At 44.8% G+C, this 72089-nt stretch overlaps 1 non-coding gene and 1 pseudogene across 1 annotated transcript; both read right to left on the reverse strand.

The window, feature by feature from the left end:
* Window positions 1–1578: 1578 nt before the first annotated feature.
* On the reverse strand, window positions 1579–1685 carry LOC138095643 (U6 spliceosomal RNA). Its single transcript, XR_011146388.1, has one exon. It is a non-coding gene; the product is annotated as a U6 spliceosomal RNA (small nuclear RNA).
* A 25941-nt stretch (window positions 1686–27626) lies between these two features.
* On the reverse strand, window positions 27627–32429 carry LOC138094837 (neugrin-like; annotated as a pseudogene).
* Window positions 32430–72089: the final 39660 nt, after the last annotated feature.

Genomic DNA, 72089 nt, shown 5'->3' on the forward strand with positions numbered 1-72089 from the left:
TCAGAGATAAAATCCAATTATAAGGGAGCAGAGAGAGAACAGGGACAGCCAGCATAGTAAGGACTGTAAAAAATGAAAATTAGTAAAATGAACAAAAGAGAAGAGTAAGAAACTAAAGTGAAAGTGAAAGGCACTCAGTCATGTCCGACTCTTTGTGACCCCATGGACTACATGATCCATGGATTTCTCCAGGCCAGAATACTGGAGTGGGTAGCCTTTCCTTTCTCCAGGGGATCTTCCCAACCCAGGGATCGAACCCAGGTCTCCCACATTACAGGCGGATTCTTTACCAGCTGAGCCACAAGGGAATGAAGTAAAGGCTAAAGGCAAATGGCACAGAAGAGACTAGAGGTAAAGAAGGGCTTCCTAGGTGGCTGCCTATGAGTGGAGGAGATGCAAGAGACACGGAGATATGGGTTCAATCCCTGGGTCAGGAAGTTCCCCCAGAGGAGGAAGTGGTAACCCACTCCAATATTCTTGCCTGGGAAATCCCATGGACACAGAAGCCTGGTGGGCTACAGTCCATGGGGTCGAAGTGTCGAACACAACTTAGCAACTAAACAACAACAACAATCACCATGCACATATATGGCTTTATCTCATCATTTCAGAAAAAATTGCTTGCACACAAATGTAAATACTAAAAGAATTTAAAATGTACAATCCCCTTAATATCCTTTCATTAATTAAGAAGAAACAAAATGAGGGATATATGTACAAAGATAGCTGAAATACGTTGTTGTACAGCAGAAGCTAACACAATATTGTGAAGCAAGTATACTCCAACAGTAAAATTTTTAAAAATAATTAAAAGAATAAAATAAAAATATATGATGTCTGTGTTGGAAAAGAAGAGACAAAAATGGTTAGCCATCGTAGAGTGATCTTGGATATTCAATCAGGGAAAAGCGGAGGAGAATCAAGAGCAGCACAGATGGCAGTTTTAAAAGAGAAACCTAAGACCAGCAGTCACAGATTTAGCCTTTCAAAAGACAGAACTTCTGATGTAAACACTCGATCTACACACTGAAAGGGCACACTGTATATAAGGAAACTGTCCTAACATAATTGACACCACGATATAGCCTCATAATATTATTAAGTTTTAAAGATAAAAGAGAATTATTTGAATATGTTAGCTACAAAGAAAGTCAGGCTGGTAACATACTTCTTGGCAGCCAAATTCAATGCCTGAAGACACAGGGGGCCACATTTACAAGATACTGAAAGAAATAAAGAGGTGTGAGCTGAGAAATGTTTATACCCATCTAGGCTAGACTGCAAGGAGATCCAACCAGTCCATTCTAAAGGAGCTCAGTCCTGGGTGTTCTTTGTTTCTTTTTTGAAAAGCAATTTTTATTGAAGAATTTGGAGGGAAAGTCTCATAATAGTAAAAATACTAAAGTTGAGTATAAAAAAATGCCTTGGTGCAGCGCAGTGTCTGGCCAGGAGGCACACAGGACGCAGCGATGGCCCCTGCAGAGGGCACCGGGCAGGGCTGGGGCGACAGAGGGAGTGAAGCTTCTAGAAGGACAAGTGCTACCAGGGGGAGCCATGGGGGAGACCGTCCCAGTGGGAAAAAAAATGGAACGCTTCACGAATTTGCGTGTCATCCTTGCACAGGGGCCATGCTAATCTTCTCTGTATCGTTCCAATTTTAGTATATGTGCTGCTGAAGTGAGCACCTGGGTGTTCTTTGGAAGGAATGATGCTGAAGCTGAAACTCCAGTACTTTGGCCACCTCATGGGAAGAGTTGACTCATTGGAAAAGACTCTGATGCTGGGAGGGATTAGGGGCAGGAGGAGAAGGGGACGACAGAGGATGAGATGGCTGAATGGCATCACCGACTCTATGGACATGAGTTTGAGTGAACTCCGGGAGTTGGTGATGGACAGCGAGGCCTGGCGTGCTGCAATTCATGGGGTCACAAAGAGTCAGACATGACTGAGCGACTGAACTGAACTGAACTGAGGCTATTTCTTCATGGATAAAGGCTACGGACGCATCATTTAAAAACATGTATGAGTTCTGGAAATACTAATCAAATGGATGGATCTTTCATGAGAAGATTACTAGAAGATGAGTTCCAGTGGGTCAAGAATGAATGGAGTTTTGGTAAAAGGCAGTTGAAGCATCCAACCACAGGGGCCAGAATGGGCAATGCACCCATGTCCCCACAAGGGGGAAGCAGACGGCCAGGCATAGTCTGTGAACAGCATGAACAAAAAGGATGTAAAATTGACATACATGAAAAACAGCCTTCATGCAGAAATGAAAGCCGGATGCTTTTGAATTGTGGTGCTGGAGAAGACTTTTGAGAGTACCTTGAACTGGCAAGGAGATCAAATCATTGAATTCTAAAGGCAATCAACCCTGAATATTCTTTGGAAGGACTGATGCTAAAGGACTCATTGGCCAATACTTTGGCCACCTGATGCAAAGAGCAGACTCATTGGAAAAGACCCTGATGCTGGGAAAGATTGAGGGTAGGAGGAAAAAGGGATGACAGAGGATGAGATGGTTGGATGGCATCACCAACTCAATGGACATAGTTTGCAAACTCTAGGAGATGGTGAAGGACATGAAGGATATGGGCATGCTGCAGTCCATGGGGTCACAAGGAGTAGGACACGACTTCATGACTGAACAACAACAAGAAACAAAAGGAAGTTAGGAGACATAATGAAAGAGCATATTTCATTTATAATGTTAATTAAAGCAAAAGTATTGAGAAGTGAACTTGAGATGTGTGAAACACATATATGGGAAAATGATACCATCGCCAAAAAGCACACAAGTAGAACCTCACACACTATGTCCTATATGTGGAAGACTGTACTTATTGTTTCTTCCTAAGCTCATTTGTAGATTTAACATGATCCCATAAGAAATAGAAGCACTTTTTTTTCTTCTTGCAGTCAGACAAGCTGATTTTAATGTTCACTTGGAAAACTAAATGAGAAGCTCTATACGGTAAAAGACACTTCCCTAGTGGCTCAGATGGTAAAGAATCTGCCTACATTGAGAAGACCCAGGTTCAATTCCTGGGTCGGGAAGATCCCTAAAGGGAATGGCTATTCACTCCAATATTCTTGCCTGGAGAATCCCATGGACAGAGGAGCCTGGTGGGTCCATGGGGTATCAAAGAGTCAGACAAACTGAGTGACTAACACTTTCACTTTCATACTGTAAAAAAGAAAACAGAAAGATAAAAGTGTCAATAGTACATACACTACGAATTTCAGACACAAGAGATCAAATTGACACTATTATGAGAAACATTGGCCACAGAGACAAAGGGTGAGGGGTTCAGAACAACCCCCAGGGACACGGGCACATGAGGCTGGATTCTAGACTTGACTCCATTCACTACTGCCACCTGCTCCCTTCCCATCACTGCCTGAGCCACCACTCCCTTTATGTCCTAGCCTGGCATCCTGGTCTGACCCACCAGATCAGGTGCTAATTCCTTGAGGACTGGGGGACTCAGGGTGGGAGGTGCTGGCTGCCAGGGATGGGTGTCTTTGGTGACAGGCATGGGGCACCTGCTCTCACTCTTGGTGGCATGACTCTTCCCACCAGATCTGAGACAGCAGGAGGGCATGGAGACCTGTCCCCACCCACTGAACCCATCCTGCAAAGTTCAGGGACTGACTTAATCTACTCCAGAGGTGAAGACTGGCAGTCTGCAGGTTACAAGTGACCCACAGGTGGGTTTTGTTCAGTCGACACATACTGGCATTTTAAAAGAGTTGTCAACATTTGTAAATCAGGCCTTTCTGCTTAAAATCCAGATTTCTGGTTCCTTTTTACATAAAGTCAGAAGAGCTGGTGGTGCTGGGCCTGCCTGCCCGGCAGTGGCTCCCCTGAGGTCAGACCTCTAGTCTCTCAGGCAGCCCTGGTCCCTTCACATGTCTGCCTGGCCCTGGAGCACCAAGCCCTTCCAATGATACTTAATTCCTTTTCAGCCAACCAAGACTGAGGACAATGCTGGGCCATCATCTCTGGACCTCCCATCTCTCACAGTGTCTTTAAACGTTAACTGTGAGGGACTTCCCAGGCAGTCCAGTGGTTAAGATTCTGCACTCCCACTTCACAGGCTGTGGGTTTCATCCCTGGTTGGGGAACTAAAATCCTGCATGCTGAGCAGCATGGCCAAGAAAAAAAGAAGAAAAACAAAAAGTGCATGTGGCATCCTGGAAGCTTGAAAGTCCACTGGGCTTTGCTCTTTCTAGCCCAATGTGGCTGGAGCATCTAGTGCAGGAGGGGACGGGTAATCAAGACCAGAGAGGCAGACTGAAGCAAGAGCAGGCCAGGAGCACACAGGTCCTGTTAAGGTGTTTGCACCTGGGGCTTGATCCTGAGGCAGTGGATGACCTTGGAGAGTTTTAAGGGAAATAGAAGAAAGATGGTGTTGGCTACAAAGATCTCCCCAGACCACTAAGGAGTGGGTTTTAGCTTCGGCTAGTACACCCAGAGGGAGGAGAAAAGAAGACAGGAGTACCAGGGTCTTCAGAGTGCTCATCTCAGCCATGTCCATGGGGACACTGGAAGACGCTACAGTTCCCCTCAAGGCAATTTTCTTATTACAATTTCAAGAGTGTTTGGATTGCAGACACACTTCAACCCTGGCTTCACCTTCTTCTTCTGAATACAGACAGGCAAACTGAGAATTGGAGGGAAGAGAGGAGGAAATGCTGGACTGGGATGCAGTGAAGCAGAGGGGTCCCAACCATGCCACCAGGCCAACTGGTGCAACCTTGGCCACCCATCCTCCACCCTCTAACTCTAGGGGTCCCCAGGCCCAATATCCAGTGAAAATCAAGTTGTGCATTTCCTTTTTGTAATAAAGAAAGCTTTCCTCCTTACACTCAGTGAGACTCAAGGAAGGGCAACCAACATGTTTGTGGTAGCTTAGACGGTAAAGAATCTGCCCGCAATACAGGAAACCTGGATTCAATCCCTGGATCAGTAAGATCCACTGGAGGAGGAAATGGCAACCCACTCCATTATTCTTGTCTGGAAAATCCCATGGACAGAGGAGCCTGGTGGGCTACAATCCATGGAGTCACAAAGACTCGGACATGACTGAACGACTAGCACTTTCACTTCACTTTCCCAGGTGTTCACGAATTTCTGAGCTTCTTAGACCTCCTTAAGCCCTGCCTTATCTCAGCCTCCCCTCTCATTTCATCTTTCCCCTCCGTCTCATATTTTGTAGAAGAAGAAACAGAGGCCAGCATGACTTACAATAGAGGCTAAAGTTCCAAAGGAACTTCCTCCAAAGATTACACATAGAATTACCATGTGATCCAGCAATTCCGTTTCTGCAAAGACACCCAAAGGAACTGAAAGTAGAGAATCGACTGGATATCTGTACACCACATTCAGAGCAGCATGATTCACAGGAATCAAAAGATGGAAGCAGGGGGACTTCCCTGGTGGTCCAGTGGCTAAGACTACATGCTGACAATGCAGGGGGCCTGGGTTCAACCCCTGGTCAGGGAACTAGCTCTGACATGCCAAAACAAAGATGGAAGATCTTGTGTTCTTCGACTAAGACCTGGCACAGCCAGATAGGTTGTGATGGTTTTAGTCGCTCAGTCATGTCCAACTCTTTGTGACCCTATGGACTGCAGCCTGCCAGACTCCTCTATCCATGGAATTCTCCAGGCAAGAATCCTGGAGTGCATTGCCATTTACTTCTCCAGGGGCTCTTCCCAACCCAGGGATTGAATTCAGGTGTCCTGCATTGCAGGCGGGTTCTTTACCGCTGAACCTCCAGGGAAGCCCCGGGTGCAGCCAAATAAATAAATATTTAAAAAGTAGAATGGTGGTTACCAGGGGCAGAGGGGGAATAGGGAGGTGTTTAATGTTTAAGAATCCACCTGAAATGCAGGAGACCTGGGTTCTTCCCTGGGTTGGGAAGATGCCCTGGAGAAGGGAACAGCTACCCACTCCAATATTCTGGCCTGGAGAAGTCCATGAAATGTATAATCCATGGGTTCGCAAAGAGCTGGACATGACTGAGCAACTTTCATTTTTTCAATGATTTTAAAATATTTTGTATTCAAAATGTTAAAACAAGACATGTACCTCAGAGTTTTGGTGTGGTGATGGGGTCGCCAGGAGGCCCCTGCCTCTTTCTTTGATAGATGCTATGCAGAAAAAGGGAGTGAGGGTTCTTTGTGGGTTTCTGTGGTCAGAGAAGGGGTTGTATTAAGGGAAAGTTGAAGGAAAAACTGTAGTCAGATAAATGAAGAGGGGTCTGGAATTCATGGGGTGCATAGCCTGTTCACAAGAGGGTTTAGAAAGCTATGAGGACAAGAATAAAGCCTGGAGGGACAGTTGGGGGCTGTTTGGACTTCAAACACCAAGGTAAGGACTTTGGGATGTGTCCTCTTTAACCGTTTTTTGAGCATCAGTTCATCATTCAGCCTGTCTATACAATTCTCACAGGAAACCGATGGGAAGGTAGTCTTATTCTCCCCATTTTGCAGCTGAGCAAACTAAGGATTTTTTGAACAGGTGAACGACAGGAGAAAATCCTTTAAATTCTGTGCTCAGTCTCTCAGTCGTGTCTGACTCTTTGTGACCCCACGGTCTGCAGCCCATCAGGCTCCTCTGTCCATGGAATTCTCCAGGCAAGGATACTGGAGTGGGTTGCCATTTCCTCCTCCAGGGGATATTCCCCACCCAAGGAGCGAACCTGTGGGTGGCACTTGTCCTGCATTGCAGGTGGACTCATGTATATTCAATAACAGCACCTAATTGTCACCTAATAACAATTAAGTGACAAGAAATTGTACAAGTAAGACAGGTACAGAACCCCAACATCGGTATCATGTAGTATTATTCACGGTCGCCTCTTTCAGTGGTGGGCAGAGCTCCATTATCTCAAAAAGCCAGAGGTCGATCTCTCAGCCTGCCCAGTGTCACCCACTTCATCCCATTTCCGCAGGACCCTGGTGAAGGGAGGCACAGGACCCCACAGAGGTCCGTCAGTCCCACCAAATAAAATGGCAGTGAGCTTGCTGAATGATGAAACATGCAGAGGCAGACTCCATGACCTACCCCCTTTCTGGCCAGATTGCTGGCCCTGAGGCTTACCTGTGCAGAAGCTGCTCAAAATGCTATTGACAAGGGGCTTCAGAAGCTGCTGTTTCTCTCTGGCCATTCTCAAGCCCACATCGTTGCAGTCCTATATTGCCTATAGACTTCTGCAACTGGGCTTTTCCCCTACTTTTGTTTGGGTTAGGCAAAGCCTCACTTTCCCTTGCCCTGACAATAATGTAAAATCAAATCTAGGCTGTAATTAGAGATACCAAGGGAACATTTCATGCAAAGATGGGCACAATAAAGGACAGAAATGGTATGCACCTAACAGAAGCAAAAGATATTAAGCAAAGGTGGCAAGAATACACAGAAGATCTACATTAAAAAGATCTTTATGACACAGATAACCACAATGGTGTGATAACTCATCTAGAGCCAGACATCCTGGAATGCAAAGTCAATGGGCCTTAGGAAGCATCATTATGAACAAAGTTAGTGGAGGTGATGGAATTCCAGTTGAGCTATTTCAAATCCTAAAAGATGACGCTGTGAAAGTGCTGCACTCAATATGCCAGAAAACTTGGAAAACTCAGCAGTGGCCACAGGACTGGAAAAGGTCAGTTTTCATTTCAATCTCAAAGAAGGGCAATGCCAAAGAATGTTCAAACAATTGCACTCATCTCACAGCTAGCAAAGCAATGCTCAAAATTCTCTAAGCTAGGCTTCAACAGTACATGAGCCGTGAATTTCCAGATGTTCAAGCTGGATTTAGGAAAGGCAGAGGAACCAGAGATCAAATTGCCAACATCTGCTGGATCATCGAAAAAGCAAGATAATTCCAGAAAAAACATCTACTTCTGTTTTACTGATTACGCCAAAGCCTTTGACTGTGTACATCACAACATACTCTGGAAAATTCTTCAAGAGATGGGAATACCAGACCACCTTATCTGCCTCCTGAGATCTGTATGCAGGTTAAGAAGCAACAGTTAGAACCAGACATGGAACAATGGACTGGTTCCAAATTGGGAAAGGAGTATGTCAAGGCTGCATATTGTCACCCTGCTTATTTGGCTTATATGCAGAGTACATCATGCAAAATGCTGGGCTGGATGAAGCACAAGCTGGAATTAAGATTCGGTTCAGTTTAGTTGCTCAGTCGTGTCCAACTCTTTGCAACCCCGTGAATTGCAGCACACCAGGCCTCCCTGTCCATCACCAACTCCCGGAGTTCACTCAAACTCATGTCCATCAAGTCAGTGATGCCATCCAGACATCTCATCCTCTGTCATCCCCTTCTCCTCCTGTCCCCAATCCCTCCCAGCATCAGAGTCTTTTCCAATGAGTCAACTCTTCGCATGAGGTAGAGTTTCAGCCTCAGCATCAGTCCTTCGAATGAACACCCAGTACTGATCTCCTTTAGGATGGACTGGTTGGATCTCCTTGCAGTCCAAGGGACTCTCAAGAGTCTTCTCCAACACCACAGTTCAAAAGCATCAATTCTTCGGTGCTCAGCTTTCTTCACAGTCAAACTCTCACATCCATACATGACCACTGGAAAAACCATAGCCTTGACTAGATGGACCTTTTTCGGCAAAGTACTATCTCTGCTTTTGAATATACTATCTAGGTTGGTCATAACTTTCCTTCCAAGGAGTAAGCGTCTTTTAATTTCATGGCTGCAATCACCATCTGCAGTGATTTTGGAGCCAAAAAAAAAAAAAGTCTGACACTGTTTCCACTGTTTCCCCATCTATTTCCCATGAAGTGATGGGACAAGATGCCATGATCTTAGTTTTCTGAATGTTGAGCTTTAAGTCAAGTTTTTCATTCTCCTCTTTCACTTTCATTAAGAGACTTTTTAGTTCCTCTTCACTTTCTGCCATAAGAGTGGTGTCATCTGCACATATCTGAGGTTACTGATATTGCTGGGAGAAATATCAATAACCTCAGATATCCAGCTGATATCACCCTTTTGGCAGAAAGTGAAGAGGAACTAAAGAGCCTCTAATGAAAGTGAAAGAGGAGAGTGGAAAAGCTGGCTTAAAACTCAACATTCAAAAAATGAAGATCATGGCATCCAGTCCCATCACTTCATGGCAACTAGATGGGGAGACAATGGAAACAGTGACAGACTTTCTTTTCTTGGGCTTCAAAATCACTGCAGATGAAATTAAAAGACTCTTGCTCCTTGGAAGAAAACTTATGACCAACCTAGACAGCATATTAAAAAGCAGAGATGTTATTTTGTCAACAATAGTCCTTATAGTCAAAGCTGTGGTTTGTCCAGTAGACATGTATGGATGTGAGAGTTGGACTATATAAAGAAAGCTGAGCAATGAAGAACTGATGCTTTTGAACTGTGGTGTTGGAGAAGACTCTTGAGAGTCCCTTTGACTGCAAGGAGATCCAACCAGTCCATCCTAAAGGAAATCAGTCCTGAATATTCAATGGAAGGACTGATGTTGCCACCTGATGCAAAGAACTGACTCATTGGAAAAGACTCCGATGCTGGGAAACATTGAAGACAGGAGGAGAAGGGGACTACAGAGGATGAGATCGTTCGATGGCATCACTGACTTGATGGACATGAGTCTGAGCAAGCTCTGGGAGTTGATGATGGACTGGGAAGCCTGGTGTGCTGCAGTCCGTGGGGGTCACAGAGTCGGACAGGACTGAGCGACTGAAGGGAATTGAAGTGAAAAACGCAGGCGCCTCGGGGGCGGGGGTGGGGGTTGGGCACTGGCATTAAGGGTGGAGAAGGGGGGACGCCTCCGACCCTGCCGCGCCCCGCGGTACGCCTCAAGGGCGTGGGAACTACCAATCCCAGCGTGCCCCGTTTGGCGCGGGCGCAGGGGCCCGTGCGCAGTGGGCAGCCCTTGGCTGGACCAGCGGTTGCCTGGGTTGCGGAGATGGGCTCTGCGGGCGGTGGCAAACCCAGCCTAGTATGTAAAGTTGGCGAATCCAGCCTAGTATGTAAAGTTGGCGGTGCCTGATGGCGCCTCTGACACGAAGCTGGGTGGGGTAGAAAGTAGAGGGCTGTAGTTGAGGCAGGTGGGAGGAGGGAGGCGGCAGCGAATCACTTATAAATGACTCCAAAGCAGGACCTGGAGACTAAATTCCAGGAGGGTGAGTCTGAACCCCTGGGGAAAGGCATCTAACGGCGCCGGGATGGCGGGGGTCGCGACCTGGGGACCCGGTGGGCAGGACTTTGTGCGGGGGAAGCGCATCGCGGCGGGGTATTTCTGTGCGTCGTGAGGATAAAAATATTTTGGGAGGCGGAAGCGTTAGGCAGGCGTTACAGTGGTAGAGGGAGCCCTTGCCCCGTGGCACAGCCTTGGTACCGTGATTGCCGTTGAGACGAAGAGGGCGCTGAGAAGGTAACCTATTGTAGGGTGGCGGCGGCGGCGGCTGTTTCGGGCGCCGTGCGGGGCTCCCCCGTCCGCGTGGGCGTTGGAAGGTTGGCGCGCCGGGGCAGCCGGGGCCGGGAGGTGGGGTACCTCGCGGAGAGCATGAGCTTTGCGCCTCGGGGTGGAGCTGTGTTTTAAGATGGCCGCCCCGTCCCAGGCGCCGGCGCCTCGGTTCCCGGCTCGCGGCCGCACACGCGGCTTTAGGGCAGGGGAGTGCCTCCTTCTTCCCCCGCCTCGGAGCGGGAACTCGTTCTTCCGCAGTGGCCGGCGGGGAGGTGGGTGGGGACAGGAGAAAAAAGCGCGAGCATCCGACTCGGCTTTGTGTCGCCCGAAGGTATCCTTTTGCCGTCCGAAAACCCGAGTGCCAAGGTCCTATGGGAACGTGAGCGCGCTCTCGGCGCGCTGTGGATTGTAAAACAATAACTGAAAACTGCCTTAATATGTTTTCATTTTGAAGTCCCGTTGCCTTGATGTCAGCCTTTTAAGTACGGTAGTGGTTTGGCTAATTGCGGTAATATTTGATCAACAGTGATTTGAAAGTTGAGTTTTTACTGTCTCCGATCAACGTGTAGGCTGACTGTAGAGAGCTTGATTTCCAGGGGAAGACAAGCGCTGTGATTTTCACAATTACTGCCATCTATTAATTTACGTTAAAGTGGAGACTTAACAGTAAACTTAAGTGGAAGTAAAGTTTTGTAAGGCTAGCAACTTTAAAATTCTCCTTCATTATTATTGTTAGTTACCATGGATGTCAAGATGTCTGCAAAAAATTGTAGGGATTTTCAAACTTTGATGTGCGTTAGAATTACTTTTAGTCATATACACAAAACCCAGGTGTATTGTAATTATGGAATATTTAAGAGGTTGCCAAGTTTGTTTTCCCCGTAACTGACTCTTAATACCTGCTTTCTCCTACTCGGAGAAGCTATGTGACTACTTCGGTGGATAGCTTTTTTAAAACCAGATGTTTTAGAGCAAGGATTCTTGATGTAGGGTGTTTATAATTCAGAACACCCCTTGAACTTTGACGGGAGAAAGTTTTTTTTCTATTTTCTAACTAAAATTTGTAGTTCAGTTATGACTAGGTTTCCTCCCCCACAAAAAAGCAAAACAACCCTCCCACAGCAGTATTAGCTGTATGTTTTCACATCCCAGCATAAAGCTGTGGGAGATACATTCAGGTGTAATGTATGCTGTTCCTTGTTTCATAATTGTGGTAGTTCGTGGATCAGCAGCTAAATGTTTGTTGTAGCAATTAAGGAGCTCATAGAATACCACAACACATGATATTCTAAATGCCTTTATAACTCTTTCAATACAGTTGGTTTCTTTTGTAGTACTGTTTTACATGTTTGTACAAAAATTCTGGGTAAATGCCCAAAGACAACCAGACTGTGAAGGATCCATGGCACAAAAAATTAATCCTCACTGTAGGACATCAAAGGAAAATGATGCAGATTTGGGATAGTTAAGGATGGCTTTCTGGAGGAAGTGCTTTACCTCTAAACTGGCGGAATGATAGTGGGAGAGGAGATAGAGTAAAGGGGTATCCTTACTGCAGCAGTGAATTAGAGAAGAGGGCTGCAGAGGATGAGATGATTAGATAGCATCACAGACTTCAGTGGACATGAATTTGAGCAAAGTCTAGGAAACAGTGAAGAACAGGGAAGCCTGGCGGTGCTGCAACCCATGGGGTCGCAAAGTTAGTTAGTTCCTTTCTCATAAGGAGAAAGGATATTCTTTTGGAACTAACAATTTTATGAAAACACTGAAGAATTGAGCTTCTGTAATGGTGAAAATATGCATATAAGTTAAATAAGCAGGGTGACAATATACAGCCTTGACGTACTCCTTTTCCTATTTAGAACCAGTCTGTTGTTCCATGTCCAATTCTAACTGTTGCTTCCTGACTTGCATACAGATTTCTCAAGAGGCAGGTCAGGTGGTCTGGTATTCCCATCTCTCTCAGAATTTTCCACAGTTTCTTGTGATCCACACAGTCAGAGGCTTTGGCATAGTCAATAAAGCAGCAATAGATGTTTTTCTGGAACTCTCTTGCTTTTTTGATGATCCAATGGATGTTGGCAATTTGATCTCTGGTTCCTCTGCCTTTTCGAAAACCAGCTTGAACATCAGGAAGTTCATGGTTCACGTATTGCTGAAGCCTGGCTTGGAGAATTTTGAGCATTACTTTACTAGCATGTGAGATGAGTGCAATTGTGCGGTAGTTTGAGCATTCTTTGGCATTGCCTTTCTTTGGGATTGGAATGAAAACTGACTTTTTCCAGTCCTGTGGCCACTGCTGAGTTTTCCAAATTTGCTGGCATATTGAGTGCAGCACTTTGAGTACATCATGAGAAACGCTGGGCTGCAAGAAGCACAAGCTGGAATCAAGATTGCCGGGAGAAATATCAATAACCTCAGATATGCAGATGACACCCTTATGGCAGAAAGTGAAGAGGAACTAAAAAGCCTCTTGAAAGTGAAAGAGGAGAGCGAAAAAGTTGGCTTAAAGCTCAACATTCAGAGAACGAAGATCATGGCATCCGGTCCCATTACTTCATGGGAAATAGATGGAGAACCAGTGGAAACAGTGTCAGACTTTATTTTTGGGGGCTCCAAAATCACTGCAGATGGTGACTGCAGCCATGAAATTAAAAGACGCTTACTCCTTGGAAGGAACGTTATGACCAACCTAGATAGCATATTCAAAAGCAGAGACATTACTTTGCTGACTAAGGTCCGTCTAGTCAAGGCTATGGTTTTTCCTGTGGTCATGTATGGATGTGAGAGTTAGACTGTGAAGAAGGCTGAGCACCGAAGAATTGATGCTTTTGAACTGTGGTGTTGGAGAAGACTCTTGAGAGTCCCTTGGACTGCAAGGAGATCCAGCCAGTCCATTCTGAAGGAGATCAGCCCTGGGATTTCTTTGGAAGGAATGATGCTGAAGCTGAAGCTCCAGTACTTTGGCCACCTCATGCGAAGAGTTGACTCATTGGAAAAGACTCTGATGCTGGGAGGGATTGAGGCAGGAGGAGAAGGGGATGACCCAGGATGAGATGTCTGGATGGCATCACTGACTCGATGGACGTGAATCTGAGTGAACTCCAGGAGTTGGTGATGGACAGGGAGGCCTGGTGTGCTGCGATTCAAGGGGTTGCAAAGAGTCTGACACAACTGAGCGACTGAACTGAACTGAAAGCTTTTTTCATGATTCTTTTTTAAACTTCAAAGTTTCTCTTGTTAAACAATGGTACAACATATTTAAGCATGGAATCAAGATTGCTGGGAGAAATCTCAATAACCTCAGATACGCAGATGACACCAGCCTTCTGGCAGAAAACGAAGAAGAACTAAAGAGTCTCTTGATGAAAGTGAAAGAGGAGAGTGAAAAAGTTGGCTTAAAACTCAGCATTCAAAAAACTAAGATCATGGCATCCAGGCCCATCACTTCATGGCAAATAGATGGGGAAACAATGGAAACAGTGACAGACTTTATTTTGAGGGGCTGCAAAATCACTGCAGATGGTGACTGCAGCCATGAAATTAAAAGATGCTTGCTCCTTGGAAGAAAAGCTATGACCAATCTAGACAGCATATTCAAAAGCAGAGACATTACTTTGTCAACAAAGGTCCATCTAGTCCAAGCTATGGTTTTTCCTAGTAGTCATGTATGGATGTAAGAGTTGGACTATAAAGAAAACTGAGCGCCAAATAATTCATGCTTTCAAACTGTGGTGTTGCAGAAGACTCCCTTGGACTGCAGGATCAAACCAGTCAGTCCTAAAGGAAATCAGTCCTGAACATTCATTGGAAGGACTGATGCTGAAGCGCCAATACTTTGGCCACCTGATGTAAAAAACTGACTCACGACCCTGATGCTGGGAAAGATTGAAGGCAGGAGGAGAAGGGGACGACAGAGGATAAGTTGGTTGGATGGCATTACAGACTCGATGGACATGAGTTTGAGCAAGCTCTGGGAGTTGGTGATGGACTGGAAAGCCTGGTGTGCTATAGTCCACGGGGTCACAAGGAGTTGGACAGGACTGAGCGACTGAACTGACTGACTGATAATTTGCTGAGTAAGCACTGAGTAGTTACATTAAAGATAAAACTAACATTTAAAATGAGTACATTTAACTTTTATTTGTTGGATTATCTGACAAAGTTTGAATCTTGGAAGGTTCCTTTTCTGTGTATTGATGTTATGTTTAGGTAATAAAAACTGATTTTACATTTAGCCAGAGATAAATGGGATGATGCTTTAATATCCTTAGTATTTTGTTTCTGTTAACGTTTAGCACAGATATTTGAGACGTGTCAACTATATTTGACAGTTGTAGTTTTTTTAAAAAAAATTAAGCGGTATAATAAACAGTGTAATATTGAGTTAAAGGCAATTTCTATGTGTGTTCTTTTTTTTTTTTCTATGTGTGTTCTTGGTGAATAGTTTTTGTCTGTGAAAAACAGCCTTAATTGTAAAGTGTCAATGTTGCTAACCATTTTACTTATTTTGAATACATAATAGATGTATGTTTTTAAAGTTCTAAAATGACTGAAATTGGATTCATGGAGATAGTCAAGAACTTTATGTGTGTGTACATATATCTTAATGGTATAATACCAATACAGTTTATAAATGCATTTTAAGTCCTATCAATGGTTTATGACGTTAAAAGTTGTTTCTGTTGTTGCCAGCTCCTGGCAGGCTCTACTAAACTGGTAACTTTTTCTGCTCTGGTGGCAGAAACATACTGGGTAACAATTTTAAATAGGGATTGGAATAACTTAAACTATGTGGTTCTCTTGGTTTGCCTCTGATAAAAACTTTTAAAATCCCAAACCAGATGGTCATCACTTTTTCATGGTTAATGACTTCCTCTATTAATTTAGTTTAATTTGTTTGGCTGCTTTTAAGAACATGGAGCTTCCCAGGTGGTGCTAGTGGTAAAGAGCCTGCCTGCCAGTGCAGGAGATATAAGAGACGAGGTTCGATCCCTGGGTTGGGAAGACCCCTTGGAGAACTGCATGACAACCCACTCCAGTATTCTTGTCTGGAGAATTCCATGGACCGAGGAGCCTAGCCGGCTATGATCCATAGGGTCACAAGAGTCGGACACGACTGAAACGACAGCCCACAAGAAGAACACAAGATGTTTTTCATCTGTCACTTTGCTGGTTGCTGATAATCTGCAGCAGAATAGCTTACTGACTTGTGTAAACTAATGAACTTTTAAAATAACATGGTATAAGTATTTTTCTTTAACTGAATTTGTTTTTGCATTGTAGCTTTTTAACTAGTTGGACTTTGAGAAAGCACAACTACAACTTTTGTTAGCTATTCTTGGATAGCTTATCTAGCCCATTGATTTAAACGTCTAGGGTGAGCTTCTGTGCTTATGGTGCTTCAGATATGTTGGACTAACTCCCAACAAGTGACTTTATGCCTGTTCGGCAGTATAACTTTGAATACTTAAGTGGTGTAAAGGCTTAAATGATGTTCTTTTCAAGAGGCTCATTAGGCTCATTTTGGCCACTAAAGAGTTTCCGTGTAGAGCTTGTCTTTGAAAGATAACTGTACTCAGGTAGTCTTTTTTTTTCCCTTCAGTATTTCTAAGTTAATTTTTCTTTTTTATTTCAGTTTGTAAAGGTTGCCATAAAGGATAAACAAGTGAAATACTTTTTACATTTCAGTGGTTGGAATAAAAAGTACTAGATTTTTTAAAGCAATTTTTATTTATAATTTACAAGGAGGCTTTGTGTCATAAAATGATACAAGCATATGCTTCTTAGTTCTTGCACAGTTGTAATGTAAATATATATTGGAGCAAAGCTGAACCATTTGTAGTATGATGAAAATATTATAGAAACTAGGGTATACAGCTGTTTTGTTTTACATTCTTTGGCATATTTCTTGTGTTCTGGTATAATATGTAATAGTTTTTCAGTTCAGTTGCTCAGTTGTGTCCGACCCTTTGCGACCTCATGGACTGCACCATGTCAGGCTTCCCTGTCTATCACCAACTCCCGGAGCTTGCTCAGACTCATGACTACTAAGTTGTTGCTGCTAAGTCACTTCAGTCGTGTCCGACTCTGTGCGGCCCCACAGACGGCAGTCCACCAGGCTGCTCCGTTCTGGGATTTTCCAGGCAAGAACACTGGAGTGGATTGCCATTTCCTTCTGCAGTGCATGAAAGTGAAAAGTGAAAGTGAAGTTGCTCAGTCTTATCCGACTCTTAGCAACCCCATGGACTGTAGCCCACCAGGCTCCTCCATCCATGGGACTTTCCAGGCAAGAGTACTGGAGTGGGGTGCCATCGCCTTCTCCAATAAGTTAGCCCAGCTATTTTCTGGTTTTGATACATTTTATGACAGCTGGAGTTTTTTGCCTTAACACAAACTTTAGTGACTAAAAATGGTATTTCAAGCAGTTTATACTCAAACCTCAATGGGCTTTTCTACCAAGAAAGGGGGGAAAGATTTTAAAATTGCCTAATTTGTTTGACAGACATATTGACCAACTCAGGTTTTGAACTCTGGAAGCAGAAGTAAATACTAACAAAGTGAATTCACATGGTTGACTCTTAGCATATGGTTTAACACAGGTACAGAAATTTAATCCCAGACCTAATTTTCCACTCAAAAGAGCTATTTTTAAAAGAAAGCAGTGGTGTATCAATGTTGCTGGGTGTCGACAGTGGTTGTAGACTGGACATATTCTACAATATTCAGCTTGTGTAGCTCTTTGTTCGTGATGGGTCTTTCTTCTTGGGGCCCACAAATAACACATCTGATAATTTACTCATTTTTGGCATTTGTAATTGAATAGCCTGTAACATTTACTGTGAGAGATTTTTATGTATATGTATGGCTGAGTCCTCTGCTGTTCACCTGAAACTATCACAGCATTGTTAATCAGCTATACCCCAATACAAAAGAAAAGTTTAAAGTTGGAAAAAGAAATGTTGTGTAGTTTTCCCCGGGTTGGTCTGTCAAAGTCTTGGAAAAATCCATTATTTGGAAACTAGGAAACCTGTTCGCTGAGCCAATGCCTGTGTTTAGCAGTGATGGATTTCTCAACCCACCCACCCCACCTGCACTGGGCAGCAAGGGTGCACGTTGCTCCAATGAAACGCGGTTTGTGTTCTTGGGTCTTCCAGTGTGATGATGGGCCGTGTGTTCTGATATCTGTGCTTGTCACCCAGAGCCGGTGACAGCTATGGGGTAGGGAATTAGGAGGTCCAGGAAGCCCCCAGCAGCTGCTGGCCAGCAAGGGCCTCCTCCTGAGAGGGGCACATTGAGGGCTGCTCTTTGCTTCTTGCCAGCCAGCCACTATGGCAAGGATGGAGCAAGACCAGAAATAATGTGCATGAACGTCTGTTACAGTAGAGTGCCTGCTAAGTGTCAATAGTGTGTTGTGTGTGTGTGTCCCAGCTTGCCTGCCAGGCCTACACACCAGGAGCTACCTTGGATCTCTAGCTAGAGAGTGAGTTCTGGTGCTGCCCACCTGGCCTGACTGCTCGATCGTGAGTCCCTGAGGCAGTCCTGACCTCAGCCCCGCCTGGACGAACCTTTTTCCGTGTCCGTGTGCAGCAAAGATTCTACCTGTGACCCTTCCCTGCTCTTCAGGGGGCAGACAGGAGGGAGCTGGTGTGTGGCAGGGTGGACGGTGCCATCTGCTTTTGAGGGAATGTCCCTGCGCTGCAACTCTTCAGAGCAGGAGCCCCTCCAGACAGAGCTCTTGATTGTGTGTCTTCTTTGGACTTTCACAGTTTTGGGCTTGTCAGTTAATTGTGTTTCCTCAAGGAATAGTTTTCTTCTTGATCACAAGCTGGTCAGTGCTTAATCAGCAGTGAGAAAGGTGCAGCTTCAATGGCTGTGACACGCCCCCCCCACCCCCCGCCCTGTCAGAGGCAGAGACATCTCTCCCTTGCATTGACTTAATGAGGGAGCTGCCCTGGGGGCTCCTGGATATGGCAATGTTCACCCTACTCCCAGCTTTGGGGACCCTGCCTTAACTCTGCATGTGTTGCTCTTTCATCCATTATGAGATGACTTGTCTGATAATGAAAAAAGGGGTGACAGGCACTTTAATGGCAGCCCCTAGCATTCCCTCCCAGCCCTCTCATCTGTGAGGTCTCTGCAGTGCTAGTGCTGGGGTGGGTGCCTTCTCTTTAGTTACCCCAGAGCCCCTTTGCCAGGGGCTCCATCCAACCATCCATTCATTCATCTATCCATCCACTCATCCATCCATCCACCTACCTACCTATCCACTCGTCCATCCATCTGTCCACCCACCCATCCACTCATCCATCCATCCAGCTGTCTGTCCATCCAACCATCCATCATCCATCCATCAATCCACCCATGTACTCACTCAGCCATTCATCCATCCAGCCATCCACTCATCCAAACAACCATCCACACATCCATTCAACCATCCATCCAACCATCTATCCACCCTTCCATCCATCCATCCATCAGTCTAGCACCTGTCCATCCACCCAACCATCCATCCATCCAGCAGTCCATACAACAGGTATTTCCCAAGTGCCTGCTCTGTTCCATCATTCTGATCCCTGTCTAGAGCTGGGTGGAGTCAGAAGAGGATTGGAGGGGGGCTGATGGGGGGTGTGGGGGGATCAGACCCTGAGTGTGACTCTGGCCCCAGAGGAGCCCAGGCTGGAAGGTGTGAGCACCTAGCATGGGGCCGGGGGGCTTGGTACCCCTTTGGAAGAGCGGGTGGATTTGCCTGTCTAGAGCTTGGGCCAGAAGAGCCTCCAGGCAGAGGGGCCAGGCTGAAGTGGGGGTACCTGGTATGGGGGTGGGGGCCAAATGTCTGGTGGTGGGATAATGTGGTTTGGGCAGGCCAGAGCCAGAGATGGTGGGTCCTGACTGTCAGGGGCTTGAGCATCCTTGGAGATGTGAGGGCATCTTGGTGTGGTTGGGACAGAACAGGTGGGGTGACACACACTGCCCAGTGACATATCTAGGAAGTGTTTCTGAACACCACTTACTGAAGAAGACTGACTTTTCCTCCTTTGTTGAAGATTAATTGTCCATAGATGTATGGGTTTATTTTGGGTCTCTCTATTCTGTTTCATTTACCCAAATGTCTAATTTTGTGCCAATACCATGCTGTTTTGATTACTGTAGCTTTGCAGTATTGTTTGAAGTCTGGGAGAGTTAATGCCCGTTGCTTAACTCTCTGGCATAATGATTGCACTTATGCATCATGAGAACCATACAGTTTTATTTATTTATATTTGGTTGCCCTGGGTCTTATTCCTTCACACAGACTTTCTCTTGTGTTAAGTGGGGGCTACTCTTTGTTGTGATGCATGGGCTTCTCATTGCAATGATTTCTCTTTCTGTGGAGCACAGACTCTAGAGCATGGGCTCAGTGGTAGTGGCGCACGGCCTAGTTGCCCCACAGCATGTGAAATCTTCTCAGAGCAGGGATTGAACCCATGTGCTCTGGGTCAGCAGGCACATTCTTAGCCACTGAGCCACCAGGGAAATCTCAGTAAATTCTTTTAAACACTCTTGATTATGTGGACATTGATATTGCCATCTGGTGTAGGTGGCAGCTAGTATTTGTGTAAAAGCTTTTCTTCAACTAGGATAGGCAGCCTTTACATTGGGATTTCTTAGCTAGGAAAAAATGTCTTGGAAATGAATATATTAAAACTATGGAGAAACCTAGATGTAGATCTAGGCTGGTGATTCAGAACCCCTGAAAATGCTGCAATAGAGAGGGGGCCGGTGAGATCCTCTAGCCTCATCTATTGCACACGAAGAGCTTCAGTAACTTGTTCTGGGCCTCCTGGCTGACTGGTAGCAAAACACATTCGGAGTTTAACTTTAGCAGATACTGCCAAGTCTCAAGGTGGTGTACTAATTCACTCCAACCAGTAGTATATGATGGTCCTGGCTTTTCTATATCACCAACACTGATCAGGGGTTAATATCCAAAATATACAAAGAACTTACAGAACTCAATGTTAAGAAAACAACCTGACTGAAAAATGGACAGAGGACCTGAATAGACACTTTTCCGAGGAAGACATACAGATTGTCAACAGGCGCATGAAAAGATGCTTATTTAAGATCACAATCAAATGGGAAATGAAAATCAAAACCACAATGAGATAATCACCTCACAACTGTCAGAATGGCTGTTGTTAAAGACAACAGATAACAGGTATTGGTGAGGATACTGGGAAAAGGGAAGTCTTGTACATTGTTGGTGGGGATATAAATTGGAGTAACCACCATGGAAAAGTTGAGGATCCCTCAGAAGATTAAAAATAGAACGACGAAGGACTTCCCTGGTCTTCCAGTGGTTAAGAATCTGCCTTGCAATTCAGGGGATGTGGGTTTGATCCCTGGTTGGGGAACTGAGATCCCATATGCCACAACTGAAAGATCCTGTGTGCTGCAATGACGATCCCACAGCACTAAGACCCAGTGCAGCCAAATTAAAAAAAAGAAAAATACAAACTTCCAGTTACAAAATAAATGAGTTACAGGTATGAAATGGACAGTGTATAGAATGTCAATAATTATGTAATACCTTTGTATGGTGATATATTGTAGCTAGACTTATTCTGGTGATCAGTTTGAAATGTATAGAAATATGTTCACAGATATTCACTATGTTCTCTAGCAAGAATTAACGTAGTGTTACGAGTTAATTATATTTCAAAAACAAACTCATAGGAAAACAGATTAGGGTTTTAGCTTACCAGAGTCTAGGGTAGGGAGAAAGGAGAATTGGATGAAGGTAGTCAAAAGGTTTTATGTCAGTTTTGAAAGTTGTTTAATTTGATTCTTAATTTATTTTTGGCTGCCCTGGGTCTTCGTTGCTTTGTGGGGTTTCTCTAGTTGCAGTGGGTGGGAGCTACTCTCTAGTTGCAGTATACAGACTTCTCACTGCAGTGGCTTCTCTTGAAAAGCACGGGCTCTTGCAAAGCACGGACTCCAGGGTGCATGGGCTCAGTAGTTGTGGTGCACAGACTTAGTTGCCCCATGGCATGTGCAATCCTCCCAGAACAGGGACTGACCCCATGTCCCCTGTATTGGCAGCCAGATTCTTAACCACTGGACCACCAGGGAAGTCCAGATTAATTAGTTTTAAGATAAATAAGTAATAAGAATATAACATACAACATGATGGAGAAGGCAATGGCACCCCACTCCAGTACTCTTGCCTGGAAAATCCCATGGATGGAGGAGCCTGGTGGGCTGCAGTCCATGGGGTCGCGAAATCGGACACAACTGAGTGACTTCACTTTCATTTTTCACTTTCATGCATTGGAGAAGGAAATGGCAACCCACTCCAGTGTTCTTGCCTGGAGAATCCCAGGGACGGGGGACCCTGGTGGGCTGCCGTCTATGGGGCCGCACAGAGTCGGACACGACTGAAGTGACTTAGCAGTAGCAGTGGCATACAACATGATAAACATAGCATGACTGTATGTTATTTATGAAAGTTGTTAAGGGATTAATACTGAGTTCTCATCATAAGAAAAGTAATTTTTTGTTTCTTTAATATTTTTTTACCTATATGAGATGATGGATGTTTACTAATGTGATACACTTCATGATGTATATAAATCAAATCATTGTGCTGTATACCTTAAACTTAAACACAGTGCCGTATATCAATTATAGTGTAATAAAACTGGAAGGGAAAAAAGAATATCAAATTCATAATAAACTCCCAGCTGTTTTATAGGCGCTGACATTTTTGTCAGTGTTTTCTTTAAGAAAAGCATTTAAAATTCTGTATTATACTGCTGTAGGTAGAACCATTGAAGTTCAGATTCTGAGTGTTATTCAAAATATTGAATTTCCACAGTATAACATGATACTTTGCTTTGCCAGTGTTGTTTTGTTGGAGGGGGAAGGATAGGGGAGTAGTTAAAGATGAGTTAAGTTGAATGCTGTTTCCAATTTTTTTATGCTTGACCACACTGAGAAACTAGTTTTGGTTTCTGTAAATACTGTTTTTAGACTGCAGACAGTGGCTTCTGTAGCTGGCTTCTCTTTTGCTTTTTAGTGAGGTTCTGGCAGAGGAGTCTATGGTATGTCTCCAGAAAGCCCTGAGTCACCTTTGGGTAATATGGGAGTTGATTGGGATTCATGTTAACAAAGAAAGATTGGCCATTTGTTAAATACTGAAGCTGGGTGATGGATACACAGGGATTCATTGCATTCCGATAGTCTGCTTTTGATTGTTTGAAAACTTCTATAATAGATTAACCAAAAACAAAAACAACAAACCTTTGCTCATCGAGTATTTTTCACTGAGCTTCCTCTCACTCCCTCCCCTTTAGTTAGATCAAATCTCAGCTGCACAGAAAGGAAGAAGCTGCGATTCGCAGATGAGTGACACATACATCCTCCAGATCACAGGGACTTGAGTCCCTTCTGTCATAAGTTTGCTAGCCTCTTGAGTCTGGCCTCAAGGTTGCTGTGAGTTACCCATTCCATCCAGAGTAACTTTCACTCCAGCTTCGGTGATCTTGTCATCTGTTGCCTCCTCCAGCAGATGCCACACCTGTGCCCTCTAATGCAGCTCACCCTCATCCAGTATGATGCGAAAGTCCTTCATGGTGTCAGGAACTAGGACTGACTGGGGATAGGGCACCAGGGAGTCCTCTGACCCCTGCCCAATGAATCCCTATTCCCCTGTCCAACCTCCCAGCTTGGGCTGGGACAGTGGGGGACCAGGGAGGAGAGAATGACAGTATCCCCAACACCTCAGTGCCAGTGGATTAGGATCTGAGACTCTGTCCGTATAGAGTAGGGACGGGTCAACCTGCATGAAGTGTAGGCCACCTTAATGGCAAAGATAAAAGGCAGGGCTTTCTGCCATTGTGGATTGACTGGTAGGTTGGGCTTCCCAGGTATAGTTAGTGGAAAAGAACCCGCCTGCCAGTGCAGGAGACATAAGAGACATGGAATGGATCCTTGTGTTGGGAAGATCGCTGGAGGAGGGCATTGCAACTCACTCCGGTATTCTTGCCCGGAGAATTGCCATGGACAGAGGAGCCTGGTGGGCTACAGTCCATAGGGTCACAAAGAATAGGACATGACTGAAGTGACTGAGCACACACATCAGGTTTCCCAGCCATTTCTTCATTCACTCAACCAATATTGAAATCTATGTTGGGGGAATTCCCTGGAGGTCCAGTGGTTAGGACTCCATGCTTCCATTGCAGGGGACATGGGTTAAATCCCTGGTCAGGGAAGTAAGATTCCACTTGCCATTCAGCTAAAAAAAAAAAATTCTTAAAGATGGGGGGAAAAAAAAACAAACACAACTATGTTGGGGGTAGAACTACAGCAATGAAACAGGTCTCCTGCCCTTTTGGGATCTACTTTCTAATGGGGCAAGGAAGGTGATGATGAATTATGCATTACTAGTATATTTCAAATACTGGGAAAAACTAATCTAGGTGTGGTGATAGTTAAGACCACGAGGGGAGCTGTTTTAGACTAGGGTGATTAGGGAAGGCCTATGAAAGTAACATTTGATCTGAGACCTGAGTGGTAAGGATGCAGCCAAGTGAAAATTTGGGGACAACAAACTAGTAAGTATAAAAGCCTGAGATCAGCATTTATAAGAAAGTGAAAGTGAAGTTGCTCAGTCCTGTCCGACTCTGTGCGACCCCATGGATTGCAGCCTCCCAGGCTCCTCCATCCATGGGATTTTCCAGGCAAGAGTTCTGGAGTGGGGTGCTATTGCCTTCTCCAGGGGATCTTCCTGACACAGGGATTGAACCCAGGTTTCCCCGCATTGCAGGCGGACACTTTACCCTCTAAGCCACCAGGGAAGCTGGAGAACAAAAGATTTAAGCTAGTGAGCATTAGGATGGTAGGGGATGAGGTAAATGGAAAACATCCAAGGTAGTAGTAAATGCTTCTATTTCTTTGTAGTCCCCTAGGAAGGGGCAAGTCAAATGATGTGCAGGAATTAGAAATGCCTATTTAAGCAGTCAAATAGCGTCTTGCTGCTCTAAGGTTCTAATGGCAGATTACGTTCTAACATCGTAAAAATACCGTTGTTTTTATTGTAAGTTACGTGAAAGTGACAGAGTGGTGAGAACACAGGCCATGTGTGGCTACTGCTCTGTTACCAGAACCTGAATTCCTTCGACTGGCATGTTACAGGGCCTTGCCCACTCATATTGAGCAAATGCTCCAGTTAACAGCAGTCAGTGATACTATAATTGCTATTAATGACATTTGAAATAGCAACAAGATACATAAACAGACTGTCAATGACAGGTTTGGGATACCAGTGTTTTCATTAGAAAAGCATTCTGTATATATCTAATGCATATATATTAAATTCTGACTAGCCCATTTTTGCTGGTAAATTGTTAAAATGAGACATTGTTGAGAACTGTCATTGGACTCTTATGTTGCCTGAATATGCCTCTATTTGTCTTTTGATAAATCACTTTCTGGTGATTATATTCATTAAGTATTTCTACAAGAAACAGTAAATTAACAGAAATTATGCCAGGATTCCTGGAATTTTAGAAGCCTTAAATTAAGAGTGAGACCTGGGTTCAAGTCTCAGTGCTGTCATGCACTCAGAGTTGCATGGCTGTGTGTATATCCAGAAACCCTTGAGACTGAATTTGTAAAAGTAATCTATTATCTGTTCTGCCTAGATCACAAGAGCCTTGTAAAAATCTGATAAAAACTGTAAAATATGATTCTGCTTAAGCTTTTGGAAGTGGCAGGAGGTTATGCTGAGAGCCTGTAAAGCTTGTGCCTGCCCTGTATTTTTTGTGTTTGGACAGACCCCCACACCCCAATCTTTTTCAGAGCCCCAGCAATTAAAAGAGGATCAGCTTTATATTGGGTGTTTGCTGCTGCTAAGTTGCTTTAGTCGTGTCAGACCCTGTGCAACCCCATCGATGGCAGCCCACCAGGCTCCACCATCCCTGGGATTCTCTAGGCAAGAACACTGGAGTTGGTGGCCATTTCCTTCTCCAGTGCATGAAAGTGAAAAGTGAAAGTGAAGTCGCTCAGTCGTGTCCGACTCTTAGCAAACTCATAGACTGCAGCCTACCAGGCTCCTCCATCATTGGGATTTTCCAGGCAAGAGTAGTGGAGTGGGTTGCCATTGCCTTCTCTGATACTGGGTGTTTCAGTTCAGTTCAGGTCAGTTGCTCAGTTGTGTCCAACTCTTTGAGACCCCATGAATCGCAGCACGCCAGGCCTCCCTGTTCATCACCAACTCCCGGAGTTCACTCAAACTCATGTCCATCAAGTCAGTGATGCCATCCAGCCATCCTATCCTCTGTTGTTCCCTTCTCCTCCTATCCCCAATCCCTCCCAGCATTAGGGTCTTTTCCAACGAGTCAACTCTTCGCATGAGGTGGCCAAAGTATTGGAGTTTCAGCTTCAGCATCAGTCCTTCCAATGAACACCCAGGACTGATCTCCCTTAGAATGGACTGGTTGGATCTCCTTGCAGTCCAAGGGACTCTCAAGAGTCTTCTCCAACACCACAGTTTAAAAGCATCAATTCTTCGACACTCAGCCTTCTTCACAGTCCAACTCTCACATTCATATATGACCACTGGAAAAACCATAGCCATGACTAGATGGACCTTTGTTAGCAAAGTAATGTCTCTGCTTTTGAATATACTATCTAGGTTGGTCATAACTTTTCTTCCAAGGAGTAAGCGTCTTTTACTTTCATGGCTGCAGTCACCATCTGCAGTGATTTTGGAGCCCCCAAAAATAAAGTCTGACACTGTTTCCACTGGTTCCCCATGTATTTGCCATGACGTGATGGGAACAGATGCCATGATCTTAGTTTTCTGAATGTTGAGCTTTCAGCCAACTTTTTCACTCTCCTCTTTCACTTTCATCAAGAGACTTTTTAGTTCCTCTTCACTTTCTGCCATAAGGGTGGTGTCATCTGCGTATCTGAGGTTATTGATATTTCTCCCAGCAATCTTGATTCCAGCTTGTGCTTCTTCCAGCCCAGCGTTTCTCATGATGTACTCTGCATGTAAGTTAAATAAGCAGGGTGACAATATACAGCCTTGACGTACTCCTTTTCCTATTTGGAACCATTCTGTTGTTCCATGTCCAGTTCTAACTATTGCTTCCTGACCGGCATGTAGGTTTCTCAAGAGGCAGGTCAGGTGCTGTGGTATTCCCATCTCTTTCAGAATTTCCCACAGTTTATTGTGATCCACACAGTCAAAGGCTTTGGCATAGTCAATAAAGCAGAAATAGATGTTTTTCTGGAACTCTCTTGCTTTTTTGATGATCCAGTGGATGTTGGCAATTTGGTCTCTGGTTCCTCTGCCTTTTCTAAAGCCAGCTTGAACATCTGGAAGTTCACGGTTCACATATTACTGAAGCCTGGCTTGGAGAATTTTGAGCATTACTTTACTAGTGTGTGAGATGAGTGCAGTTGTGAAGTAGTTTGAGCATTCTTTGGCATTGCCTTTCTTTGGGATTTAGGGGAGGCCTAATATCCAGTTTTTAGGTGTCAAAGTCCTTCACTGAGCAGGGCTGATAAGTACAGAGCTCTTTTTTGGTGATTCCTCTGGCCACATCTCTCTCCCTACATTTCGGGAGTCTGTGCCTCTTCCCTTCCCTTCCCAGGTAAACCCTCCCAGAGTACAAATTAACACAGACTGCTATGTTACATTTTGCTTCATTTTGCACATAATGAAGATAACTGATTGACTAAGCAGTTCCAGAACTGTGTGTTCATTAATCAAAAAGAAGGCTTCCCTGGTGGCTCAGATGGTAAAACAAGAAGAGGTGATCTCCTCCCAGACATATTGCAGGTATCATGGAAACATGTAACAACACGTGCAATATGGGTTGGTTTCAACACACAGCGCAAGGGAGAAGGGTGAGTCCTGAGGATCCATGTGGATCAGAGCAGGGGCTGTGCTCCGGTAGGCTGGACTCTACCTGGCTGGTCACTGCCCCACTCCCAGGCACATCTGCTCTGTGAAGTCCTCTGCCTTTTGTCAGATTCAAACCTTTCATCCAACATTTCATGCTCATCGTTTCCCCTGCTTCCCAGGTGGATAATCCATACACAGAAACCCAGGCAGACCAAATATACTTGCCTGATTGTGTGTCACATGGCACATCTCTGACTCAGATTCTGTACTGGAAGTTCCTGTTGCTGTTGCTGTTGAAGAACTCTCATCTCCTCTGCACTACTCTGTTGCTGAAGATCTGGTCCCCTGTCTTCAGCTCTTCCAACCTCTGGCGCCCCCACAGCCGCTGGTGGGGTGACCTAGAGCAACAGCAACAGGCATAAAGCTCTTCTCCCCTCCTCCAGGCCCTGGACTCCTTTATTCATTTCCTTCTGTCTCCTTGATCATTGAGTGTTCAGTTGTATAGCTTTCAAAGCTGTGCTGTGACCATGGCCTTTGGATGAGGCTTCATCCCTGGGCATCAGCAAAGAGCCCCAGTATAGACTGGCTTGCAGAAAGTAGTTTGGAGCAATCCCAAGGGCCTGGGAACTACCGGAGCAAGCGGGCAAACCCGATTTTCTTGAGGACTTTTTGAACCTGCTTCAGTTTCTATTCAAATGTGGGTACAGACTTGCTTTTTAAAACCCTTTGGATCACTATGGTGCTGATATCACAGCTTTCACCCAATCTGGGAACTGACCAAGACTGCATATTCCCTGTGTAAATACCTATGAAAAAAAAGAAGCAGGTTTTCCATCTGTGAAGACGTCTCCTATCAGAACAGTTAATGAATAATGTGACACTCGTGATAAATACATGAAAAGAAGAACTCTTTGAAAAACTGCAAATGCAGTCTCTGTCTTGCACCACTAAATGGCTACAGTCCATTCTTCTTTGCTGACAGCAGCACCCAATTGCTCCCAGTCATTTCATTTCATATCAGCTGGATTCCTCTCACTGCATGGCAGGTTCCAGTTAGATCCTGGGGATGCAAGAAGAACAGGCAAGTCTGTCCCTTCAAAGAACATATGATTCAGACATCCCTGACAGTCCAGTAATGAAAACTCTGTGCTTCCAATGCAGGGAGCTGGAAGATCCAGTGCAGGTGAGTTTGATCCCTGGTTGGGGAACTAAGATCCTGTCTGCCCCACTAAGCACCCAAAAACAAAACAAAAAAGACTGCTGTGTTGATTGAATGACACAATGTTTAATAAATATCCAGCCCAGGGCCTATCCGTAAGTAAACATTCCAAAAAAACACATGTAATCTGGTGGTGGAGACAGATGTATTAACACATGGCAACACTTATGAGAAGAATCCCAGCAGAGGATGCTAGGAGAGAACTGGGGAAGGAAAAGCAGGGACAGGCTAGCACCACACCTGTGTGGTGGCCCAGGAATTGCTTCAGGAAGTCCATGCTAGAGCTGGTCTGAAAACCAGCAGTTGTAAAAAGCTGGCACAGGGGAGGAGAGGAACAAGGGGTCAAAGGAACTGATGGTAGAGCAGGCAGCAGGTGAGATACAGGAAGCACATCACCTTTGTTGGAAGGAGCTCAATCTGTGTGACAGTGGGAGCTGCAGGAAGACCATGCCTGGAGTTTATCTCAGAGCAACAGTGAACAAAGGAAGAATTTTAAGCAGCAGAATGCCATGAGCAAATTTTCATTTTGAAGCTCAACCCAGTGAAGTCAGATAGGGGGCAGTCATTAATTAGATTCCTTGAACTATAATCTGTATATTAATGAGTAATAATAACCTGTAACTTGCTTTCACTGACCAAGAGTGCTTTAATTGTTCCTGCAAACTGCATACCCTCCCAGCTTCACAGCCTAGAAAATATATCATACAACTCCTCTAACTGGCCCCTGTAGTCAGCATTTCAACTAAGGGGTCGATGTAGTAATAGTTGCTTGTTACTCAGGACACGGGGCTAGTTTTGCCCAGCTCAAACTAGTTGAGACCACTGAACATTCACCTGGGCCTGCACAAGTGTCCATTGAATGACCTATCAATGTCAGTAACCTTTCCTGAAGCTTTAAATCACCCTGTTTCTCTTTTTTAATGTCTATTTATTTGACTGCCCTGGGTCTTAGCTGTGGCATGCAGAATCTAGTTCCCCAACCAGGAATTGCACCCAGGTCCTCTGCATTGGGATCATGAAGTCTTAGCCACTGGACCACATGGAAGTCCCGCCACGCTGTTTCTTTACCCCATAAATATCCTAAGCCTATCCCTTCAGGGAGGCCAATTTGAGATTTGTTCTCCCGTCTCCCTGCTTGGCTGCCTGAAAATAATTGCTTTCTCTGCTGCAGACCTCAGGGTCTCAGCACTGGTTTGCCCTGCATCAGGCAAACAGATGTGGTTGTTACCTGGTTCAGTAACAGTGTTTCTTTTTGTTGAAGACCAGAGGTGGAAAGATCAGGCAAGAGGCTGTCAGTAATTCAGGCAGTCTGAACTGAGGCGGGGACAACGAGAGCAGAGGAGGAAAGAGACTTGAGATATATTTTAGGAAGACCAAACGGTTGTACTTGGTAAGGAACTAAATATTGGGTTAAGAAATAGGCTGAGAGTCAGTATTTTTAGAGTGGGTGATTGGTGGGACCATTCAGGGATATAGCAAAAACAGGAGCAGAGTGAAACTGTCAGGAAACAAGAGTGATTCTATTTTGTACATGTTGAGTTTGAGGAACTTGTGTGACAGCCATACAGCAATGTCTAGTGCACAGCTGACTATAGATTCAGAACGACAACTTGGCCCGGACACAACGGATCTGGAAACCAACAGCAGAGGTGGTTGAAGCCACCTGGCATCAGGCAGAGTAAGATAAAACAACCCAGAACACAGCTTTAAAAACTGCAGGCACAGGAGGAAGAAGGGAAGCCCAGGGAGGAAACAGAAAACCAGTCCTACCAATAGGTGAGTGGTCCCCTGGGTCAAGAGAGAATTCAAGAATGCAGATAAGGTCAAATGCTGAGAAATGTTAGGCAAGCTCAAGTTTTGAGAGTCAGTTATTCCTAGCACTGAGGAAGTCACTGACATATTTGTGAGCAGTTTCATTAAGAGCAGGCAGCCAGGAGGGAACTAAGGAGGGAGTGTGGTGTAGCCTTGACAGCTGGGTTTCACTTTTTTTTTGTAATCCAAGTGACTGACTGAAGCTTTGCTTGCAAGCTTTGCCTGCTCTTCAAAGATGGCTGTCTTCAGTAAATACACTGCCAGGCATACAACAGGTAAAAGACTGGGTGCTGCGCTGCCCACCACCCCCCCGCCCCCGCCCCCCAACACACACACTGAGGCACCTTTGTTTTAGAGATTTATGCTGCTGCTGCTAAGTTGCTTCAGTCGTGTTCGACTCTGTGCAACCCCATAGATGGCAGCCTACCAGGCTCCCCCGTCCCTGGGATTCTCCAGGCAAGAACACTGGAGTGGGTTGCCATTTCCTTCTCCAGTGCATGAAAGTGAAAAGTGAAAGTGAAGTTGCTCAGTCGTGTCCGACTCTTAGCGACCCGAGGCAAGAGTACTGGAGTGGGGTGCCATTGCCTTCTCTGAGAGATTTATGGTTGACTACAATAACCGCTAACTACTTGGGCCACTTGCTTTTTCTCTTCCTGTGCCTTAAATTCCTGTTAAATTCACCAATAAAGAGTGAGGCCTCAAAACCATAAGATCCACTCCCCAAAATAAAAACCTCCAGGCCCCAGCAATCGACCGCAATAAAAACAGAACTCCAGGCCCTTGTTCTCTCTACCCATGACCGTGCGGTGTGGCCTCATGTTTGCCATGTAATTTCCAGGTCCTGTAAGTGTTAAACTTCCCTCACCCACCACCATAGTTTCTTGATGGTTATTGAAGGGAATCTTGTAATCTTAAGACCCACAAGGGCTGGTCCAGCCACAGCACTGGTTATTGATAGACTGAGTCCAACCCACAACACCGACAACATTAAGTTGACAGATGGAGGTCTGTGAGGAATTAGGTAGTAATTTGACCTAGAGCACCCAAAGGACAGGTCCTAGATAAGTGAAGGACAGCCACTTCCCCAGTGATGTGAATAGAGTACAAGATTGAGAGTGGAAGGTAAGGAGGAGGCCAAGAGCCTTTAATAGCTTTTTTTTACCTAATGGCCTGACTTTTCTCCGAAAAAAAAGTTATTTACTGATCCCCAAAGGGGAGTTGACAGGTAGGAATTTGGAAGAGTTGAAAAGGCTGGTATTCAATACAGGAAGCTGACAGAAGAGAGGTGTTATAGGCTCATAAAATTGTGATCATCATTATAAAACACGCTTTATTCTAAATCTCAACCCCAAAGTTACTCTGATGAGAATGAAAAGTGGAACATGACTTAAAGAAGACTATTTAGCAATATTTATCAAAATGCAAATCCATTTACCTTTGGCTTCAGCAACCCTGCTTCTGGGAATGTGAATAACAGATACTTCTGGCAGATATGTAGATTGATGTGCACACAAATTTATGTACTAGAGCACGATTTGTTATAGCGAGTGAGTGAAAACAATTCAAGTGCCCACCATAAAAGACCAGTGAAATAAACTACAGTTTGTTAAGCATCTACAAAAGAGAATGAGGAGCGCTCTTTTGAGAAATGGAATGGAATGTATTGAGTGAATAAAGCATAGTATAGAAAAGTATTTATAGATCCTGTTTCAGACTACGAAAGTGAAAACATTCTATATTATGAGCTTGCTTGTATTTTCAGAAGGAAACCTAGAAAGTGACACACAAAAATTATTAAAAAGAGGATCCATAGAACACTAGGAGGGTTAACACTTCTCAAAGCATATGCCCCATTATATTGTTTCAGTTTTGAGCCATATATAGTGTATTATGTATTCAAAACAAAAAACTTAGTCTGTCTTGGAGCTGCTCCAGGGCTTCCCATGACTGGGTCCTGGGCAGGGCACCTGGCACCTCCATTTATCTCTGAATTTTCTGGAACTGGATGGCTTTTTTCTGTTGTTTCAGGGCACTGGGGAGAGAACTCTTAGGTAGGAAGTTAGGTAGAAGCAACAAGGAGAGGCTTGGCTGAAAGGGATGCAAACCCATCTCTAAGCTCCCATCCCAGACACACCCAGGAGAGCTCACAGATACGCTGCAAAATAACACAGGGACTTTTCAACTCTTCCACAGGCTCCCTAAGCACAGAATGGATAGAAGTGGGACTCTCCAAGTAACCTTAGGCATTAAGGGCTCATGAATATTCTACATCTAATTATAACAGATGGAATTATGGGAAGATATAAACAGCATTACTTGCTGTTATATAACTTGTAATTGGCACTGGGCACAAGCAGGAGGAGACTGGACGTGTTAAAGGGGGAAGCCAAGTGGGATCAGTAGGAAGAATGAGGAGGGCTTCTTCGGTTGTGTTGGACTAATAAAAGATCTGTCTGCTTGAGCTGAACTGAGCTGTAATTTGTTTGTTGTTCTACACCTTTCGGTTCATAGCTCTCAATTTTTGTGGCGACTAGACAAGAACCGAGGAAGAGAAATAAACCATCCTGACATTTGGTGCTGTGAAATTTGCTGGGGGTGGAGGGGGGAGGGTGTGGTGTCTCAGCTCTATAATTTACTATACTTCAATAAAAAAAAAACTTTCTATTTTTTCAAGATGGAAAGAAAAGAGTCTGGTAGAATTGATAACCCCATTTCCTCTTTCCTCAAGTGTTGGGCTTCCCCTCTACCCTGCTGAGGAGCAATTCAGATTTGGGATCTGCCCCCACAAGGCAGACAGAGAAGGTTGGGCACAGTACCTGGCACACTCCTCCCTGGCCTTGGAAGCAGCTTTTCTGGAAGAGGAAGCCAACGTGCTTAAAGAAGGGCGGTACTTCCCCAGGTAAGCCCTGCTATCACCCCAGGTGGGAATCCTCATGGTGGTGTTGGTACAGCTTCATCGAGTGGATTTGTTCTCACCTGTGGAATGAGTCAAGGAAGGACTGTGAGAATGTTCCCCAGGGAGAATAAGTGTAACCTGGAAGGACTAATTTTTAAATTTACACTGGGGTCTGTTTCTATGACTTTAACACTTTTTGTTACTGTAAACATTTATAATGGCCTGCAACCTGAGCCATCCACCTGTAAAAGACTGTCCATTTTAGGGGACATTTGCAAGGATTGAATAGTCTTTTTACTTTTATTTCCTCACCCACCTCCACCACCCTTCCATCTCAGATCCATAAAAGAACCTGGCAACCAGGCCCTGACAAGATGGTAATTTTGAGGCGATAGCCTGCCATCTTCTTGGCCAGCTGGCTCCCTGATTAAAGTTCCTTCCTTGCCTCAGCAACTCGTCTCTGGAATTCACTGGCGTGTGATGCGTCGAGCAGAAGGAGCTTGGACTTGGTAACAGTTTGGCTTAGCCAGCCAGGAACCTTGCTGCTCCTGGCTAGCCGGCCCCGATCAGGGAATATTAGGGCAAGACTCTAGCAGTTGTTGGGACCAATTGTTGTCCTGAGGTTCTCTGCTTCAGAGTTCCCTGAAGCAGCACTGGCTGCCCCTAGTACTTAGCAGTTGAGACGAGGAAAGGACAAATTTCTGGAGTCGATGGACTCAATTTATTTTGTAGGGTGAGTCTGCCCAATTCAATAGCTGGTTTAGCCAGTCTGCTTGTTTTGTGTCCTTTTGTGTTAGAGCCGAGGGGCTCCATTTTGGAGGGCAAATTGCCCCCGTGTACACACCAGAAACATTTTTCCCCTTCGATCTGGGCTTCTCCTTTACGGGACAAGCCAGTTTGGAGGCCTCGCTGTTTGTGTGTGTATATGTATGTGTGTGTGTGTGTGTATATATATATATATATATATATATATATGAATAACATTGGCGTGGTTCATCTGTAAAAAGAGCTCTATTTAATTGGCTTAAGTAATAGTAATAAACGCTTATAAACCAAACAATTCTAAATACAAGATAAAGGAGTTTCAGGTTCACATGAACTGGGAAGTACTTAATCTTAAATTAGTACCTGGTATAAATTTGTTGATCTAATTATAATAATATAGACAGGTCTTATCATCAACGTATTAAATAAGACAGTTATTTTGAGGCACCAGCCTGCCATCTTCTGGGTCTGCTAGCTCCCCGATTAAAGTCTCTTCCTTGCCTTGCCTCAACACCTTGTCTCTCAGATTCACTGTCCTGTCACTAGGCGAGCAGAGAGAGCTTGGACTCAGTTAACACCTTTACCCCTTTGGAAACCCGAGGTGGGGTGGTTCTCCAGGAGAGCTTGAGTGTTAGCCTTCCTTCCTGCATTCACTCCTGCTGCCTGATGCAAGGAGCACAGGGGTTTGCTGCAGCAGGCGTGCAGAGGCAGGGCAGAGAGTGAGGGCTCGGACCTCGGCTGCTCTGTGTCCAGAGTCCAGCATGGAGGGCAAAGTGTATTCAGTCCACAAGCCACTTAACAACTCTTTCCTGTTGCGGAGATAGCCTGGCTCAGGGTTAAAGAGGGTAGCACAGATCCTGCCAGGATTTTGGCTTTGGCCTTGCTGGCTTGGCTTTCTGCAGTGGAAACATGGGTCCCCCCTGAGTTGGTATTCGCAGAGGAGACACAGTCACCTCTTTCCCAACCTTTTTCCCAATTACCAACACAGGGGAATGGCATCACATGCGTTCCTCCAGCGTCTTTACTGTTTGGTATTGTAACTGGTGTGTTTACTTGTCCATGTCCCCATTACATGTATTGACTGCTAGGACTCTTTCTGCAATTTGTATCACCAGGATCTAGTACATGCTGCTGCTGCTGCTAAGTTGCTTCAGTCGTGTCCGACTCTGTGCAACCCCATAGACGGCAGCTCACCAGGCTCTGCCGTCCCTGGGATTCTCCAGGCAAGAACACTGGAGTGGGTTGCCATTTCCTTCTCCAATGCATGAAAGTGAAAAGTGAAAGTGAAGTTGCTCAGTTGTGTCCGACGCTCAGCGACCCCATGGACTGCAGCCTACCAGGCTCCTCCATCCATGGGATTTTCCAGGCAAGAGTACTGGAGTGGGTTGCCATTGCCTTCTCTGGTCTAGTACATAGAAGGAGGTAAATAAATGGTTCCACTCCCTCCCCTGTTCCCACACTGTTGGCAGCATCATAGAGTATTTGGGGAACACCCCAGCTGTAATGTTTGCTAGTGGGACTTAACCCAGGTCAGAGTGACCAAGGCTAGTTTGGCATACTTAAGGCTCAGGAGCCTGACTTTGGCTTTCAGATGTCCAGATGTCTTCACTGACAGTGAGCAGGGGTCGATGGCTGCTGGATCTCTTAGCCAGGTGACATTCTGCAGATGGCACCTGGAGTGATGTGGAATTTTGAGCTTTACATCGCTAGTGTGTGAAATAGTGCAGTTGTGCGGTAGTTTGAACATACTAGTTGTCAGTCAAGATAGCGAGCTCATGTCTTGTAAGTGAGACAGCCCTTGGCTGGATGTCATTTCTAGAAACAAGCGCGCTTTGGAACAGATGCAAAAGGAGCCAAGAGACCCTTTCCCAAGGCCCAGGATACATGGCTTTTCCCGGACTCCACTGCCAGACCACCCCATTAGCTTCCTCGGCTGTGGCCACCACCATGTGCCGCTACAGCCCTTGTTCCCTTGTCCTGTGAGACCCTGTCCAGGGACCCTTGCCTGACACTGGGGGGGGGTTTTCTGGACCTGTTGCCTGAGGTGCAGCATGCAGGCGAGCTGCTTTACACTCCCCAGACTTCGGATGAGAGTTTCCTTTTGAAGCAGGGCCTTCCTGTGCTCCAGCTCCTCCTCTCCCTCAGTTTCTTTCAACTCCATAGCGTCCAGGTGTACTGGTAGCAGCTACAAGGTAGATGAAAGATGGATGCCGGATCTCCACAGATGAGTCCCCTGTCATCTGCAAGGATCCTGCCCCCTCTGCCTCTGTCCTGTCCCTGACCTTTGTGGAAGGTTCCCTTTGCTGTCTACTTTCGCATCTCCTGCTCCAAAAGGTCAGATTCAAAGTACTGATTAGGGAGGTTGAACCTGAAACCTCCTCATGTCCATGAATCGTTCCACTGAGACAGAGCAGTCTGTTGAGTACACAGGCCACCCTTCGTCCTTCCCCACCTCCTTGAGGCCACACATTTGGACTGCCCAGCACACTATGGAGAGAGGGAGGTTAGTGGAGTCGGCCTGGGTGCTGGAAGCAAGCCATGGGACTGCAGCTGGCTCAGGGAAGGAACAGACCTTACTGGAGAGCAGGATGAACAGGGCAGGCAGTTCTTAACCTCAGTTCTGCAGTTTAGTTACCACTGTGACAATTCCAAGTTCGTGAGGTTGTTGGGGCCCTTCCAAAATCTGTTCTGAAAACTAGAGCCTGGCTCTCTATTCTGTCAGTTCTCTCAAGTAGGAGGGTTTCTGGCCTGGGGAGCTGACGTTTGGAAGGGGTCACACTGGTAGCCTAGTACTTTGGGGACTCCTTGCACAGATGCCATTGGAGATAAACAGAGGAGGACATGACTAAACTAGCTGGTGATTTTTCTTCTTTTTTTAATTGCTGAAGCCCCCACAAAACCTGCCTTGAAAACACAGTTTTAACCTGGTCTCGTTGCATCGCTGATAAAAACCTATGAAGGAGGTGGGGGCGATGGTGATTTTGTTATTTTTCCTTGTCAGCTAACTGGAGGTTCCCACTCTAGCATTGAGAGTAATTGGAACAATGATGTTTCAGCTGTCGGTAGCTGGGCCAGGAGGCTCAATCCAGGTCATAAGTCAGCCTAATGAGATCTAGGGGCTGGGAGCAAATCGTGGGATATCTTCTGAGTGAAAGCTGCAGCCCAAAATATCCTCTGATGCCCCGTGGTGTGAGTGATGAGCTAGATGCTTACCACTTTCATACTTGCAGTTATTCAGATTCATGGCCAGCTATGTGGAATGGAAGAAGAGCAGAAATCAGGCAGAGGGAGAAAAGGACCCTGGGGTGCCAGGCACCCAGATGAAGAGATCACACACAGATGAACAGTGCAATTTATGTTCTCTGGAAGCCACTGAAAGGAAAGACCTTGCGTGCTAAGTGGCTTCAGTTGTGTTTCTTTGCAGCCCTGTAGACTGCCAGGCTCATCTCTGTCCATGGGATTCTGCAGGCAAGAATACTAGAGTGGGCTGCCATGTTGTCCTCTGCTGGATCTTCCCGACTTAGGGATCTAACCTGTGTTTACTGCATTGGCAGGCTGGTTCTTTACCACTAGCACCACCTGGGAAAGACCAGGATAATGTAAATGTGCTGAAATACTAAACCAAGCCAGCCCAAATGGTTCTGGATTTTGTTGTACCAAAAGGCTAATGATCTCTTTTTCCTGTCCTCTTTCCCCGGCTAAAGGGAAGACTTTGAATCCCAGCCCAGCTGCCGAAGGGCAGAGGGTTACCCTCTGGAGATGGGCAAGTGAGGGGGTCAAGGGGACAGTTACCGGTGTTTTGGCCCTCTCTTTCTTCTCCCACCTTCTGAATCATCTGGCTCAGATGGGGTTATGATTTTCTTTGGGATTTTCTTGGGTACGATGGATAAAGGAACTCCGTTCCTAAATGCATTATAGCCAGCGTTTGAGAGTGCCTCCTTAGAAGGGTTGGAAGGGATAGTACCTTCCCCTTCAATACATTCCTCTTGGGAAGCCTCTTCACCATCCTCTTCCTGATTCACTGGTCTTAACAGGTCTTACAGGCCGTCGCCATGGACATGAGGGCGGGCCCCCATTAGAGAAGAGTTCTGCGGGTCAGTCAGCTTTAAAGCAATTACAGAAGGTAGCCCTTCACCCCTCTGCTTCCCATGAGAATATGGGAATACAATCTGATGGGGGAAATGAAACAGAAGAAAAGGAGCAGGGCACAATCTTTTAAAGAATGACATAATCTAAGGACATTACACAGGCTGAATATAGTCAAATAATTTCAGGATGGTGGACTAGACAGTTTCCAATAGACCTTGAGCCTCAGTACACTCTTTGTAACATATCAGGAAGCTAACTGATACACCCACAAGTGGGTGGAGGCCCAATTTAAATGTGAAAAAAACTTTTAGAAATATGTTTTAGGATCTTTTCAGATATTCTAAAACTTAAAACTTAAAGTGCTGAAATAAGTGATGAAAGGTTTGTAGAAAACGGACCCCAGAAGGGGTTTTGTAGGTGATCAGTCAGGATTGACTAAGTCTAAAATAAGTTATTAATTCAGTAAATGAACCTTTAAGCTGGTGTAAAATGGAAATTCGGTTTTTCTTTGTTAAAACAGGCAAGTTTTCTGAAGATGCTAAACTGCCTTTAATAACAGATTTCAATTTATTTACCTTTTAAATAATCTGTATTTGCCTCTGGGATCTTTTATTGTCACTTTGGCTGTTTCACAGTGACCTATGGCCTTGCTGTATTTTAAAATGTTTGTGTGTTCCTTTGACAGGGCTTCCAAGATCAAATTATAATAAAGTTCCTTTGACCTCTAACTAAATTTGAGGTGCTTCAAAAGGCCCCTGAGGGACCCCAAAGGGAGATACTAAACTAATCAAGGTCATTTGGTATGTTAAACTATAAAGGAAGTGTTTTCCAATAAATAAATAAGTTTTATGGTAAGTGGTACAGATATTCTAGAGATTGTATAGAGTTCCTAATAAAATATTATTAGTCATAATTTTTGTTATAAAGGTGTTGTATGTCACAACAGTAATCAGATTTAAACTTGCTTCCTTAAGTCTTTTGTTAATATACACAGTTATGGTTTTACTCTAATGTCTTTGCAAAATGTTTCCTCTTCATATAAAAAGGACTTTACAAGTTTCTGACTTTTAGAACATACTAATGAACTGAGTAAAAATAATTGAAGAATTGTATTGACAAAACTGATGATTTCATAAAGCTGTTAACAGAAAGGATTAGTTACATAGAACTGAGTAAATTACTATATACAGTTGTATATGGTATCTGTCTTAAAGAATTATTGGTTTAAATCTGTGTTTTCCAGGTGTATGTAAAACTCCTTCAATTAATTATAACTTGCAGTAGTTTGGTAGATTATACCTGTTGGAGCATCTGTCTTTTTCTCTGTACCTGGCTGATCGTGCTAGTAACATATGCTTGTCTCAGAGATTAAGTCATGGATAAGTGTGCATGGCCAATACAGTGAAATTGCAGATAGCTCATTAAATCAGTTACAACTCCTTTGGTCACTCAGAAATTATAACTGGATCACAACTGGTAATGCCAATCATTAGTGGAATTTGTTCTTTGTCTTCAGATTGTGCTTTGTGTGTCTGTGCTGTACTATGTCATTGCCTGTACGACTTATATCCCCTTTAGATTGTTGTCTCTTAACAGTAACTAGTGTGTAAATCAGGCCTCCAACAAAACTAATATGACTGAACACTTTGAGAAAATAATTGTGATAGTGTGATTCTAGGTACGGGAAGAAACAACAAGGGATAATGTCTCCTGGATTACAGTTAGAATCCAGAAAATTTTAATTATTGATTGGGCCTGGTCCAAACCTTAACACCTGGTGTGACATCAAGAATATTTTGACTGAATTGAGATGAACCTTCCAGCGCCTTGGGACAAAAGTTGATCATGAAATGTTTTCCAGATAACGGTCATTCGTGACCAGGAAGGAAAGACCTGAGACATGGAATGAGCGATTACAGCCCTTCAGTGTGAGTCAGTGGGCCCTGAGAAAGGGGAATGCCTGCCACCTGGCCTTCATTCGACTACAGCCACTCCAACCACTCCCTATGGTGAACCTAGAGGAAACTGAGAATGCAGGATTACAGGCCCCAGTTACCTAAGGTATATAAAATATGATTTAATGAGCCCAGAATCTTGCATCTTCCCATGCATAGAAAGATGCTAAATTTCTTAGCTTGAGATGCTACCTTTATGTTTGAAGTTCACTATTTCTAAATTTGCAGGTGTAAACTTCTCTTCCTTTTCCAAGAGGAACAAAGGAAGACTAGTCTTGACATTTAAAAACATCAGCACTAATGGCAGGCACTCCCAGGAAGATCCATCTGACAAGCAAAATGGCCCCCCTTCTCCCACAGGATTGTGAGATGGACATTGAGAAGGGGAATTGTATCCTGGAAGGGTTAATCTTAAATTTATACTGGGTCTGCTTCTGTGACTTTAACCCTTTTTGTTATTGTAAGCATTATGTATGGCCTGCAGCCTGAGCCACCCACCTATGAAGGACTGTAAAGAAGTGAAACTTAACACATTCCCCTGCCTTCCCATTCTAGGGGACATTTGCAAGCATTGAATAGTCTTTTTTACCTTACTATGTTTCCTTACCTCCCCCCATCCAATTAAAAAAACCTAGCAACCAGGCCCTGAGGAGGTGGTTATTTTGAGGTGCTAGCCTGTTATCTTCTTAGCTGGCTCCCCGATTTTAATTTCTCTTCCTTGCCTCAACACCTCATCTCTCAGATTCATTGGCCTGTCATGCAGTGAGCATAGCTAGCTAGCTTGGACACAGAAGGTTGTCTGAGGCTCTTAAATCTAAACGCTGTAAAGGTCTATCAGCCAGACTTACACATAACAAGCCTTGGTCATCTGAACAAGAAACCTTAATGCATACCAACTGCTTATTAACTAGTAAGTTTATATTGTAATACCTGGTTCATAACTAAGCATTTAAATGAAGCCATGAGGCTATTAACATCAGGCTATGGTAATTTACATTTTAAAGCCTCCTCTGTGCTGGAAACAGTTTAATCATACTAAGGATAATCAGTCTAGTAATACTAGAAAACAGGCTGGGTGCCTTATGGACAATATATAGTTTCCCTAAGAAATAAGGATTGGTACAGAACAAGCTAAGTCAGATGACTTTGGTATATACTGGGCTGCACCTAATGGAAGTTCTTAAGTTCTTATTTATGGCCTTGCTATTAACTGCTAGCTATTTTGTTTTATATTGTTTTGTATATTGCCTGTTTCATAAGTGTTGTCCCTTACATTACCAAGTATTTGACTGAGTCACTGAAAAATGATAGTATACAGTCCCATTAAGGTCAGTAATTGCAACAGTGTAACTCTAGATATGGGAAAAAAGAACCAAAGGGAATATTTTCCTGGACCGCAAGAGATTCAGAAGCACAGGTAGTCCAGAGAGTTTTGAATACTGTTTTATGGCCTAGTCCAGTGACAGCACATTTAGTGGCCTATCAACAAAATCTTCATAAGACTTGGAATGAGCATTCCTAGCACCATGGGACAAAATGGTCATGTAATGCCCTCAAACCATAGTCAGCTTCATGAACCTGAAGGGGCTCAGCCAGTTGGCACTTGCCATCTATCTCTACAGAAATTAAATCATGGCCACTGAAGCTGCTGACCTTCAATACCCCCTGAAAGGAATTCAGGGTGGAAATTAGGAATGAGGCACTCTGTGCTCTGGAAAAATTGTCAAAAGAGCCCTTCAGATAGTTAAACACTTTCAGGAGTAAGTATTTTGTAAGCCCTGAGTCTTGCATCTTCTTGTACCTAGAGAAACATTAACATCATTGACAGGGACAGTCGCTTTGGCTATTTAAGGAAAAATTATAGTTAAAGTCAACATAGAGTTGCTATGGAACTGACTAGGTGACACTATGGTGTGATTTCAGACAAGTCCTTGTATTGTTAACAACTTGAGTTTTCTGACCTGTGTTAGACTTAGGATACCGTCAGCCATTCGAAAAATAAAAGCAGCAGATAACTACAGCCTTACTTTTTAAAGAAAGAAAAAGCAAGTGAAGTCGCTCAGTCATGTCCGACTCTTTGCAACCCCATGGACTGCAGCCCAGCAGGCTCCTCCGTCCATGGAATTTTCCAGCCAAGAGTACTGGAGTCGATTGCCATTTCCTTCTCCAGGGGATCTTCCTGACCCAGGGATCCAACCCGGGTCTCCTGCGTTGCAGGCAGATGCTTTTACCGTCTGAGCCACTAGGGAAGCACTCCACTTTTTAAAGATCTCTTCTTTTAACTCTTACATGTGTAGAATGAGAAATTGCTCTGGACTGTATGTTGCACAGAAAAAAAAAAAAAGCATGTGTAATGATCAATACACTTTAAAGGTTAAGACCTACTTAAATAAACCTAGACAACCAGCTACCTGGCTACAAGTCTCCTTGAAGTGTTAAATCTAAATTAGGATTCAGGCTTAATTTTTTCTATTTTGTCTGTTAATGTTGAGGTTGTCGTTTCTTCAACTACTTCTGAGTCCAAATGGCTCCATTCCTTTGGACAGGATGACCCAAGCACTGACTCTGCCTGGACCACAATCAAAATTGTCATCAAACAAGACTTGGTTCTTACTCCTGCTTTGATCCCTAGCTGCAGTAACAGTTTTACTCATCTATGCCTCTGTTTTGTTTTTCTTTTTTCTTTTCTAAATACCTGTTTCATTTTGTCTCTCCAGATGACACAGATTCACATCAAGATAAAGATGATGTGCAAAGAAAACCCATGCCCCCAAAGAGATTACAGCCACTCCTCCAAACATCCAGTGGGAATAACCACAAAAGTCACGCTGGGGCCCCTTAATAGAACAGGGTGAGAGCTCCATGACCCCAACTAGGTACGGTCTATGAGTTCTGTGTCAGCATTAAAGAAGTTATAGAAGACTGACCATCTGTCCCTCATCACCCCAATAAAGATTTCTTGGGGTTCACATCTCAAGGAAAATTTAAAGTAGGAGATAGATGGTCTCTGGGCTGAATAGCTGGTGGTTTTCAAACGGAGCAAAACTGAAGTTTGTCCTCAGCCAGACAAGAATGACGTATTTCCCCTCCTCCATTGTTAGGAGGGAATAAACTGATGGGGGAGTTGTTGCAGTAAAAAGGGGAAAAGAGGAATGAGTTTTTCTTTTTTACTTCTCTGAGAGCAAAGAAGATAAAGAAGAACAGTGAGCAGACCTGAACATTCCTAGTTTATTTTACTTTATCTGCTCCTGATTCCGAATGTCTGTAAGTTTGCTTTTCTGCTCCCTAGCTCTGCAGGAGCTACGCTTCACTTGACTCTATGCTAAATACATCCTCTGTCTGTTGTTTACCTTTACAACAGCCTTCCCCTTGTAGTTACATGTCAGAAAGAAGGCCTCAGAGCCACCAGACTGCCAGATGCAGTTATGGGTTACTGATGCCAGTTTATGACTGTCTTTGACATGATGCAAGAGGAAGAAATCACGATCCTATCACCTTTGTTTCCTCATCACCGACTCCTGACTGCTCCTGACTGTGAGCACCTGCCTTAGGGACACAGTTCTTGAGGCAGGAGCATGCTGCGTTCCCCTCTCCACTACCTGAGAATAAAAGGCACCATTCTGTTTCTTCCAAATTCTGCCTCTCTGGTTTTCATTCGGCTTCGGTGGGCAGAGGAGGCCAAGGTGTTGGCCAGCAACAGAAGGAGGTCAGTCAGAGAAAGACAAATATTGTATTACTTACAGGTGGAAGCTGTATATTCATGCAGATGAACTAACTTACAAAATAGGCTCAAATGTAGGAAACCAATTTATGAGAAAATGTTAGTGGAGAGGCATCAATTTAGAGTTTGAAACTGACATATATACACACTGCTGCTGCTACTGCTGCTGCTGCTAAGTCGCTTCAGTTGTGTCCGACTCTGTGCGACCCCATAGACGGCAGCTCATCAGGCTCCTCCATCCCTGGGATTCTCCAGGCAAGAACACTGGAGTGGGTTGCCGTTTCTTCCTCCAATGCATGAAAGTGGAAAGAGAAGGTGAAGTCACTCAGTCGTTTCTGACTCTTCATGACCCCATGGACTGCAGCCTACCAGGCTCCTCCGTCCATGGGATTCTCCAGGCAAGAGTGCTGGAGTGGGGTGCCATTGCCTTCTCCGATTGATTACAGTGTGTTCAGTAGAGTTCACAGGGCTATTCTTTAGGCCCTTTTTGATCATCTATTTGATATGAATTAGTGTGTATATATCAAATAGATGATCAAAAAGGGCCTAAAGAAGAGCCCTGTAAACTCTACTGAACACACTGTAATCATCTATATGGGAAAAAAAACCAGAACAAGAATAGATGTTTATAGATTACTGAATCAAGTTTCTGTACACCTAAAACTGACAACATCAGAAATCAACTCTACTCCAATATAAAATAACAAATTACAAGAAGAGAAAAGGGACATGAAGAAATGCTGCCACCTTGTGGGCACTTTCCAAAACAACAAGCCTGTGCTGATGGGCACTTAATACTTACAAGGCCTTTGGGGCTGTGGTAAAAAAACACCTGCGTGGGAAATAGCCTAGCGGGGGTCAGCAGAAAAGAGTTCAAAACAAGGCAGATGGTCAAGGAGTCAATGTCAAGAGGTAGATTTAGCTCACATCTTTTTAAAAAACATCACATGAAAAGATGTCAATGTTATTAAATATTAGAGAACTACAACTCAAGATTGCAACAAAGTATCACTTCACATGGGTCAGAATGGCCACTGAAAAGCTACAAACAATAAATGTTGGAGAGGGGAAGAAGTAAAGGGAACCCTCCTACACTGATGCTGGGAGTGGAAATTGGGAACAGCTACTGTGGAGGACTTCCCTGACAACTCAGTTGGTAAAGAATCCGCCTGCAATGTGGGAGACCTGGGTTCGATCCCTGGGTTGGGACGATCCCCTGGAGAAGGGAAAGGCTACACTACTCTAGTATTCTGCCTGGAGAATTCCATGGACTGTATAATCAATAGGGTCGCAAAGAGTTGGACACGACTGAGTGACTTACAACTCACTGTGGAGGATAGTGTGCAGGTTCTTCCTAGGAGGAAAATGAGAATAAAATTAGAATATGTCATAACACAATACACAAAAATATACTCCAAATAGATTAAAGATCTAAATGGAAAAATGGATGCCATGAAACTCGAAAACAAGCAGAACATGCTTTGATAAAAATAGCAAATTCTGAATGCAATAAACGTGGGACCCAATTAACCTTAAAACCATTGGCACAGAAACATCATAAATGAAAGAAAAAGACAACCCTCCTAATGGGAAAAAACATTTGCAAACAAAGATACCCACAGGGAATTATCTCCAAAACACATGAATGGCTAGTGCAGGTCAATATATTTTTTCTTTCAGTTCAGTTCAGTTCAGTCGCTCAGCCGTGTCCGACTCTTTGCGACCCCATGAATCGCAGCACGCCAGGCCTCCCTGTCCATCACCAACTCCCAGAGCTCACTCAGACTCACGTCCATAGAGTAACCCAGTTTAAAAAATGTGTCAAAGATTTCTCCGAAGAAGGCATAAAAGGCCATAAAACATGAAAAGATACTCGGCAACACTAATTCTTAGAGAAAGGTAAGTCAAAAGTACAATGAGGTGTCACCTCACACCCGTCAGAATGGCCGTCTCAAAAAATCTACAACAATGAATGCTGGAAATGGTGTGAAGAGAAGTGAATCCTACACTGTTGGTGGGAACTTACATCCACTAGGGAGAACAATGCCAAGGTTCTTTGGAAAACTAAACACGAAGTGCCATGTGACCCAGCAATCTCACACCTGGGCATAGATTCAGAGAAAACCAAAATTTTAAGACACCTGCACCCCAACAATCATGGCAGCACTACGTACACTAACTAAGATAGGGAAGCAGCCTAAGAGTAGAAGGGCTGATGAGTGGATAAAGAAGATGGGGTACCATACACAATACAGTATTACTCAGCCATGAATAAGATGAAAGTATGCCGTTTCCAGCCACAGGAAAGTATTAAAGAGATGATACTAAGTGAAGTAAGAGAGGGAGAGGCAAGTATCATGATGTCACCTCTAGATAGAATCTTAAAATAGATATAAATGAAGTTTACTAAATAGAAACATGCTCACAGAAACAGAAACAGGCTTTCCTAACAGGAAAAATGATGGGGGAGCAGGGAGAAATTAGCTGGTTCTGATTAACACACACTCTACTATTTATAAAAATATAATAAAAAAGGACCCACTGTATAGCACAAGGGGTCCTGTGCAGCCCTCCGTAATAAACTGAATGTGAAAAGAACCTGAAAAAACCACATATACATCCATATTTAAGTGAATACTTCCTAGATAACTCGTTTAGGTAAAGAATCCGCCTGCCAATGCAGGAGATGCAAGAGACTCAGGTTTGACCCTTGGATCAGGAAGATCTCTTGGAGGAGGAAATGGCAACCCACTTCAGTATTCTTGCCTGGAGAAACCTGCAGACAGAGGGACCTGGTAGGCTACAGTCCATGGGGTCACAAAGAACAGTACATGACTGAGGTGCCTTGCATGCACACATGCATGGAGCAGAGCACCCCGGCCAGTCCTGGGACTGTGTGGACGTGGTGGGTGGCCAGGTCAGCACACAGGCCACCTTGGTGTCCCAGGCAGCTCCCTGCACAAGGTAATCATGCCCATGGCCCAGCATGTCAGGTGCCCGTGAGTTCCTCTTCACGGCTCAGCCCCCGGGGATGAGAGTCAGGATGCAAAGAGAGGGTGGGAGTGGCCAGTGTTCACAGAGCCCTTGGGCAGGTGGGCTGGTGGACACAGGGGAGTGAAAGGGAAGCCGAGAGGGCGGGGGCAGGTTGGGGATCTGGTGATGATGAGCAAGGGCAGGGAGCAGCAGGGGTCGAGGGCTGGTGACAGAGCGAGGACAAGGGGGACCCGAGGCAGAGACAGATCCTGACTTGTCTTCCCGCTCACTCTGGCGCCCCCTGGGAGCCCCCGCCTTTCTGAGCCTCAGTCTCCCCTCCTTCCTTTCTGAAATGGGCATGATGGCAGTGTGCATCTGACAGACAGGGATGTTTATGCAGAAAGAGGAAGCAGTTGATCAACCGCCAAGTGCTGTTCAGCTCCTCCTGGCTGTGCCTGCAGGAGAGCAGGCTCCGGTGCGCACAGGACACACCTGCGTGTGCTGGGTGCTGGCCTCGAGGCCATCTGAGCTGGTGCCCAGTGTGCCCGGCCAAGAGGACAGCTGAGTCCTGCCTGCAGGGATGTCACAAGGGGTGTGGTCAACGTGGGGGACCCGGGCTGGGATCTGTCTGTCTGGCACATTCTGTCTCCTTCCCCAGCTGCGTGGGCTAGGGTCTTGAGGCTGCGTCCAGATGGTCAAGTTCAGGTGCACTGGCCTCTGCAGGATGGCAGCCCCTCCAGGTGACTGCCATGGCTGGACTCGCACATCACACAGTGGGTTTGCTGCCTGGCTTTGCCCACTGCTGGCTGGCTGGCTGGAGTGTGGGGGCCCTGTGAGGGCTACTCCCCAGAGGACACTGCACTAAGTCCTGGAGCTACAGTGTCCTGGGTCCTACACATAAATCTCAGTAGAACTGAGCTGCTCTTCTGAAGCCACATAGGATATGGAGTTGGGTTTTTTTTCCATTTTATTGATGTGTAGTTGACTTACAAATGCTGTGTTAATTTCTGCTGTACAGCAGAGTAACTCAGTTATACACATGTATACATTCTCTTCATGTTCTTTTCCATTATGGTTTATCACAGGATGTTGAATGTAGTTCCCTGTGCCATACAGGTCTTGGTTATTGAGAATAGTGCTGTTATGACCAGGTATATGTCCAGGAGTGGGGTTGCTGGATTGTATGGCAATGGAATTAGTTAAGATGAAACCAGAACCTTCCTTAGGATCCTAAACTTTCTCAGATCACAGCACCTTTCATTTTGCCTTAATTTCACATAGTCTCCAGGACAAAAGAAATACCTGACAGCTCTGCTTATTAAATAGTTAGGCTGAATGATTTAGTATTTGTCCTAAAAACTTTGAAGCTGATTGTAAAGTAACATTGAAACAAATTTAGTTCATCCTCACCCACAGTTGCTCACTAGTGAAGGAGAGTCTTGTTAGAAGCGTTTGAGTATCACCCTCATTTCCTGGTCAGTGTTAACTTTTGTGTGGGACTCGCTTATTGGAAAAAATTTTCAATGCTTTGTATTTATTTATTTCTCTTTTATTTTTAAAATTTTGAAAGTATAATAACATTTACAGGAGACTTAGAAAATACAGAACAAAGTTATATATAGTCCCACTGTATATTACAATTTTTAAGTAGCTAAATTAAGATTTTTAGCTGGAGTTTCAATATCAAACTCTCAATAATTAATAGAATAAACATACAGACCAGAAGGATATAATATACCTGAAAAGCACTATGAACCAATTCAACATAATTTTTTTTGCACTTTGTCGTATGTCCCTGGATATGTTCCAGTGTTCCTAGTTTATAGCCTATGGGAACTGGAATAAAATTTGTATCCTACCGTTGTGTGAAAATTGTATAAACCAGATATATTCAGTGCTTTTTTTTTAAAACCTGTGGTAAAATACAGCATGAAATGGACTCTTTTCACTGTTGTTAAGTGTTCAGTTCTGCGGCATTAAGTACATTCATGTTTGCAGCCATCACCACCATCCATATTCAGAACTCTTTAATCTTGTGAAACTGAGACTTTCTCTCTGTTAAATATTAACTCCCCTAATCAGCTCTGTTACCCAGAGAGGCCTGGAAATGGTGGCCTCGCCAACAGCAGAAAGATACCCAGGCCCCTTGATGGTGGGTTTAAAATTCAGTTTTCTGCTAAAGGAAACTAGGACTCCTCAGACAAATGGCAGATTCTGGGTCAAGAATAGGAACTGTTCAAGTTGTACCTGAAATATTTTGTCAGAGCAGAGGAACCTTCAGACCCACTGGAATGGTATTAAAAGGATCTGGGACTTGAAGAGACCAAAGATGGGACAGTTTGAACATCAGCAAGAGGAAAAACTGCAGCAGATTGAAATGCATCTAAGTTTAAATCTGGAGTTTGTTTTTTTTTAAAATTGAAGTATAGGTCATTTACAATGCTGTGTTAGTTTCAGGTGTACAGCACTGTGATTCATTTATACATGTGTCTATTTTGTTTCCGATTCTTTTCCATTGTAGGTTATTAACAATATTGAGTAGAGTTCCCTGTGCTATATAGGAGGCCCTTGTTGATTATCCATTTTATATATAGTAGTGTGTATATGGCAATTCCAAACTCCCTAATTTATCTCTCTTCCCTTTCCCCTTTAGTAAGCATAAGCTTGTTTTCTATGTATGTGAGTCTGTTTCTGTTTTGTAAATAAGTTTGTAACTTTTTTTAGATTCCACATATAAGTCATGTGTTCATGCATGCTACGTTGCTTCAGTTGTGTCTGACTCTGTAATCCTACGGACAGTTGCCTGCCAGGCTTCTCTGTTCATGGGATTCTCCAGGCAAGAATATTAGAAAAATGTGAAAAGTGAAAGTCTCTCAGTTGTATTTGACTCTTTGAAACCCCATGGACTGTAGCCTGCCAAGCTCCTCTTGTCCATGGAATTCTCCAGGCCAGAATATTGGAGTGGGTAGCTGTTCCCTTCTCCAGGGGATCTTCCCAACCCAGGGATTGAACTCAGGTCTCCTGCATTGCAGGTGGATTGGAGTGGGCTGCTATCTCCTCGTCCAGAGAATCTTCCTGACTCGGATCAAACCCTTGTCTCCTATGTCTCCTACATTGGCAGGCTGGTCATTTACCGCTAGCGCTACCTGGGAAGCCCTGTATAAGTGATATCATACGGCATTTGTCTTTCTGTTACTGTCTGTCTGACTTCACTTCACTTAGTACGATCATCTCTAGGTCCACCCGTGTGGCTGCAGGTGGCATTAGTTCATCCTTTTTATGGCTGAGTACTATTCCGTTGTGTATATGTACCGCATCTTTTTCACCCATCTCTCTGTTGGTGGACATTTACGTTGCTTCTTTGTTGTGGCTTTTGTAACTAGTGCTACAGTGAGCACTGGGGTGCATGTATCTTCGAATTAGAGTTTTCTGTAACTTCTGAATGATCCTGAGGAAAAAAAAACAACCTAATTGGTCACCTTTGGAGAATGATTTTTTTGAACTTTGGTAGAATAACAGAAAAGACTGAACTGTTTTGTCTTGCTTCCCTGTATGAGCTGCAGCACTGGGCAGCCCGGTGGCAGGTGAGAGAGTTTCTGTGTTCAGAAGGGGTCCAGCATGTGGATGCATGAACGGACACCCTGGGTGGTGGTGCTGATGCCAGGGGATGTAGCAGAGAGTGGTGTCCAGAGCTCCTGCCTCTTGAGGAAGGGCACCACATTGCCAGGAAAGTCATTTGCCTCCGGATTCTAATCTGAACCCGACTCAGCCTCCATTTCCTACCACCAGTCTGTTGGAGTGCAGAGGTCAGGGGATGGTGTTCTCAGCAGCAGGGACAGTCATCAAAATCTCAATCAAGGGAAATGCCCTCCCGACAAATGATTCAGTGTCTGCAGTGAATAAATTGCAAGGGTAAATAGAAGCCAATGGATCGAAGGTGATGTAATCAATGTTGAGGGCTGGGTGCTCAGTGGAAAATGATTAAGGAGAAGTGAGGCAGTGATGACCACACAGTCAATGTGGTCAGGGCGCACACGGTGGGGTCTTGGTGTCTGAGCAGCATTGGGGAGGACTCGGGTGGCCGGCAAGGTCTATCTCTTTACCTGGCTGGGGTTGCCAGGGTGTTTAATAGTGATGTATCAGGACTCCTAGGTGGTGCTAGTGGTAAAGAACCCGCCTGCCAGTGCAGGAGACATAAAGAGACATGAGTTCAATCCTTGGGTTGGGAAGATACCTTGGAGAAGGGCATGGCAACGCACTCCATCCTCTGGACAGAGGAGCCTGGTGGGCTACATTCTATGGGGTCACAAAAGAGTCGGACACAACTGAAGTGATGTAGCATAGTAGGCTAACTATTTGCCTTATGCTGTTTTTTTCTTTTTTTTTTTTTTGCTTGAGGATTATTTTGACAAAAAAAAAAAAAAAGAGGTTCAGAAAGTCTTGAGGTTGAGCAGTCAGCTGATCCTAGGGGTGTAAGCTTCTCCCCTTCCTGCGACAGTAGTCACTGCCTCTCATATTTTCTTAGAACTTTTATTGTAAATTTACCCACAAATATACTTGTGTCTTTGGTTCTGTGCTTTCTAAAGGGTATTGGAGTTTGTTTTTTTGTGTATGTGACTTTTATTCTTTTTTGTTTCCTGTAAGGAACTGTTAGGTCAGGTCCTCTGAGAAGCAGACCCAAGACAGGATTAAATATGTGTGGATATTTTTGAGGGAGCACCCTGCAAGGAAACTGGGGAGAGGGAGTGTCAGAAGGGAGGGAGGGGGAGGGAGGAGGTGTCAGTTGCAGCCCAAGGAAGGCAGAGGCTGAGATGGCTGGACGGCATCACTGACTCAATGGACACGAGTCTGAGCAAAGTCTGGGAGATAGTGAAGGATAGGGAAGCCTGGCATGCTGCAGTCCATAGGGTTGCAAAGAGCTGGACATGACTGAGCGACTGAACAACAACAATAAGGAAGACAGAGCTGCCTGAATGTGCCCACGCAGGGCCCATGGGCATATAGCAATAAGGATGGACCTAGAGATTATCATACTAAGTGAAGTAAGTCAGACAGAAAGACAGATACCATATGATATCACTAATATGTGAAATCTTAAATGTGATACAAAGAACATATCTACAGTACAGAAATGGACTCACAGATCTGGAGAACAGAGTTGTGGTGGCCAAGGAGTGTGGGGGGAGAAGGGTTGGGAGATTGCGGTTAGCAGATATAAACTATGATATCTAGGATGGATAAACAACAAGGTCCTACAGTATAGCCCAGGGAACTGTATTCAATATCCTGTGATAAACTATGACGGAAAAGAATATGAAAAAAATATATATATAGACCTTAAATCACTTTACTGTGCAGCAGAAACTAATACAACATTGTAAATCAAGTATATTTCAATTATATATATAAGCAGAGACCGTCAACATGTTTGCCTACAGCCCCCACCACAGAGGTGGTGAACACTTTTCTGGCCCCACACTTCCTAGGCCTTTTCTGAGGACCGGACCTCACATTGAAAAAAAAAAAAAAGTTTTTTAAAGGTCCTGGTTAAAGTCCTGGAGGGCAGCGAAAGGCCTGGAGCATATCCTTACGGAAACACCAAGACACTATTTATTACACAAAAATAAGACACAGTTTGTGTATTTCGTAGGGGAAGAGTCAGACGACATTTATTGGGACAGGAAACATTATAAAGCCATTAAATAATAGAGGATTTCTATTGCATTCTCTTTCTTCGTATTTCACTTAAAATGTTTCTCAGGACTTCCCTGGCAGTCCAGCGGTTAAGACAGCACTGCCAATGCAGGGGGCTTGAGTTCAATTCTTGGTCAAGGAACTAAGATCCCATATGCCGTGTGGTGCTGCTGAGAGATTAAAAAAAAATGTTTCTCTGCTCCTTGTATACAGTAGGAAAAAAAGCGTTCATGGGATTGAAGCTTGTGTGGGTTGCTCTCCTGTTCACGCCCAGCAGTCAGGACTGTCATTTCCAGTTTCCCAGGATGGGAGGGCCATCCATCTGTTCATTAAATATAATGCTCAGGGTCTGACAGTAAATGGAAGTCTGAATTGAAACAATTGAAGACCTCCTGTCTTCATCTTTAATAGGAGACTTTCTCTTACACCGCAAGTGTGCCATAGGTTAATCCTGCAGACCTTCAACAACGCGACCTCCGTCCTGGGCAGCCAGCCTGGTTCCTTCCATTTGTATCCATGGACGAGAGAATGGTTTGCACCATCAAGCACTGGAAAAGCTGACAACAGCACTGTATTTAATGGGGGAAAACTTTGCTTTTAATTTTGGCCATGACAGGTCTTTGTTGCAGCTTGTGGGCTTTCTCTACTTGTGGGGCACGGGCTTAGTTGCCCCTTGGCATATGGGATCTTATTAATAGTTCCCCAACCAGGCATTGAACCCTCGTCCCCTGCATTAGAAGATGGGTTCTTTTTTTTGTATATAATTTTATTTAGTTAGTTATTTATTTATGGCTACGTTGGGTACTCACTGCTGCACAGACTTTTCTCTAGTTGTAGTGAGGAAGAGCTGCTCTCCAGTACAGTGTGAGGCTTCTTATTGCAAGTGCTTCTCCTGTTGCGGAGCACTGGCTCTAGGACATTACGCTTCAGTAGCTGCAGTTCCTGGGCTTAGTTGTTCCGCAGCAGGTGGGATCTTCCCAGATCAGGGGTTGAACCTGTGTATCCTGCATTGTGCAGCTGGATTCTTTACCACTGAACCACCAGGGAAGTCTGTAATGGGGAAAACTTAAAAAAAAAAAAAAAAAAAGGTTCATTCACAGAGGCCAGCCAAGCCCTATTGGAGCCTGAAGCTCAAAGAAACAAATCAGTAATAATCAATCTTTTAATATCTTGTTCATCGTGGATGTTTTTGAATTAATTTTTAGTTGCTTTTTTTTAAGTTTTGCATTAAAATTGTATCTGTTTTGATTCCTGAGTTTTTTGACACCCTGTTAAATCTTGCGCCCAAGGTGAGGGTCATGCCTACCTTACCATGGACCAGCCCTGGTTAAAAAATAAAGGCATTTTCCTTAATAGATATTTGTTTTTTTCTTCTGACTCACTTCACTCTGTGTGAGTACTCAGTCGTTTCAGTCATGTCTGACTCTCTGACTGTGTGGACTGCAGCCAGCCAGGCTCTTTTGTCCATGGGATTATCCAGGCAAGAATACTGGAATGGGTTGCTATGCCTTCCCGCAGGGATCTTCCTGACCCAGGAATCGAACCCCCATCTCTTATGTCTCCTGCACCGGGAGATGAGTTCTTTACTACCAGGACCACCTGGGAAGCCTGTATGATAGTCCCGTGCTCTGTGGCGACCTAAATGGAAATCCAAAAAGAGGGGGTGTATGTAAACGTGTAGCTGATTTACTTTGCTGTACAGCGGATACTCACAACACTGTGAAGCAACGACAATGAAAATTTTTAAAAAGTAAAGCCATTTTCATTACAATTGGGAAAAAGTCAGGGATGCCCTAGTACCTCCATCATGTACCTGAAAGGTCAGGGCAGCCAGGCAGAATGCTGGAAAAGAGAAATGGTCACCTATAAGTATTAGAATTTCAAAATGGGCTTTTAGGGCTTCCCTGGTGAGCCAGTGGTAAAGAATCTGCCTGCTATTGCAGGAGACATGTGTTTGTTCCCTGATCGAGGAATATCCCACATGCTGTGGAGTAACTAAGCCCATGTTCTTCAGTTATTGAGCCTGTGCTCTAGAGCCTGGAAATCAAAACTAATGAGCCCACATGCCTCAACTAGTGAAGCCCATGCACCCTAGAGCACGTGCTCCCCAACAAACGAGCACGTGCTCCCCAACAAATGAGCACGTGCTCCCCAACAAATGAAGCCACTGTGATGCAGTGAGAAGCCCGAGCACTGCAACTAGAGAGTAGCCCCTACTCGTAACTAGAGAAAAGCCCTCGCAGTAAGATGCAGCACGGTCAAAAATAAACAAATAAAAAGACTGATACAAGATCAGAGTTTTTCTTCTTCTTTTTTTTTTTAATGTACCAGCAACAGGTATATAACAGAAAAATCTGTTCCCCATGGCTACAAAAACAAATGTCTTAGCATAAGCTTCCTGTGTCTACAGCTATGTAGAAATCCACAGTGCTGTCGACATTTAAGGCTTGAATAAACAGGGAGACATATCTTGGGTGAAAAGACCTGATGTCGTGTGTAGAAAATACCATCACTGTTGGGCAGTATGAAGTAGGGTGCGAGATGATTTTTCAGCAGACTGGCTGCAGTGACTTGGCCACTTGCATTTCTTTGTTGAGGCAGGAGAAGGAAGGAGCTTCTATTTTTTAAATGTGGACAGAGGTGGGCTGTTCTAGGCCACATCTCTTTGCTTCAGGGGACAACATGCACGCCACTTGGGAGGCTGGAAGTGTTCACTCAGAAGTTCCCTGGCCTGTGAGCTGTGCCACCGCCCCAGTTGCCAGGAATGCAAACTCCCCATGAGAGGGACTGGACATGTACCCTTGGAGTGGGTAGGTCTGGCCACCATCTGTAACCTTGATTCGTTTTGTTTTTTACACAAATGCATTTATTTAATATAGATGTGTATTTTCATAGATGAGTATAGTATTTTACAACCTGTGTATTTTACTTATTGTATTTTTCATGAAATAGTTGTAATATTTTTAATGACTGTAATACTCATCAAACTATTTTATTGTAATGTATAAATTGCATGTTATTGGACATTAAATAAGTTTGCTTCTCCTTATTTTAAACAGTGTAATGGTGAGATGGACATCCTTTTTAGGTTATATCTTTGTGCATATACATGATTGTTTATCTAGTGTACATTCCTAGATTTGGAATTGCCAGACCAGAGGGCATACATCTTTTGAAAGGCTTTTACTTTCCATTTGCAAATTACTTTCCAGAAAGTTTACGCTTTTGAAAAATTATAACCGTTTTCATTTTTCTCCTCTGTCATCTTTTTATTGAACCGTAATCGCTTTACGATGTTGTGTTATTTTCTGCTGTGCGGCAAAGTGAACATGGGAAGTCTGCTGTAAAGTGATGCTCTGTACTCTTGGTGCATCCTCACGGTCACCTGTGTTCTAGGAAACACTGGACACCTTGCCTCTCCCTGGGAGCAGGTCTCTTAAATGTTCCCATCAGTTTCGATTTGGGGATGGGGTGATTGAGGAGGATGCTCAGACCCTGCAGGGTCCATCTCAGTGACAGTTTTCCTGCTGTGGGACCACATCTGGTGTGTGAGCTGCTCTGGGGAAGCAGTGTGGATCCACCAGCATCTAGCGATGCTGTAGAAACAAGACCACACATGAGCTGCTCACATTCCCTAGAGGACGGGAAGGGGGTTTCCACTGACCTCCCTTCCGCCAGGCACCCATCCTCTACTGTCTCCCCAAGGGGCTGAAAGAGAAATCCTGTAAGTCTTGTGCCTGCTGAGAATTGCCCAGGGATTCTATGGTTTGTGGGATGAAATGTAGGATTCTGGATTGTAAGGTTCAGGACCTCCCTGGTTTGGGCCCATGGGATCTTTGCAATGCCCTGCAGTACCATAACCAGTACCCCTGAAGTGGCAGCTGCGTCCCTTGCACCCTCCTGGGTTCCCTCTTCTGGTGGCCCACAGTGCTGTCCTCTCTCTGGTGTCCCCCAATCCTAGACCCCCGCCACATCGAGCCTGTGAGGCTGGGGCTCACATCCAGTGTCTGTGTGGCACTCAGCCTGGACGGTTCCTGGCAAATCCCGTCAGTGGTGTTGTTTGGAGCAAAGAGGAAGCAGAGGCTTGTGTGTCCTGTGAGTCAGAGGGGAGTGGTAGGGAGACTGGAGATGGGCTCCAGGGGGAGCAGATTAGACTTGTAAGGGCAGGAAACCTCCTCCCTAGCTTCATCATGTTTTTGGAATGAAGGCTTCTCCTTTTCTTTTTGAGAGTAAATAACCTGATCTTATGACCATTGCCTTGGTCACCTGGGCTCTTCCACCTAGAAACCATCTTCATGAAGTCGTTAGTGAGATGGCCAGCAAGCACATGAAAAGATGCTCAGCATCACTGATCATGAGGGAAATGAAAATCAGAACTACAGTAGGGTACCATCTCACACTGGCCAGAGAGCCCATTGTTAGATGGTCTACAAATAATAAATGCTGGAGAGAGTGTGGTGAAAAGGGAACCTTCCTACACTGATGCTGGGAATGTCAATTGGTGCAGCCACTATGGAGAACAGTATGGAGATTCCTTAAAATACTAAAAATAGAGCTCTTATATGGTCCAGCAACCCCACTCCTGGGCTTATATCCAAAAAAGACACATGTACCCTGTTGTTTAGTACAGCACTCTTTACAGTAGCCAAAATGTAGAAACAACCTCAATGTCTATCCGCAGATGAATGAATAAAGATGGTGTAGTACATATATCCTATGGAATATTACTCCGCCATAAAAAATGAAAGAATGCCACTTGCACCAATATGGATGGACCTAGAGATGATCATATTAAGTGAAGCAGATAAAGACAAATATCATATAATATCATCCTATCTAAAAATGACATAAATGAACTTATTTACAAAACAGAAACAGGTTCACAGATATAGAAAATAAACTATGATTACCAAAGAGGAAAGGGTGGGGAGAGGAATAAATAGGGAGCTTGGAATTAACAGATACACACTACTATATATAAACTAGACAATCAACAACGGCCTGTGGTACAAGATGGGGAAACATATTCAATATCTTGTAATAATATATGATGGAAAAGGGTCTGGAAAAGAATACATATATACACATATATGTATATAACTGAATCACTCTGCTATATACCAGAGACTAACACAGCATGATTAGTTAACTGTATGCCAATTAAATAAAAGAGAAGTCATGAATGAGCAGGGAATTGAGGGGAAGCAGGAGGTGTCCTGGGGAGTCGCCAGGGTCCCCTTTTCCTCCTCCAGCCCTGGTGCCCTCATGTCTCTTTGGCAGGGCTTGCAATGGTCCTGACACTGGAGTCAGCTGAGGTGGGGTGTCCTGTCATCTGAGTGGACACGAGTCACATCTCCTGGGCGCGCTCCTCGGGCCAGGTTCTGACTCTCCTGTCGTCCTTCCTCCCTGCAGTGGCTGCCGCCTGGTGATGATGGCCGTATGAGCCCCACCATGGCCCACCGGAAGCGTCAGAGCACAGTGAGCAGCCTGCTGGACCACAGGGTGAGGCCGGGCCCGGAGCCCGAGAGCAAGGATGCAGAGGAACTAGCCCTGGGAGACTACGTGCCCACTGGACTAGAGCTAGCGGCCCTGTGGCCTGAGAGGCCGTTGCCTGCCCAGAAGAGCGGTCCTTATGGGTACTTCAGCGCCAACTAGAGTAAACAACACCTCGGAGGAGGAGGACTATGACGAGGGGCTGCCTGAAGAGGAGGAGGGCATCACCTATTACATCCGCTACTGCCCCAAGGACAACAGCTACCTGCAGGGGACGGACTGCAATAGGCAGGGCTACCTGGCTCACGACACGCGCCACCTGGAGATGGATGAGTGCCAGGAGGTGGTGGAGGAGTGAACGGAGCCAGGGCCAGTGACTCCCCAGAGGTCTGCCTACTTGCCAAGTTTGGCCACAGCCCCAGCAGACACAAAGGCAGTCCCAAGTTGCTGAACCTCCCTCCTGAGGCCAAGCACCCTGCCAATGCCCAGAGGAGCTTCAAGACCAAGACCAGGACCCTGGAGGAGAGGCCTAAGTGGCCCAAGAGGAGGTAAGATTCTGGTTGGCCCTGGGGAAGCGGAGGGAGGGGACGAGAACAAAGGTGTCTGTGCAGCCCACAGGTCAGAACTCGAGCCAGCCTCCACGTGTTCAATTATGCGTGGACTTCCTGGCCACTCCTGTTCACCCATTGGATGCTTGTAGTAAATGCTGAGGCAATCTTGTTGAGGCTGATTGGCAGCCAGAGCTCCCAGCAGACACCCAGCTCCCCAGCAGAGCTTGGGTCCTTTGCCTGCTTGCTCTGGATTTGCTCGGGTAGGGGTAGTACCTGAGACTGTTGTCCCTCCCCAGGTGGTTTCAGTGAGTCATAGGGATCTGGTACTGCTGGCAAGTGCAGACAGCTGCAGCCAGTGGTTGGGGCAGCCCAGCAGCAAGGGGCAGCGACTGAGTGCATTTTACTGGGGCGGTTGAATCTGATGACACTTCTCTCAAAGCCTGGGGGCCTTGGTGTGATTGGCAGTTTGCTGTGAATAACCAGTTTGCAAATAATTATTTGGAAGTTTGACAGTCTTGGAGAGGAAATGCATGCTAATGAGGCCAGTAGATTTAAGTGTAAGTGTACTTTTTCTTAATTATAGCAAAGTAAGTGTGTATTGTAATAAAACACTTTCGAAAAGCTGCTTTTCAAAATAAAACTTACATGTGTATAAAAAGAAGATATGATTATTATGTGTGTCTGAAGGAACTTCTATTTGACTAATTCTGTGGGCAAATGAGAATGAACTGCTTTCATTTTTTTTTATTGGGGTATAGTTGCTTTACAATGTTGTCTTAGTTTCTGCTGAACAACAAAGTGAATCTGCTATATGTATACATGTATCCCCCTCAGTCTGGAACCTCCCATCCCACCATCCCACCCCTCTAGGTCTTCACAGACCATGGAGCTGAGCTCCCCGTGCTATACAGCACCTTCCCAGGGTAGCATACGTACCTCAATGCTACTCTCAATTTGTCCCACCTTCCCCTTCCCACTGTGCCCACATGTCTGTTCTCTACATGTGTGTCTCTATTCCTGCCCTGCAAATAGGTTCATCTGTACCATTTTTCTAGGTTCCATACATATGCATTAATATACAATATTTATTTTTCTCTTTCTGACTTCACTCTGTATGAAAGACTGTAAGTCCATCCACATCTCTACAAATGACCCAATTTCATCACTTTTTATGGCTGAGTAATATTCCATTTCATATATGTGCTTTCGTATTTTTTAAAGCCTTCATGAATATTATTTTTTTCCCCAGAAGAGTTCATAAACTTGAGAAGTTTAGATCGTGAGAGCTTGTGTTTGGGCAGTAAGTCCTATTGACTCACTGTTAGATTTCTGGAAGTTCCCTTTGATGTCTTTTGGTTTTTTTTTAAAGATTTTTAAGCATAAGTTGACTTCACTTTCGGGGTGTTCCTGTGATTCAAGGCAGTTATGTGTGCACTGGGGTCTTCAGGCTGTAAAGAAACTGCTGTTGCATTAGCAGGTGTGGGGGAACCCCGCTCCTTATGAGGATGGTGGCTCCGGAGTTTCCAAATGTAACTTGCCTTCCTTCAGAGCTCACTCTCCCACTAACATCACCCCAATCTCCTGGCCTGGCTGCATCTGCAAGCCCTCCATGTGGCCCAAGAAAGTTGGCCTTGTCACATGCTAAGCCCTGGGGTGCAGAGATGAAAGCGACTTGAGCTTGCATGGAGAACCTCATTCTAGAGGGAGAAACTCCCCGTCCATCTGGGTAGGGCTGGGTGCTTAGTGGAGGCCCCTGCCCAGCCCATGAGTCCCAGGCAGGCTTCCTGGGGACAGGTTCCCTTGTTGCCGGGGGCCAGAGTGAGGAATCCCGCCCATGACAAGGTCATGCAGAAGGAAGCCTGACAAAACGCAAGGACGTGATTGGCTTCAGGGGTTCCCCCTGGAATTTCCTGAGCATCCACCCTCCAAGACCAGAATCTGCCTGCTTTACTGTGTTATGCTTTCCACCTACTCTTCTGACATTAACAGGGGGCTGTCCCCACCCACCCACCTTTTTCTGGAAAAAATTAGAGCTTTTAGATAATAAGTCTCCTGGGCATAATACGAGTGTTTCAATCCAAAAACCCCTCTGATGGCTTTCTAGCCTGCCTGCAGGACTCGTTCAGCTGCGCATGTGATTGTTTGAGGCCTCCCGACTGCGGGAGGAACAGGAAACTTAAAACATCCTAGGAATGTAGGGGCTTCCAAGGAGTCAAAATCATTAGAATAGGACTGATTAAAGGTTTCATTTGTTGAGCTAATACTTGCTGCCAAATTTTCGTATCTTTTATTTTTAGATATAGTTGGTATATAGAAAAACAGGTAGTAGACCTGGTATTAGCAGCATTAGATCTTTGAGTTAAGTACTTTCTTTGTTATAACACACTGCACCTTTGTTCTACAGGAATGTAACTTTATTTTGTACTTTGAGGGTGATGCAGAGTAAAGAAAAAACACTTCTAGGGAAAAGGAGTTTTCTGGACAATTATCTAGGAAGAGAGCCATAAAAATGTTAACAGGCCTCTTGGCCAGAAGATAATGTAAACCACCTGAGACCTTTTGTATACGGGAAGGTATGCAAAAAGAAAGCCTTGTTTGTCTCAATGAGGGTCAGGACTGCTGCCCCTGCATAACTCTGCATATTCCACTATTTCTTTATGTACAACTTGGGGTATATAAGCTTGTTAGGACCAAACAGGCGCCATGACAGGCTTCAGGAGGCCAAGGTAGGCCTAAGTCTCCTTTACAGAGGGGCTGAGTTATTGCCAAGGAGGAGCTGAGATCATCCTCCACTGGTGCCAGGACTCGACCAGTCAGTATACTCCCTGTAGCCTGGTTCAAGCTTATCAGGACAAGGACGGAAACCCCCCCCCCCCCCCCCCCCCCCCGAGAAAGCCCGCGCGCGCGCAAATCTAGCCAATTAGCAGATGCTAAGGAAGCCTTGCAACCAATCCGCCCCTGCCAACTCCCTGTCTTTGTCTTAACCCTATAAATACTGCTGCAATTCAGGGCTCGGGGCAACTTGGGCCCTGGCTCGAGCTAGCAATAAATTCCCTTTTTGTATTTGCATTGCTGTGGATGTCTTGTTCTCTCAGTTCTGGGGATTGGGACCTTGGGCATAACAAAGCTGATTTTGAAAAATAAAGTTTTTGGAGTCTTGCACTGATGCTGGGCTTCCCCATGTCATTCTTTTCTCCCCTTTTTTGGCTGAATTCCCATCTGGAGCAGGAAGGCTCACCATGTCTACTTACTTGCCCTGGCTGCTAAGACCCATGCGAAAGGGAGCCTAAGGTGGGGCACACTTCGATATTCAAGTGGGCACCGTGGCCTAACGTAGATGGTACAAGCTCCTTGTCTGGAACTTTGTTGGTTTTCCCTGTAAACCAAGTTATTCAGCCTCTTTTTCTCCACCTAAATTTCCTACTGTACTATTTCTTCCTAATCTACTCTTATATTTCTATATTAATAAATATATAAGTCTCTCCTCGCCAACGCCGTCCCTGCTTCGAATTCCCTGGATCCACTGGGGCTGGACCCCGGCACCTTGTGAGTGATAAACGGGGAGGCCTGGGACTTTGAGGGGGGCTTTGGGGAATCCACCAATCAGGCAGGCTGAATATAGAGGTTGTGGGTGTCCTCAGTGTGCAGCGGGGTCTGTGGTTGTGACAGGGCCAGGAGAACAGGTAGAAGTGAAGGACCTGGCTTGAGGATAGTGACAAGAGAGGGACAGAGCTGGGCCATCAGGAGGCTGGGAGCCTAGAGGGGGCTGAGGGGCAGGACATCGGGAAGGCCCTGAGCATCTCAGGTGGATGGCCAGGGCAGAGGCTTCTGAGTGGGAGCACCAGGGGGTGAGTGGGCAGTGTCTATAAGAGCAGGAGCCAAGGAAGAGGGCGCCTGCCGTGTGTGGAGCTGGACTTGCACTGCTTTGGCTTGAACAGCACGGATGTGTCAGCAGTGTGTGTCCAGGGCGGATTTCAGGGAACAGAGAGGTGGGTGGGGAACTGGGGCACGGTGCTGGCCCCCCTGCATCTTGCATCCCTGAACACCATCACCATCCCCTACATATTCCAGGAACTTGAGACACATCCCAGAGGATCCGTTATTCTCATGACATTCCCCAGGAAGTGCAGGGCTCCATAGGAGAATATATTGCAACAGCTTCTGTTCAGGGAGAAAGACCACATTGCCGAGCATGAGATTTGGAGATGGAACAGCGTGGCAGAGGCAGTCACGGGGTTTGTACCCCAAAGCACTCAGATCGTGGTCAGTGCTAATCAGTGACTAAAAAAGACACAGCCCTGTGGTGATAGGAAGCTAACCAAGAATAGCTCCCAGCCCTGCATTAGCGCATGCCATGGACAACTCAGGAGAACTCAGCACAGCTCAGAAAGGCTGAGAAAGGGGTGTGGCACAGGAGGGCGCCCCAGGACCGAGAGTGGACTCCAGACCCTGCCAGGACCACCGTCAGCCTTCACAGCAGAGAAGCTGGTCTCCACCTGAGACCAAGCCCAGGCCCACACTGCTGGAGTGGACGGATGCCTGGATCTGGGCTTGTTGGGTCCCTCTGGTTGGTTCCAGCAGGAAACAGACGGTCCTCTTCAGGAATGGTGACTGAGCTGGCCATGCGCTGTCCTTGGTACTGACGCAAATGTCGGGTCTGCCCTTCTGCTGGCCACTTGCCCTGTGCTTGGTGCAGCCAGGCTGGATAGGTCAGAGAGCCTGAGCTAGAGTTTGAACGAGGGTCTGTGGCTCAGGACAGTGCTGGGGGGCGGGCACCACATCAGCTTGGAGGGAGGTTGCTGATGGGGGTGTTGCCTGTTTACCCTCCTTGGTCAGTCCTCTTCTTCATCAGCCCGAACACTTGCAGATGGCCTCAGATTCTGCCTCCGTTGCCCATTTTGACCGCTGGTGCAGCCCTGCCCCACCCCAACCCCTCCCTCTTAGTCTTTGGGTCTCAAGCTTGCCCTCAAAGCAGCCCCAGGTGCCGGCTAGGAGACCCATGTCCCTGACCTTGACTCCAGGAGCCTTTGGGTCTCTGACTGTGAATGGTTATGCTCTGCTGAAGACTCACCCATACCAGTGTCTTCCTCAGAAGGGCTCAGACCCAGACCACTCCCACCAGAGCCAGGTCTCTAGTGCTTCTGGGATTCTCTGGCCACCGCAGCTACTTCTTCCTCCTGTGTGTGTCTGTCAGCTCAGTTGTGTCCAACTTTGGGACACCATGGACCCCAGGGACTGTAGCCCCCAGGCTCCTTTGTCCATGGGATTCTCTAAGCAAGAATACTGGAGTGAGTTGTCATGTCCTCCTCCAGGGGATCTTCCCCACCCAAGGACTGAACTCTCATCTCCTATGTCTCTTGCTTTGGCAGATGGGTTCTTTACCTCTAGCACCACCTGGGAAGGCCTAACAAATTTATTCAAATGAGTGTATTTTTCTCACAGGTAAGTTGCCTTTGCCCTCAACAGCGGCCCCTGCTCCTGGTGTTTTGTGTCCAGCCTGGGCTACCAGATGAGGTTCTGCTCTCAGGGCTCCATGAAGGACAGGTTCGGGGGTCCCTACCACATTAGCATATTTCAGTTCACACATTTCACTGGCTTCTCCCCACCCAGTGGTGGCCGGTAGGATTTCCAGTGGGTGGCGCCGAAACCCCCTCACTGGAGTTACTTAATGAGAGATGTGTCCCGGTTCTCTGTGTTGGCTGTGAAAGTCAAAGGTAACCCTGGCCAGCATTTTATTTTGAGATGTGTCTGACTGCTGTGCCGTGGGGAGGGCACAAAGGGTTGAATAGCATCTTCCTCTAAGATGCCAGGACCCCACATCCACGTGGGCCTCCAACCATGCCCATTTTGGACACTGTGTCACCTGCTGTCAAGCCCCCCACCCCAGCTGTGAGATGAAAACGTGAGCACCAGACGGGTTCTCCCAAGGAAAAGCAGCAGAAGCTGCACCCTGCATCTCTGGAAACAACCCTGGCTGTTTCTCATGAGATGCGGTTGCATGGTGATGAGAGGTCCAAGGGATTTAGAGGAAATGTTGCTCCAGAGGGAAGTGTCCAGGCTGTGGAAGCTTTGGGGAGAAGCTGCCCTTTTACATGGACCTGAGGCCTTGTGTCGCCCGTGGTCACTGCGTGCTGCAGCCCCATGCTTAGGCGTTGGGGTGGGGATGGGATAGTGTGAGGCACTGATGTCCAGCCAGCCTGGGTTCCCCCAACCAAGCCCAAACTGCATCCCCCAGAAGGGGGATCTCTTCCATTTCTCAGAGGCACCCAACACAAGGCAGGTGGCAGTCCTGGAGGTACTGTTTCTCCACTGTGTATCTGGCACCTTGATGAGAGTTACCCCCATGTGATGGTCCTCTTCCTGCCAGAAAAATTAGGTTCCAGCCCAAGCAGTAACATTCGTGGAAGGAGTTCTTAGTCCTTTCAGGCTGCTAAACCAGAGTATCATAAACCAGGGGACTTAGAAACAGCATGCATTTATTTCTCTCAGGTCTGGAGGCTGTTAAGTCCAAGGTCAAGGTGCAAGCAGATTAGGTGTCTGGTGAGAACCTCTTTCCTTAACAGCCATCTTCCTTAAAAAAAAAAAAAGAGAATATCTTAAAAATAATGTTATTTATTTATAAGTAAGTGTAAGTATAATGTATATGTATGTAACAAACACCCTCTTCCAACAACACAAGAGATGACTCTACACATCGACATCACTAGATGGTCAATCCCAAAATCAGATTGATTATATTCTTTGTAGCCAAAGATGGAGAAACTCAAAACAGACAGCAAAAATAAGACTGGGAGCTGACTGTGGCTCAGATCATGAACTTCTTGTTGCAAAATTCAGGGTTAAATTGATGAATGTAAGGAAAACCACTGGGCCATTCAGGTATGACCTAAATCAAATCCCCTATGATTATACAATGGACGTGACAAATAGAATCAAGGGATTAGATCTGATAGAGTGCCAGAAGAACTATGGACAGAGGTTCATAACGTTGTACAGGAGGCAGGTATCAAAACCATCCCCAAGAAAAAGAAATGCAAAAAGACAAAATGGTTGTCTGAGGAGGTCTTACAAATAGTTGAGAAAAGAAGAGAAGCAAAAGGCAAAGGAGAAAAGGAAAGATATATCTATCTGAATTTAGAGTTCCAGAGAATAGCAAGGAGAGATAAGAAAAACTTTTTAAGTGAACAATGCAAAGAAATAGAGGAAAACAATAGAATGGGAAAGACTAGAGATCTCTTCAAGAAAATTAGAGATACCAGGGGAGCATTTCATGCAAAGATAGGCACAAAGAAGGACAGAAATGGTAGAAGATATTAAGGAGAAGTGGCAAGAATACATAGATGAATTATACATGAAAGATCTTCATGACCCAGATAACCACAATGATGTGATCACTCACCTAGATCCAAACATCCTAGAGTGTGAAGTCAAGTGGGCCTTAGAAAGCATCATCACGAACAAAGTTAGTGGAGGTGATAGAATTCCAGCTGAGCCATTTCAAATCCTAAAGATGATACTGTTAAAGTGCTACACTCATTATGCTAGAAAATATGGAAAACTCAGAAGTGGCCATAGGACTGGAAAAGGTCTGTTTTCATTCCAATCCCAAAGGAGGGCAATGCCAAAGAATGTTCAAACTACCATACAATTGTACTCATTTCACATACTAGCAAGGTAATGCTCAAAATCTTTCAAGCTAGGCTTCAACAGTATGTCAACCAAGAACTTCCAGATGTACAAGCTGGATTCAGAAAAATCAGAGGAACCAGATATCAAATTGCCAACATTGGTTGAATCATAGAGAAAGCAAAAGAGTTCCAGAAAAACATCTACTTCTGCTCCATTGACTACACTAAAGCCTTTGACTGTGTGGATCACAGCAAGCTGGAAAATTCTTAAAGAGATGGGAACACCTTACCTGCCTCTTAAAAAACCTGTATGAAGGTCAAGAAGCAACAGTTAGAACCAGACATGTAACAATGGACTGGTTCCAAATTGGGAAAGGAGTACATCAAGGATATATATTGTCACCCTGCTTATTTAACTTATATGCAGAGTACATCATGCGAAATGCCAGACTGGATGAAGCAGAAGCTGGAATCAAGATTGCCAGGAGAAATATCAATAACATCACATATGCAGATGACACCACCCTTCTGGCAGAAGGTGAAGAGGAATTAAAGAGCCTTTTGATGAAAGTGAAAGAGGAGAGTGAAAAAGCTGGCTTAAAACTCTACGTTCAAAAAATTAAGATCTTGGCATCTGGTTCCATCACTTCATGGAAAATAGATGGGAAAATAATGGAAACAGTGAGAGACTTTATTTTCTTGGGCTCCAAAATCACTGAGAACGGTGACCACAGCCATGAAATTTCTAGCTCCTTGGAAGAAAAGCAGTGATAAACCTAGACAGCATATTAAAAAGCAGAGACATCACTTTGCCTACAAAGGCTCATATAGTCAAAGCTATGGTTTTACCAGTGGTCATGCATGGATGTGAGTTGGACCATAAAGAAGGTTGAGCCCTGAAGAATTGATGCTTTTGAATTGTGGTCCTGGAGAAGACTCTTGAGAGTCTTTTGGACATCAAGGATATCAAACCAGTCAATCCTAAAGGAAATCAACCTTGAATATTCCTTGGAAAGACTGATGCTGAAGCTGAAGCTGAATCTCCAATACTTTGGCCACCTAATGCGAAGATCGAACTCATTGGAAAAGACCCTGATGCTGGGAAAGATTGAAGGCAGGAGGAGAAGGGGATGACAGAGGACGAGTTGGTTGGACGGCATCACCAACTCAATAGGCATGAGTCTGAGCAAACTCCAGGAGATGGTGAGGACAGGGAAGTCTGGTGTGCTCCAGTCCACGGGGTCGCAAAGAATCAAACACTACTGAGTGAATGAACAGCAAAAACTGTTATGCAGCACATACAAGTAAGCTTATTGAAGATGGCCTTGAGATCAGGTACACATAGGAACAACATGAAGGGATACACAAAGATTTGATTCGGCCAGCTCAAGCTATCCCTTAGTCATATACGGATGAGAGTGTTGGGCCATAAAGAAGGCTGAGCACTGAAGAATTGAAACTGTGGTGCTGGAGAAGACTCTTGAGAGTCCCTTGGACTGCAAGGAGATCAAACCAGTCAGTCCTAAAGGAAATCAACCCTGAATATTCATTGGAAGTACTGATGTTGAAGCTGAAGCTGCAATACTTTGACCACCTGATGTGAAGAACTGACTCATTGGAAAGGACCCTGATGCTGGGAAAGATTGAAGGCAGGAGGAGAAGGGGGTGACAGAGGATGAGTTGGTTGGATGGCATCCCTGACTCAAAGGACATGAGTGTGAGTAAACTCCAGGAGATAGTGAAGAACGGGGAAGATGGGCATGCTGCAGTCCATGGGGTCGCAAAGCATCAGACATGACTGAGTGACTGAACAACAACAAGCTCAAGCTGTATTTTTTCATCAGCAAGTGGAAAAATGTTTGCTTTAAATATAGGTTTTTCTCTTTTTTATTGGAATGTAATTGCTTTACAGTGCTGTGTTAATCTCTGCTGTACAACAGTGTGAATCAGTTGTATGCATATGTATATCCCTTCCCTCTTGAGCCTCCCTGTGACCCTCCACACGCATCCCACCCCTCTAGGTCATCACAGAGCACAGAGCTGAGCTCCTTGTGTTATACAGCAGCTTCCCACTGGCTATTGTAGTGTGTATATGTCAATGCTACTTTCTGAATTCTTCTCATCCTCCCCTCCCCCACCTGTGTCCACAAACCCATTCTCTATGTCTGTGCCTCTGTTCCTGCCTTGCAGAGCTCTTAAGATATTCTTTGTATCACTAATGTTATTCTTTCCCTGCTATGTGTATTGGTATTGATTTGTCTTTATTCTGCTTCATTCTAAAGTGCATTTTTACTTTGAGAATTCATATCTCTCTTTGATTATATAGAATTATTAAGTATCTCTTCAAATATTTCCACTGTTATTCCATCTGGTCCCTTTTTCTTTAGCTCAGGTTTGTTAGAATATCTGAAGCTGTACACCAGATCTCTTAATTTCACTCTAGTATATTTTTTCTGTCTCCGCCAGTCCCTGCTGTGTGCATGTGGCCTCAGATGCCAGTGGAATGTTGTCCACAAACTTGCACCAAACTCTTGTTCAACAGGCAATACCAGGGAAGCATAGTTTATCACCTAATCATTGATAAGAGCCCATTTCCCTTCTTATAACCCAAAGGTTTATTAGTATGGAAATGACTAGGTCACCTTTTGTATTTCAATAAAATAATTGTTTAGGATACTATGTAGTAGGTTAAAAGTTGTTTACCTGTATATACTGACATGGAAAAATTGCTAAGATATCTTAAATATAAAAGGAAACACAAATAATGCATACAGTAGACATCATGTGCACCTGTACATACACACAATGTATGTGTGTGTATATATGTATATACACACACATATATGTACAGGTGTACATGGCAACCTACTCCAGTACTCTTGTCTGGAGAATCCCATGGACTGAGGAGCCTGGAAGGCTATAGTCCACAGGGTCAAAAAGAGTCAGACATGACTGAAGTGACTTAGGATGCATGCATATATATGTAAATTTTAATTAATATGATGCCTGTTAGACTGTAGTCAGATGGCTGGCTGCAAAGTCAGCCATCAACAAAGAATTGATGCTTTCAAATTGTGGTACTGGAGAAGACTCTGGCGAGTCCATTGGACTGAAAGGAGATCAATCCCAGTCAATCTTAAAGGAAATGAACCCTGAATATTCATTGGAAGGACTCATGCTGAAGCTGAAGCTCCAGTACTTTGGCCACCTGATGCGGAGAGCCGACTCGTTGGAAAAGACCCTGATGCTGGGAAAGATTGAGGACAGGAGGAGAAGGGGGCAACAGAGGATGAGATGGTTGGATGGCATCACTGACTCAAAGGACATGAGTTAGAGCAAGTACTGGGAGATAGTGAAGGACAGGGAAGTCTGGCATGCTCCAGTTCATGGGGTTGCAAACAGTTGGACATGACTGAGTGGTTGAACAACAACAACAAGATTCAGGTTTAGAAGACACACAGTCCTCCAGAAGACCATCCTCCTGCGATACCATCTGCAAATTTAGGGTTTTCCAAACCCACCCTCATGCTCAGTTCAGTTCAGTCCAGTCACTCAGTCATGTCCGACTCTTTGCGACCCCATGAATCGCAGCACACCAGGCCTCCCTGTCCATCACCAACTCCCGCAGTTCACTCAGACTCACATCCATCGAGTCAGTGATGCCATCCAGCCATCTCATCCTCTGTCGTCCCCTTCTTCTCCTGCCCCCAATCCCTCCCAGCATCAGAGTATTTTCCAATGAGTCAACTCTTCGCATGAGGTGGCCAAAGTACTGGAGTTTCAGCTTTAGCATCATTCCTTCCAAAGAAATTCCAGGGTTGATCTCCTTCAGAATGGACTGGTTGGATTTCCTTGCAGTCCAGTAACTCCCTAGAAATTCTCACAGTTCCCTAGTCGGGGAACTAGGATCCCACATGCTGCACTGCACAGCCAAAATAAAAGTAATAATCAGACAGTTGAGCAGAAGGGAGGTTTGGAGATTAGGGACGCACTCATATTTGTTGAGTACCTTCTGTAAATTGTGCTAAGAACTTCTTATCTGTTATCTCATTTTGATCTCTTGGCCATTTATATGGCGGGCCTCATCTCCCTCTTGTGAATGAGGAACCCAGGGCTCTTAGGAAGAATAATTTGTGAAGAATCATCAATAGTGCTGCCACAGGAACATGCTATGGAGTGGAGCGGACATCATTTAGGTCCTAAGGAGAAATGTTTACTAATGGAGAAAATTCTTCAGCATTGTGCTTCCTCACCTAGGAAAATTTAGCAACCTCTTATGTGGTCTCTAGAAGTGTTAAGCTGATTTTTGTGATGGTTAAAGACTTGTTCTGCCCAAAAGCAGAGGAGTTAGACACATGAGTTTGCAAAGTTTTTTCTAAGTCTTATGATACCATAATTTGGTGTTATTTTGTGATCTCAGAAGTGTTCTTGTTTATTTCCTTTTCTGAAGGCAGATAATATAAGAAGCTATGATGGATTTGAAAGAAAGGAAGATTTGTATTCTAAGTGAAGAGGCCAAAATAGCACATAGAAAACTGCTGATCTTTCTCCATCCCAGTGACTGTGGTGGAGTCCTTGTGGAATTGGAGCAAGCATGATGAATAATCTACAAGAACCTCATCGCCCTGAAAAAACCTTACCACAGGGTGCTTCAACATCGAGTCCTTCACTGCTTCCATCACTTAGAAGTCAGAACTAAATTATGGAAAGAGATTTTTAAAATTATATGTGTGTATATACATATATATACACACAAAATATTTGCTGATTACTTTGGATTCTTTTTTCCTGATTTAGAGAAAGCTTTGATTACTGAATACTTATTGAATATTATTAAAATCATATCCATAGAAATAAATTACTCCTGTTCTGAAATGGGGTGGTTGAGTACAGTGTGTCTGCTATGTGGAAGTGGGGGCAGGATGAAGGCATAGAGGACAGCTGACAGACTCAGGGCCATGTATCTGGGACAAAGGGCTTCCTAAGGATGTTACGGAGAGTTTTTTTTAGAGCAAACTGTTTAAGGATAAGGAGTCTTGACCTCAGAATTTCTGTTCTTCTGCAGCGGCGCATGTTCATGATTTCCTTATGTTGGGGGCTAGTGCTGGAGTATGAATAGGAAGTTTCGTGGTAAAGTTGGTGCCTAATCTAGTGGGTACACAGATAAGTGATTTTTTTTTAAGTTGGTAGACATAGAAAATTAGAAATATCAAAGGAACATTTCATCCAAAGATGGGCACAATAAAGGACAGAATTGGTAATAACCTAATAAAAGCAGAAGAGATCAAGAAGAGATAGATAGAATACACTGAAGAACTGTACAAAAAAGATCTCAATGACCTGGATAACCATGATGGGATGGTGTAGTCTCTCATTCAGAGCCAGATATCCTGGAGAGTGAAGTCAAGTGGGCCTTAGGAAGCACTGCTGCCAATAAAGCTAGTGGAGGGGATGGAATTCCAGCAGAGTTATCTAAAATCCTGAAAGATAATGCTGTTAAAGTACTGCACTCAATATTTCAGGAAATTTGGAAAATCCAGCAGTGGCCACAGGACTGGAAAAGGTCAATCCTCATCCCAATCCCCAAGAAGGGCAGTATTAAGGAATGTTTAAATCCACTGGACAATTGCAGTCACCTTCCATGCTAGTAAGGTGATGTTCAAAATCCTCCGCTAGGCTTCAGCAGTATGTGAACCAAGAACTTCCAGACAATCAAGCTGGAATTAGGAAAGGCAGAGGAACAAGAGATCAAATTGCCAACCTTTGCTGGATCAGAGAGAAAGCAAGGGAATTCCAGAAAAAAACACCTACTTCTGTTTCATTGACTACGCTAAAGCCTTTGACTGTGTGCATCGTAACAAACCATGGAAAATTCTTAAAGAGATGAGAATACCAGAGCACCTTACCTGTCTCCTGAGAAACC

Source organism: Capricornis sumatraensis, chromosome 19 (assembly GCF_032405125.1).
Source record: "Capricornis sumatraensis isolate serow.1 chromosome 19, serow.2, whole genome shotgun sequence".
In the NCBI taxonomy this organism is placed as follows: Eukaryota; Metazoa; Chordata; class Mammalia; order Artiodactyla; family Bovidae; genus Capricornis; species Capricornis sumatraensis.